The following is a 72,089-nucleotide window of genomic DNA, read 5'->3' on the forward strand; positions in this document are numbered from 1 at the left end:
ATTACTTTCATTAAAAGCCAATCAGCAGGTATATTATATGAGACAACATCTGCACCATGCAAATCATTTGACAATGTGAACATATACCAATATTCAGAAATCTCACACATACGCACATACACACACACAGACACACATACATACACACACACACACACACACACACACACACACACACACACACACACACACACACACACACACATACACATATAAAGTATTCTGCTGTTCTGTCTGTGCATATATGGCATGCCTTTAAGAAATATTTGGTACCTATGCACTACCGCAACCACTTTTGTTCCGTTGTATATGTTATTGTGTTTTAATGACAGGTCCTTATGTTTCAAAAAATATAAAGTCCGTGCGGAGTAAATGCTCAAAAAAGCTGCAAACAATATGAAATAAAACACTGGGTATTTGAGCAAAGCAATGAAGGGATGACAGTCAGTATAACAGCATTCGGTGACCAAATAAACTTCACTCAAGTAGACTCCACTCAAAGACAAGATAATCCAACGTAGCCCAAAGGTAAAAGCCAAAACTTTAATTGTAGTAGACGTCGGTTAGCGCTTTCGCTAAATAGCTTCTTCAGACCTCAGTACAAAACAGCAAGTGTATAAAAACATCTTAAATATAGAAGAAAAAAAGGCGCCAAACCAAGTGCACCAATGAGAATACAACAAAAAAAGAATAAAACAAGAGATGTTAAACAATGTTCATATATTTGACAAGAGAAATCAATTTCTCTCTCTAAATCACAGACCTCCATATCTATAAGCTTCCCCAAATCATCAACTCAGAACTAAGTGCATGAAACACAACTCTTTTAAAAATAGACATCCCAAAGGTTTCAAAGAAAATTAGTCATTAACATCAAATTTGTCTGCACATCGTATCTATCAGCGACGCAAAGTTTCCAAATATACATGAAACCACCCCAACACAGCCAGAAGTGTTCCCAGTAAGGACACATTTGATTTAACATGACCATAAATCATTACAAATAATTTTAAGGTATCTAACATAAACTTTACTAACCATTACCATTTTAGGTCTAAAAAGACTTAATCACTATCATATAAGAAGAATACAAACAACGGAGAGAAAAGAAATTGTGTTATCTCATATAACGCACTAATGAGAAAGACTCCTGGTTCTCTTTACTGTGCTTTTACAACAGACAAAACTAATAAGCATTCATGTAAATCAAATAATAAAAGGTTTTCTTTGTACCTGTTTTCTAATATGTAATGTGCTAGGATTAAAATATTTAGTTTAATAAATAATTAAAAAGATAAATAATTAAATAATAAAAAAAGAAATTAAAAAAAAGTTGTAATGACTTTACCTTAAAGTATTTATTTTTCCTTGAAGAGGGTAATATGCAGCAAAAAAAGGGATATTCTGATGGTTGAAGGAATTATAAAAGTTTATCATTTATATTATTTCCCTTTGAGCTTCTTACTTATTTTATCATTTGCAGACATTTTATCGGTTGTTGCCTGCCTTTTTAAGCTTGGTAAGGAGATGTCCATATCTTCAACATTTTCCAGTATCTTATTTTTTTTCACATATTCAGAGGCATCTTTGAGGTTATTAAATATTTTTGTTACTCCAGAAAGATTAATCTTGATTCTGGCAGGAAAAAATATTTGTGCTTTAATTTCTGCTTTCTTCAAACTTTTAATGAGATAAATGCAGGCTTTTCTTTTGGTTATTATAGTAGAGGTGTGGACATTGTCAAATCTTATGTTTCAACCATTTATTTGTATAGGATTACCTGACCAGGCTGACCTCAGAATTAAGTCCTTGTCCTGGGATGATAAAAATTTGACGATGATGGATCTTGAAGCATTAGGATTTTTTGACAGTGGCATATTTGAGAGAGACCGATGAGCTCTCTCTATCCCAAAAGAAAGAGATTCAGGCAAGTTTAGAGTTTTGGGTAACCAGTCATTTAAAAATTGTATTATGTTGTTTCCTTCCATTTTTTCATATATTTTAATATTATTTATTCGTGAGCTTGGCTCTAAGTCTTCCAGCTTGTCTGAAAGTAGGGTGTTTTGCTTTAATAAGAAGTCAATTTGGTTATCATTTTCATGTTGTTTTCCATCTATTTCATATAGAGATTCTTTAATTTCTACTATCTGATCTGTGTGTCCTGTAATTATCTCTTTCAACTCATCAATCTGTTTTTTTGTTTTCTTTTTTCATGTTTTCCATTATTTTTTTCTAAATTGCCCATTTTAATGGAAAGATCTTGAATACTAGAGATTATTGTTTGTAGTTCTTTCTTCATAGAACTTTCCTGGACAGAAGCTTTTGAATGACTCATGACTGACAGTGTCTGTTGAAATCAGCAGCAGTACTTCTGACAAGAAAAAACTCACTTTCTGTTCAGCAAAACTGAATTATTTGTGGAAAAAATAAACCACAATATCCAAAAGTATAAGTGAGAGAAAAATTAAATGTTTTGAAAATAATATTAAGACAAAATCCTGTCAAAAAAACTTCTATTAGGAAGAGCATCTAAAAAGTGTTGTTATCTCTTTGGCATCTTGGCCATGCCCCCTATGATGTCCACTTCTCATAGGACATTTTTAGCTTATTATTACTTCTGCATTTCTTGCATCACTACTGATCTTACATGTGTACTAGTTTACTAGCAGGATTTCACTACTTATTCAGAAATCATATTTAAAGTAGTAGTTGTATTACATTGCTTAGTTTGCAAGAGCATGTGAGTCATTGACACAGTCATCCATTTCCCTTAATTGTTTTATTGCTAAAAATCTGTATTACTTTGGATGCCCTCATTACAATCTGTATGAGAAAAGGTTTTAAGATGTAATTATTGTAAGTGTATACTACACTCTGAGCTGAAGAGGTTTATTAAAGACATATTTTGAATTATGTTTTGATAAGTGAGTCCTGTTAACTTTTTATATTGACTTCTTAATTTGTTTGTCACTGCTAATGTCGTCTTTCTTTATGGACATTGTTTTGCCTGAAATATTACATCGAATTTCATGGATTCAACTCCTTGTTTTAGCTTAGTACATTATTTCTAAAATGTGAGTTCAGTGCTGAAACAATTGGCAAACTGATTCATTCTTTCATTCACTGATGTAAGCAAACAACTGAATGTATTTCTGTTATCTTCTAATCCTTTTGTATTCTTTTATTTTGCTTATTGAAGTTTTTACTCTAAAATAATTTCTGTATTAATTGTTTAGATAACTAATTTCATACCTGATTTGTCAAACAAAGTCACTATGCATATAATAAAAAAGTATGTATCAATTAAATGTCTTGAGTGTGGTGTTTGAACATCCTACATGCCTTCCCTATGTAAAAACCACAAGAAAAACATGTAATTAATAAAATAATATGGTCCTAGGACAGGTGAATAAATGTCTGATGTTCAACTAACTTGAATAGTATAGGTAAAATTAAAACAGAAAAAAATAATAAAATATACAACACATATTTGTGCTCATGGATTCAACTTCTTCGCTCGGGCTCGCTCCGCGCCCCACCCTGCCCCCTAATTCCACCCGCCCCCACTATCTCTACATTTATTAGCTCAATAACCACACCCCAATTATCCCAGAACCAATTGTATCCACCCACCCATTAACTACATCTCCTCCCATAAACCCGGCAGTCAAGTATACTAGTCATCCTATTTCATGGTCCCATCTATTATAGTATATTACCTTTTCCTCTTAACTATGTCAAAAGCTAAAAACCTTCTTATCCCTCTTATATTACCACTTGTAATTATTCCCTACATACTATCTAGTTATGAAAACCTAAAGCTCATAGGATATCATTACCCTAAGGGACAAACTTGCATTCCCATAAATCTGTTCCCTAACAAACCTTCTCCTCTCTATCTCCCCATTAAGTCGTCAGGCACAAACTGTATATACCTCACCCAACTATACGCAAAGGACCCAACAACAAAACATGGACAAAAGATACTATATAAACTCCTAAAACTCTTAGATCAACTGAAGAAACATATTACTATAGATGGTGATATACACCCAAACCCAGGTTCAACCTCCAACCCCAATACTGACATGCCAATACCAACCCAAAGGACAGCCAGCTCCCTTCTCATCTTCCATCTTAACCTTAGAAGCATCAACAATAAGCTTCAAAACCTACATACCATGATAGCCACACACCTCCCTGATATTATGTGCCTATCAGAAACATGGCTTAAACCAATCACCAAAGATGAAGAGATTCTCCCACCTGGATATAATATTTTAAGGGTTGACCGTAGAAAAAAAGGGGTGGCGGTATAACTGTCCTGTTCAAAAGTTCACTCAATATCATAATGCATTCTATCCAACCTCCTATAACAGCCAATGCAGAGACATTAGCCTTAAAAATATGCTTAAATAACCAAAAAAGTATTAATCTCTTTGTAATATATATTCCACCTGGGAACAACTTAGAAACTATGGAGCTAACGTTAAACTGGTTAGCCACTAACTACCGTCAAGAAACCATTGTACTTGGTGATGTTAACATTGACTGGACCCAATGTTCCACACAGACTAATCTTACACCCATTAACCTGTATGGATTCTCCCAAAATATAGTCTCTACAACAAGAGTAGTAATGCTCACCAAAAAGAGAGTATACTAGATTGGATCCTTACCAATAACCACTCCCATAAGTATACCACCGGGACCCTTCCTAATGATCTGAGTGACCATCTTGTCACTTTCATAATAAAACACAAAGTTTCCAGGACAAACCTTCCCTTACATAGACTTGTTAGAAACAAGAAGAAATTTGTTCCATCGCAATTTGTAGCAGAACTCAAGTCCTGCAACTGGTCTAAGCTAAAAACTTTACCCCTTGAGGAGAGTGTGACATTTTTTAATGACACTTTCCTAAAGATTCTTGACATTCATGCTCCTAACCGACTTACCAGGACTAAGGTGAAGATAGCTCCCTGGCTAACCAAGGAAACTAAATCCAAAATTAAACTCAGAGACAAAGCCTGGGACAAATGGCGAGCCACCAAGGCACCGCTAGACCGTATTAAATTCCAGCAACTTAGAAATGAAACAAAAAAAGCCAGCACACTGGACAAAAAGAACTATTTCTGTCACCTTCAAGAGAAACACCAGAACAGCCCTAAGAAGTTCTGGACAGGCTTAAACAATCTCCTCCATCCTGGGAAATCAGCCACTCCTACCCCTGAGACTCTTATTGACAAAAACCCAGAAGTCGTAGCTAACACCTTTAACTCCTTCTTTACTGAGACTATTCAATCACTAGCCAATCAACTACCTCCCCCTTCCCCTCCCCAAACTAATGTTATTGAAGACACATTCCCCTCCTTTAAATTACAGCATATACCCACCTCCTACATCAAAACCTTACTGAAGAAACTTAAACCAACCACCCTCTCGGCAGATCGACTCCCAGCCGAATACCTGCAAATAGCAGCTGATGCTATAGCCTACCCCATCTCCATCCTGATTAACAGAACCATTACTGAGGCCACTATCCCCACTATTTGGAAAATATCCTACGTAATACCACTCCATAAAGGTGGTTCTTCTACCGAACCATCTAACTATAGATCCACAGCAATTTTATCTCCAATAGCCAAAATCTTGGAAAGATGTGTTCATAAACAATTTCTTAATCACCTCTCTCTAAACAATCTATTGACCAAATCTAAACATGGCTTCAGACCCTATCATAGTACGACCACTGCCCTCCTATCCTTTACTGACACAATTAATAAAAATCGTAACAACAAAAAAATATCTTCCGCCCTATTTCTTGACTTGTCAAAAGCCTTTGATATGGTCAATCACCAACTACTTCTACAGACGCTAAAAACCTTCCACTTTGATAATTCAGCTCTCAACTGGTTCCATGCCTATCTCTCTTGAAGGCAACAGGCAGTCCAATGGCAAAATAAGCTCTCTCAACCCTTACCTAATACCATAGGAGTTCCCCAAGGCTCCATACTAGGTCCCCTTCTCTTCTCCGTGTTTATAAACGAACTTCACTCAGTTATCCCTCAAGCCACATGCATCCAATATGCAGACGACTCCACCCTTATTTGTTCGAATGTCGCTCTCTTTGATTTACAAGTAATGACATAACAATGCTTTGCTACAATTGAAAAATGGCTATCAGAGAGGAATCTCATCCTTAATCCTAAAAAAACTAAGTTATTACTATTCTTTCCCACCTCAGTTCCTCCTCCAGTGCAATACTTCCCACTAGCTAATAATAGCACCTTCTTCGTTCAATCTAATAATGGCACCATAATTGAGCCTGACACTAACACTAAACTACTAGGGGTCACTATTGACAATAAACTTAAATTTAACTTGCACATCAGTCAAACCATAAAGACTGTAAATAAGAAACTCGGATCATTGTATAGAATTAAGAACTTCCTCACCCCCATTGCCAAACTAACTATAGCACGTACCCATCTCCTCTCCACACTACTGTATGCCTCCCCTGTATTCTCTTTTCTCAATATAGGTGACATTAATAAACTCTCCGTGACTTATAATCACATTGCTAGATTTATAACAGGTGCCCCTTATAGAACACATCACTGCCTTAACCTAAAGAAACTTGACTGGTTAGAACTACCTAATATTCTCAAACTTAACCAACTCTCTGAAGCATATAAAATCATTAAGGAACCTGACAAAACCCCCTCACTAAATAATCTACTGACTCCCTACTTCAACCTAAGTAGTCTCCGCTCCTCTAGCAGATTACTGGTCCAAACCATCAAATCCAACAACATGGGAGGGGATGCTCTCTATGCTAATTCTATAGGCAAGGTTTGGAACTCCCTACCTAACAACCTAAGACTCTCTAATTCACTTTCTCAATTTAAAAAACATCTTACCCAATTCCTTAAGGCACATTGGCTATGCCCATGCGTAAATCCAGACTAGGTTCCTGTCTTCTACAACACATCCTACACTACTTGAACAAATTGGATTTATTCTCAAATTCTTATTCTAACTGGCTATTAATCCTACCTTGCTGTATTACAGCAAGCAGTTTCTTTATCATCCCTCAGAACTCTAGAAAGGTAATTGAACTGGAAACTGTACATAGTTACACTAATGTCTCTTGAGTTGCACTAATATTTCAGAGTTGTATTTTAACTGTAATAGTGCTAACATCAGCTTATCCATGAATGTATATAATATGTTAACTAGCAACTTTTTTCATCTATGTAATTTGTAAACTTATTTGTATTTGTTCAATGTGAAGCTTTTCTCCCCGGGCCTCCGCTGAAAATGGACATGTATCCAGTCGGACCATCCCGGTCAACAAATGTAAAATAAATAAAATAAATAAATAAACATATACATTTTCTTTCTCCAGACAATACTTGCTATCAGTTTGTAGATTTGTGCATGAATATTTGTGAATGGATATCTCTTTTGTTGTTTACAAGCTGCCTAACATAACGCTGAAGAAAGAATATTAAAGGAAAGATGCGTTATCTCTGAAAAATATAGGTTAAACAGGTCTTTGGGAAAATTTGAAGATATTTTTCTTATATACAATACAAAGACTTTTTTTCAAATGCCATTATTTTTGCTTTGTTGCAAATGGCTTATGAGTCCTCATCTCTAGATTAGGTAAAAAGATTGTTCTGAATCTAAATAAGCACAGTGTTTGTGTGGGTTTATGTTCAATTCCTCAAAGCTGCTCTTGGTTTGGCTATTTTGCCAGATAGCTGCAGAGAATCTGTTGCATCTAAAGCCATCTGCAGCTAAAAGAACGAAAAGTATCATTTTGTACTCCTGTTTATTATTTTGACTCTATTTCATAAGAATGTTGTATTATATATTGCACTTGAGTTTCAAAGCTGATCTATTTCACTACTGCTGCTACTGTAGTACGTCATTACATTGTGTCTGCTAGTTTTACTGAACAATAGTATCTAGATTGTGTGGGTTCCCTGCACCTGAGCTCTAAAACCAGCATTTTTACATTAAGAGGGTTTTCCGACTGTACTCTTATGGCACATGTATGCAAACCTATCTGAGTCAGGGGCTGCTGGCTGAAAGCTTATTCTGTGTTTTGTTGACTAATCTGTAGGTGCTGCTGTTGTAAAACGTGTTTTCTGGTTCTATATCAGGCCAGTGTTTGCATGGGTTTGTGTTCAAGTCCTCAAAACTGCTTTTTGCCCAAGAATTGCATAGAATCTGTTGCATCTAAAACCATCTGCTGCTAAAATAATGAAAATAAGTGTCATTTTGAACTTCTGCTGATTATTTTTACCATATTTCCTAAGAATCCTGTATTAATTGTTGCATTTCTTGTACTTTAGTAGAGTTTCAAAGCTGAACTGTTTCCATTGCTGCTCCTGCTGCCGTAGTACTTAATTGTATTATGTCTGCTAATTTTACAGGACAGTGGTATCTAGATTGTATGCTTTCCCTACACTTTGGCTCTAAAACAAGCATTTTTACATTAAGAGGGACCCCAACCATTAACCATGAACCATGAAAAACAGTTTGCATAAACTAAGTTACTAGAATCACTTATCATTCAGCCCAACACGCTACTCATGGGTGATTTTAACTACCCCCTCCATAAACTGTGAAACATTTACAACCACTAATATGCAGGTTCAGAGATTCCTGGACTTTGTCAATGCAGATGCTCTAAAACAGATGGTCTGCACTCCCACTAGGGTTTCATATCCTTGTCGCACTACTCAGAAAACTGGGGGAGCATTGCAGCCCCCCCCCCCAGTGTAATGTCCTCCTTGTTAAGATCAGATCATAAATCGGTTTCCTTTTACCCCCATCAAGCCCTAAAACCTTAAAGAATTTTTCCAAGGCAAATTACCTTGTATTAAGTGATAGCATAGATCATTTTAAAGCTCTCCCTAATCCCGAAAACATGGAGGCCTATGCAAAAGTATACATGAATGCCCTGTACAGCCATTTAAATAAATGCATAGAGAGGGTAGTTCCTGACCAAACTAAGCTTAGGTCTAGCCAGAAGCCACCCTGGTGGACCCCTGGCATAAATAGACTATACAACAGAAGGAAAAAATCCTGTCTAGAAGTAAGTGGGAGGGTGTACAGAAGAGAAAAAAGTTGCTCATTAATCTCATCGGGCAAATCAGGGAACTAGTCAAGTCTTCAAAAAGCTAAATATGAGACGAAAATAGCCTCCCAAGCATAGGATAACCACAAAACATTTTTATTATGTCTGAAATCTTAAGGGAAACACTCAACCATGTATTAAACTGGCACTACCTATACTCAGTCAGAATAAATAGCAAACCTGCTGGCCAACAAATTCAACTCAGATTTCATCCCCTCATTACCTCTGATCACTCCACATAAAATACCCCATACCATTCCTTTGCCTGTTATCACAAAAGAAAAGGTCATCCCTGCACTCTCTGAAGCTAGAAACATGGCATCAATGGGCCCTGATAGAATCCCAGCATGCCTATTAAATAGCTTCAAGCATGACATAGCTGACTTATTCAGATCTTTATTTAATCACAGTCATCAGACAGGTTTTGTCCCAGTAGAGTGGAAGACAGCAACAGTCATCACTCTGCACAAGTAGGAATCACCAACTGACCCAGAAAACTACTGATCTATAAGTCTGACTAGCATCATATGCAAGGCTATGGAAAAGATAATCATGAACCTGATTAATGTCAACATAGGAAATCTACAGACTTTAGACCCAGCCCAGTTGGACTTCATCAAGGGCTGGTCCTACCTGCTCAATCTGGTGGACTTCATTGAGTAGGTCACCAAGGCCATGGATAAGGGTAATACAGTGCATACTGCCTACGTTGACCTGGTCAAGACATGTGACACATTACCCCACTCAGGTTGTTGTTGTTTGTCTTTTGGCTTTTCCCAGTTAGGGGTCGACATAGTGGAACTCCGGTCTGCTAATGATTGGCAGTAAACTGACAAAATTGGACATAAACCTCTACGTCACTCTCTCTATGCCAAATGGTTCAAGAATAGGACACATTGTTAGACTGGGGGAATCCACATTCAGCAAGAGGCCTGTCACCAGAGCAGTACCACTGTTTGGTATATACTTCTCAGATGTCAAGGCAAATGTAGATGGCTTTTGGCTGACCAAGTTTGCCAATGACTGTAAGTCGGGAGCAATCACTGAATCCCCAGATGATATTGTTATCCTGCAGAAAGGTCAGACTCAGATTAATGATTGGTGTCAAAGCCATGGCCTCAAACTAAATGTGAAAAAGTGCATAGTAATACCCTTTGAGAAATCAAATATCCTTGCAAATTACAACATTGGCAGCACCCCCTCCAAGAGTGGACCCAATAGTGCGAGATCTGGTTACTCAGATAGATAGTTATCTGAACTCTCACCACCAAGGGTCCATGGTGGTAAAGAAATCCTTCTATGTAGCTAAGCATATAAGTAAGGGCATGGTATCTAGATCAAAGGATGTCATAAAACCACTGTGCTCAGGCCTTATTAGACCAATAATCTAGTACAATGCACCCTTTAGCATGTACCTCACCAGGCACCTACAACAACTGGAACATGCTCAGAGGTTTCTCACCAAAAAATGCAGGATATAACCAACATGTCATATGTGGACTGATTAAAAGCCCTATCACTGTATTCAGTTTCCTACCAGTTACTGAGGAGTGATCTGTGCCTGACCTACAAGGCAGTCTCTGATTCAGCTTTGTTGGAAATGTTGCATATTCTCAAAACTAACTGAAGGGTTACCTACTCCAAAGATCTAAACCTAATCTCTGACATGAATAGTTCATACTGGAAAGACAGATATGTGTCCCAAAGATTGCCCTTCCTATGGAATAGCACTTCCCTGACCATCTTCAACTGCAGTTTGGACCAATGAATGGGAAATCACAAATTCACTTCTGGGGCAGTGCCCATGTCCCTTACTGACAGAGGCAGTCTGTAAACTTAGTCAAAACCCTACTTGCTGACCCTTGTTATCTTTCCCTTGGGGATAGAAAATTGGGTAAAATCTGGGTAAAACTGCCTAGGCTTGTAAGGGCTCCTAAGCTGTTAGCCTAGTAATCTGCTATGAACATTTGAACCTATTAAAAGACAGGTCAAACTTTCAAGACATAGGAACAAAACATGGATTCACTCATTCATTCATGCAGTGACTTGTCCTGTAACATTGTTACAGGGAAAAAAAATGACAGCCTTCACAGGATCACAGTTATCCTTACATACCAAGACTTTTGACAGTGGTATGATTCATTTTGACTAGCTGGTCATTTTCTGACCTGATAAAACACTTTGTGTAGACAGGCGGTTCCAGAGTTGCAATTCTGGAATTTATTCAATTATTTACATGAAACAGAAGCAGACATAGGAACTTCATTAGTCAAATCAAGAGGTTTTAAAGCGAAGGGTAACAGATGAAGCTGTTATTGTGAAACATCACACACAAGTACATTATGTGAAATGAATTAAGAAAAGCTAGAGGAACAACAGGGAGAACAGTCTGTACTTTTTAAATTTAATAAACATGTCAATTTTTCATGTGGCGAGTAATGACTTTATGTCTGTATTTCATTTTGAAACCAAAAGCAGAACAGAAGCTATTGTTTGTTGCATGTGTTGATTCTCACTAACACCTGCAACAGCTTTAGAGATTTCATGGTTAGTGTTACATTTTCTTTTTCTTTTGTTTAATTTCATTTTAATAGGATGGAAACAGACAGAAAGTAATTATATAGCCACACTTTTATTTAATTTTATCTGATTTAGCCCTGTGCAACAAACAGCATTATCTGTCAGTCTGAACCTTAATTTGCTGATACTCAGGACTGGCAGAATCCTACCAGAAAAATTACTGCCTGTCATTGTTATAAAAAATGCAACTTGGAAGAGTTCAGATTCACATAACAACACCAACTGTTATTTGCTTGTTAAGCTACTTTGTGTTTTATGTAACATACACACACACACACACACACACACACACACACACACACACACACACACACTCACACACACACACACACACACACACGAGCGAGCATATTTTTATATGTATGTATATATATATATATATATATATATATATATATGTATGTATACTAGGCTAGTGGCCTTGGGGCTCTTACAAGTCTATCCAAGAGTTTATCCCCAAAAAAAGAAACCTCAATCAGCACCTTTTGGCCCTGTCAGTGAGGGACACACGTGGAACCCCTGGGACAAATTTGTGGTTTCCCATCCACTCATCAAGGATGAGCTTGAAGAGGATCAGGGATGGAGTTTGTTTGGGGAGTTTATTCCAGAGACAGGACAGCCTCTGGCAGACAAAGCTGTCTCTCTAACAGGTTATGTTAATGTCACATATTAGATTTAGGCCTTTCAATCAGGTAATGCATGAGGAGTTAGACTTACAGATATGGAGCATCTCTAATAGAGCAGGGTCTGAGATTGCCTTGTAGGTGAGACACAGATCACCTCTCAGCAATCTGTTTGATACCGAGAAGAGTGATAGTGATTTGAGCCTGTCCACGTAGGACAGGTGTTGGTAGCCATGGAATCTCTTTGTGAGGTATTTCTGTGGCCTTTCCAGTTGGCGCAGGTGTTTGGAGAGGTGCATACCAAATGTGCTCAAGTATTGGCCTAATGAGGCAGGAGTACAACGAGTTAATAACCTACTTTTTTTCTGGATGCAATCCCTTTACTTATGAGATGAACCAAGTGGCTTTTCTGACCACTGCTGCTACTTGATGGTCAAGTGTGAGATTGTTGTCAACCTCTGTACCCAGGTCTCTCACCACAGGTTGTCTACTTAGGGGGTTGCCCTTGTTGTGGTCATCAGTAGGGGCCGTGTTTTTGCTGAATGGTATAATAATACATTTTTTTGCATTTAACTTAATGCCATGACTTTGGCACCAGTCATTTGTTGCTGTGAGACCCTCTTGTAGTATGTTAAAATCATTTGGAGAGTCAATGACAACACCCAACTTACAGTCATCCACAAACTTGATCAGCCACAGGCCTTTTGTCTTTGCCTGGACTTCTGATAAATAGATGCCAAACAGTACGGGTCCTAGGACAAATCCCTAGTGACATGTCTGCTGTTGGAGGTGGAGACACCAATTTTGACCTTGTGGGTCCTATCAGTGAGCCAGTTGGCCATCCACCTGATGAGATAGGGATTTGCTCCAAGTTGTGTTAGCTTTTTGATGATGCCCAAGTGGGAGATTGTGTCAAGGGCTTTGGCCAAGTCAAGGTAAGCTGTATGTACTAACTTTCCCACATCCAGTGCCTTGGGTATCAGTCTCAAAAAAGTCAACCAAGTTCAACAGGCAAAATCTGACCTTGACGAATCCGAACTGGGTGGGGTCAAGTGCTTGGAGATTGCCTATGTCCTTTTTTATGACATCCATAATAATATGATCCATTGCCTTACAGGTTATACTTGTCAAACTAATGGAGTCAGTAGTGGCACCACCTTTGTGCAAAGGGATGACAATGCCAGTTTTCCAGTCTGCTGGAATGAAGCCTGTACTTAGGCTATGGTTGAATAAGGTGTTCAGTGGTGAGGCTAGTTCTTGCTGGAGATGGTGCAGAATACAGCCTGGGATACTATCATTTCCCATGGAAGCTGTGTTCTTTGCCCTGGGTAGGGCCTTTAACACTTGATCTATGAAGATGTGAGGTGCGGGACAAGTAGCAAGGATGTTGAATGGGTCTTTGGGGGGAGGACGGGGGCTGAAGTTTGCTCTTAACCTATCGGCTAGCAGGTTGGCTAAGTCAAAAGGATCAGTGTAAGTGGTACTTTATGAACTAATTCAGAACAAATCTCAGCTTTGCCATGGAGGTTCCTGATGTAAATGAAAAAGGCTTTGTGATTAGCTTTTGTTTTGGAGGCTAGTTTCAATTCATAATAAGGTTTTCACTAGTGATCTAATTTCCTTGTTGGGGCTAAGGTGGGAGTTCTTCTAATTGGGAATTTGTGCCTTTTTACCATACTATATATATATATATATATATATATATATATATATATATATATATATATATATATATATATATATATATATATATATATATATATATATATATATATATATATACATATATATATATAAGTGTGTGTGTGTGTGTGTGTGTGTGTGTGTGTATCTGTATATATAATGCATATATATATATATATATATATATATATATATATATATTATATATCTGTGGATCTATGTCAGATGATTTTGTTTGCGAAACTCAAAATTCATATGACCAATAGATAGATAGATAGATAGATAGATAGATAGATAGATAGATAGACAGATAAATTGATAATCAAGTGTACATGAAAATCTTGAAAAATGAAATAAAAAATGCACCACAAAAGATTAATACTCAAAGTATCTAACAAAAAGCGCACAGGAAAATGCAGGGGCAGTTTCCCACACCCCCATGTAGGAGACGGTGCCCTCCACAGTCCCTGTTAATTATATATATCAACGCTGAGGTTACACAACAATGGTGAAGAAACAAATTCCCACTCCTCACTGTAAAGCAACGACCCATAAAATAATGCTGGCATTCAGTGATCATATGGTGATCCAATAGCTTCTGACAGCATTACAAATGTGGTATTAAGAGTGTTGGACTATACTCGGTGCTCCCATTCATGACTGAGCCCCCCCTTTACCCTCCCTCCTGAAAATTATATACTTATCTATCTATTTATCTATATGGATAGATGCATGCATAAATGTGTGTGTACAGTGAGTTCCTATTATGTTATCGAAGTTTTACAACTTTGAATGCCATATGGTCAAACCCATATGTTCAAAGTTGTAAAACTTCAAATACATAAAAAAAAAAGAAAACACTTACCTGACAGTTGTGCACTCCACACCCAACGCTCTTTAAATATACCAACTCCAAGATTGCACTACAGTGTAGTAAAAGGAAAGCTTCCCTTCCCGCACTGTACTGCATTGTAGTGCGATAAGTGTTTTCTTTTTTTCTTTTTTCTTTTTTTTTTGACGTTTTTCAAAGTTTTACAACTTCGAACATATGGGTTCTACCATATGGCATTCAAAGTTTATAGCATCAGACCCCCCCCCCAAACAGATAATTCTGTTTTTGAGCTTACATGCACAAACAAATCTGATAATTAGACCTTCAACTTTTCTTGCTTTCCGAATTTGGTATCCATGCAAATGTATTAGATGTTGCAACATGACTTTGAAATTTGTATGTTCATTTATCCCCATGGGACATAGTGAGGCATATGGTAATAATGAAGATGTGGAAAGGCTACAACAAAATAAAGTAATTATTCCAGCTCAGTCCCTCTAGAGTGTGGCCTTAACTTGGATCCTTTCATTTTCATACTGTTCCTGATCCAGATGGAGGATCTTGGTAAAAGTAGAGATTTATTGCACCATTCCTTTGCTGATGGCATCTGGTTCTACATGTCTTAACTTATAGAAAGTATACTGAGTGTCTATTCCCTTCCTAATGATTTGGATGGCACTGAGTAATGGTCAGTTGTTAATATCTTGAAAGTCAGCACACTTCCAATGATGAGGCCAAGGCAGTTTCATGACACTTTGAGATGTCATTTGCTTTGCTACTTCCATCGTTCGTCTTTTGTGGTGGCAACAAAGATGAGTTTTAAACTAAGTCATAAAGCAAGAGCCTTGCATTTGTGACTATCAATCTACACAAAAAACACAGGGGTCCTATCAAGTCCACAAAAGCCAAATTTGTGATAAAAATAGCCTCCCAAGAAAAGGACAACCATATTTTTTTCTTCAATTATGTCCACAGCCTTAAAGGTAACACCAAACAATGTGCTGAACTAATGGTGAATTGAACCATTTATACCATGCCAGAGGTTATAGCAAATCTGCTTTCTGCTAAATTTAGATCCAATTTTACCCTACCATTACCCCCAGTCACTCTCCAGGAAATATCCCCCAACAGTTTTCAACCAACAATCAGCAGAAATCATCTCCTCACTGCACTCTGTAAGGCCAAGAACACTGCTTTGATGTATCCTGATATAATCCCAGGACGCCCCATGAATAGCATTAAACATTATCTGTCAGACCCACTAGTATCTCAGTTAACCATAGCCTCCAACCTGGTCTCATGCCAAATGAATGGAGGACTGCAATGGCTATCCCTCTACAAAACAGGCAGGAGTGGAGCTTCCATGGACCAAGGGAACTACAAACCCAAAAGTATGACAAGTTTCATATGCAAGGCCATGGAAATAATTTTCATCGATCTGATAAGCAATGTCATAGGAAACATACAAACACTGATCTGTAACCAGTTCACATTTTTTAAAGGCTGGTCATGCCTATTTAACCTGGTGGGCTTCTTCATGAAGGTTACTAAAGTTATGGATGAAGGCAGAAGAGTGCGCAATACATGTCTCATCCTGGCCAAGGTGTTCAACAAAATACTCCCTCAGACATTGTACATAAATTTACAAAATTAGGAATAAACCAAAATGTCATCCAATAAATAGCCAGCTGGCTCGCTGACAAGATGCAAGAAGTTAAGATAGTCAAATCCACCTCTTCAATGAGGACAGTCAATAGTGGAGTCCCACAGGTGTTGGTGCTGCAGCCTCTCCTTTTTGGTAACTACTTTTCTGAAGACAGGGCAAATGTCAAGAGCCTCTGGCTAATGAAGTGTGCAGATAACTATAGACTAGACACAGTCTTTCTATTCCCTAAAGACACAGATACCCTTCAAGAATGCCTCAGTCCAACAAACAACTGGTGCCATGAACTAAAACTCACTGCAAAAAAAAGGCATAATAGCAACCTTTGGAAAGACAGTCACCCAAAGAAATTACCACATTGATAATACACCTCAAAAGTCAGAACATTGGTCAGGGATCTAGAAATGCATGTTGACAGTAAGCTGTGGTGAGAAAATCATTCTTCACTGCACAATTAATACATAAATGCATGGCATCAAAGTCCAAGGAGGTCATTTTTCCACTGTACTTGGCTCTCATAAGACAAATCATTGAATGCAACTTACCCTTCATCATGTACTTGCCTACACAGTTGCAACAGTTTGAAAGCCCACGGGGGTTACACACAAAAAGAAAACAGGGAATAAACAACAAGATCTATGCAGACTGTCTCAAAATCCTATCTCTGTACTAGGTCTCCTACAGACTGCTGCATGTTGATCTATGCCTAGTCTATAAGGCATCATCTAATTCCCACAATGATGGACTTGTTGCACATCCACAAAACAAGAAACATTAGAAGTACCCATTCTAAGGACCTAAACCTCATCGTTGACATAAACAGGATGTGTTGCTGAACCAGGTACATGTCTCAAATATTACCCTTTTTCTGTAACAGGCTTCCTGTCTATGTGAAGCAAAGCTTTTCCCTAAACCATATAAAAATGTAACTTGAACAAATAACTTTGGCACCTATGTACCTAATTGACAAAGGCAGCCTGTGAACACATAGGATGATACTAGGCTATTGGCCCAGAGGCCCTTATACACCTAGCCAACAGTGTAGCCCATGTTCCCTCAAAGTCAGCACCTGTTTCCCCTCTCCAGGAGGGATACAGGTGGGATCCCAGCGGTATATTTTCTGTTTCCCATCCAGTCATCCAGGTTCCTCATAAAGAGGGCTAGAGAAATACTCTGCTTGACATGGAGAGGGAGGTTATTCCACAGACAGGGGAGTCTTTGGGAAACAAATCTATGCCACCAAGAAATTCTGTTTATGTCACAGACAAGGTTAAGGCCTTGTGTCCAGGTTGTGTGAGTGGAATTTGTCTTATGGATTTGCAGCAACTCCATCAAGGCTGGGTCTGAAATGGCCTTGTATGCCATGATATGTAGAAGCGTATATCAGAACTGTAAAATTCCTTGGGTATTGACATATCAGCAGTATTTTGGTAAATTTGGGATAAGCTTGGCTAGGATATAATGGTTCTTGGGCTGACAATTGGCTGACATTCAGGGACCACTTTCTAGCTGTGATTAAATCTTTTTGGTTACATCTTTAGAATTCTCTTTATTTATTGACATTTGATTATCAGGAAGGTCTGACTGGGTAGGAGCCTGTTTTCAGCAGAGGCCCAGGAAGAAATGCTCTAAATTATTACAAAACATTTTAAAAATAATAATTTTACAGTCTTAAAAATAATACAAAAAACAAATACAGTTTAAATAATTCTATCAAATTAAACATAATATGAAAATATTGGTTAAGAATGCATACAAGTTATACAACAATGATTTAATAGTTGAGAAATTGTAGCCACTTTAAAGAGAAGTTAAAGGTAAGTTAGTATAATACAAAGAGGAGTTGTACTACGAAGTAAGAGCAAAGTAGGCTTATGGTATAGTTAGAGAAAAAGCCAGGCAGAGAAATTGATAGAAGTATGGAAATGAGTGAAGATATGTAAGAAATGAACAGGGACCTAGTTTATCCTGGTGTTGAGCAAGAAAATAGACAGCTTTTGGCTAGGAAATCTTTAAGAATGGTTTTGAAGGATGGGAGGGGGGGTATTGACCTGATGGGTAGAGATAAGGAGTTCCAGGCCTTAGCATCATGGTACAGGCAATGCCCAGCTGATCTGATAGGTTTGTAAACAGACAGAAGTTTTTGGTCATCAGACTGTAATGACTAACTAGGCATATAGTTATGTAGAAGGTTATTAAGTTCCAGATAAGAAGATGGATTCTGGATAATTTTATACTTGGAAAGAAGCTGAGTATGTTCATTGCTTATGTATTTCTAACTAATTTAGGCTTTTTAGTGCTATACAGTAGTGAAAGCATTGTTCAAGTTTTGATTTTTGTAAAGCTTGAAAGTTAGTAAAGATGGGAGCACCAAAAAGAAGAGTGGGGAGAGGATAAGTAGTGACAAGTGTATCTTTAGTTGCGTTAGTGAGAACATTTTTGGATCTGTAAAGCATCCCTAATTTTTAATCAGTTTTTCTTATGCAATTTTGTATATGCAATTTGAATATAAGATTATAATCTGCTATCATCCATAATAATTTGCTATGACATGTGACTTCAGTAATTGTATAATCAATAGAAAGGACTTTAAATTTTGTTTTTTAATGTGAGAGGGATTTAGGGGAAAAGTACTAGTTTTTTTTTTTCTTAGGGTTGAGCATGAGTTGAGAGTTACAAACCATGCTTCAGTTGCTGTTAAAGCTTTCTGAGTAATTTTTTTGGTGTGCCACCTTGTCAGATGTGCAAATGAGTGTGGAGTCAATGGAGTACTGTATTAGAAAGGCCTCTTGTGTGGATGTGTGGAGGGTGTTGGTGAGAATGTTAAAGAGGAGGGGCCCAAAGATAGAGCCTTGTGGTACACAGGTGGTGACAGGGAGGTATGGAGAGAGGTTGCAGTGCCATGTTACCAACTGATACCTATTGATTAGATAATGTTTGAACCATAGAAGGTTGGGCTGAGGTAGACCTATTGTCAACATTTGAAGTAGTTGTTTGCTGAGACAAACTGTGAAGAAGGCCTTAGACAAGTCTAGAAATAAGGAGAAGACCAGTTTGATGCTATCCCTACTTTTATTGACAGTGTCCTTGCAGGTTAGAACTGCAGTGTTAGTACTATGGGATGGACTGAAACCATGTTGTGGGTGAAATAGGAGTTCTTCCTGCAGGAGATAGTTTAGCAATTGTTTTTTAATACATTATCGTGTATTTTGGAAAGGAGGGAACAGGACTGCTATAGAACTAAAGTTAGTAATGTCTATTCAGTGTCCTCATATGTGCACATGGATAATGTGTGACTTTTTCAAGAGAGATAGAAGATGGGATTCCTGGTTTGACCAATTTATATGGATGATACAGGGTAGGCAATGTTATCAGCTGCTATTTTTAAAGTATTCACTTGGAAGGTCATCAGCTGAAGCATGACTTGAGTTTGCTTAAGAGTAGCTTTATAATGGGTGTGGACACAGGTTTGAAAGTAGATGTGGTGATCTATGGCTGCTGGGCAGGTTAGTATTAAATGTCAGGGAATCTTTGGTTAGAGACACGATACTATCTATGAAATAAGAGTGTAATTGTATTGCAGCTCCAAGTGATGAGTTACTGGGATAGGGGTTAGGGTTGAATTTATGGTCAGGATGCAATATTTCTTTAATGTTTGTCCAGAATTTTTAGGGTTGTGATAACCATTATTCTGAAAGTTATCATACTATATTTTTTTGACTTCATTGGTTTGCTTTTTCATATGATTGTGAAGCATTCTGAAGTTTTCATGATATTGTGTTGTTTTATATTTCAGCCATTCTTTTCATGCTTCTGCCGTGCTTTTCCTCTACCATATTGGCATTCTACTCTTTTTGGATAACCAAATTGCATTATTTATTTTTAGTCTCTTCCTTTTAGGAGGTGCAAGGCTGTTTAGGATATCCAGGAAGGTTATACTGAATTCATTTATAGCATCATCTAAAGCTAGAATTTTTAGGAAGATCCAGTTAAGTGATGATAGGGTAGTAGTGAGCATTTCTGGGTAAAGCGTGGAAAGGTTGCATGCTGTTTTATAAACACGCTGTTTAAGTGGATGTGTGAGTCATATCGGTGTATAGATTATGAGATGATCACTGAGACAGTCAGACATTGTACCTGAGGTGGTATATTTGCTATCATCTGATACTATGATGCAGTCTAATATGGAATTTGATGTCTTGCTATAACGTGTGGAGCTATAATTTAGTTGTGTGAAATGAAATAAGTTTACGCTAGATGGAGGGGTGTTACAGTCTATGTCCAACCAGTGACATTCATAACATCATTTTGTGGATTTGTTATGGATGTCCAATATAGGATATCTTCCAGTATAGCTGTATTATCACCAGGAGGGATGTAAAGAACAGTAATACATATTTGTTTATAAATGTTTACTTTCTAGAAAGTAATAAGAATTGAATGTTGGTATTGGATTATTGTAAGTCGAAATATGGCAGTTGTTGGGAAATATTAAAGCAGTACCATCACGTTTTCTCTTTATATGGTCATTACAAATAATATAATAGCTGGGAGTTATAATTTCAGAGTTGGTTATGCTGAGTTTAAGCCAAGTTTCAGTTACAGAAGGGAATATCAGGCTTATGTTGGGTAATCCAGGCATGTTGCTCAGCAATTTTATTTCTTATACATCTAACATTTATGGCAGCAAAAGTTAGATTACCAGGGCTAGGGCTGACAATTATAGGATAAATTATTGTATGGAAGAGAATAGTATTGATGTTCACTGTGATAGGTAGGGTCAGGATGAGGGTGAATATCTTTGCCTAGAAGGATTTTAGTTTATTGGAGAATTCTGGATATTTGTTTTTGGAGAGCATTTGTCCACCCAATTTTGTTTTGGTTTCAGTTGAAATGGAGTTAATCAGCCTATAATTGGAGTGAAGGTGAAGGGTGTCATTAAATAGGTTGGTGCTATGTGTGGAAAGTATAGAGAAGAAGTATAAATAGATGGTTTGCACAGAGTTTGATATATGTTGAGATCTATTATAGAGTCATGGTAGAATGAAAGAAGGCCAGTAGCAGGAGAGGGGTAGAGGAAAAGCTGAGTAGTAGCATGATTAAGTAAAATAATCTGTATGATATAGTTGGCAGGTAGTGGAAAAGTAAGGATTGAGAAGAAAAAAAATTGCATAAAGTCTTTAGTGGTAGAGGGATATTTAGTGGTGGTGGAGTTTGAAAGCTAATAGAGGGTAGGTAGGAAAAAACCTTTTTCTATGAAGGAAGAATGTTTCTTCTAGTATTTTCTCTGCAATGTAAGGAATGGGGGGATTAAAGGCTTAGAATTTGAGAATGCAGGTAAAATCGAAAAAAGTGAGGGTTTATTTGGAAAAAGTAGATGATCCAATGTAAAACTGATAGATTTTGATAGGGAGGGACATGACTATGAATGTATATAGAGCAGATCAGTATGAGAGGAGAAAGGTAATTGTAAATGGTGAAAAGATTAAATGGAATTTGGAAGTTACGTAAAATGAATGAGACTTTTTGTATGATAGTAGTAAGGCTATTTGGGAAAGTTATAGTATTGGAGTCACAAGTGTAATGTCTGTGTGTAGGAAGTGTAATAGTAGAGTAAGAGGGTGGTTGAGAATTAGAGGTAGGGTAGGAGAGTGAAGAACCTTTGCAGAGTTAAGTATCTTATACCTCAACAATATCTCTCAGTGGTTGTTCATGCTGTGGTTTCACTCTATCTTGACAATTGCCACTTCCTATACCTGGAACGTCCAGGCCATTTTCCACAACAGCAAAAGTCCATGGGTAGGCTTCTTAAAGATATGTCTCATTACCAACATATTATGTCTGATATGTGTAGCATGTAGTGGCTTCCAGTTTATTATCACTTATCTTTAAAACTGTGGTATTTGCTTACTTGTCATGAATTACTTGGGTCCCACTTATATGAGAGATCTTACAATGCTGTATTACCCCTCTAGACATTGCACTTTAATTATCTTGAGCTAATACTGACTTTCAATGTGGAAACCACAGACTACCACTCTTTCATGTGTTGAGTACCATACCTGTAGAACATGCAACAGTGGAGGCTACAGTAGAGTTCCACTCTGGCCCGCATCTACAGATCTCTCAAGATATTTTCTTTGAGGTGTCTTTCTCTGGTAACAGCATAGACTAATCTCAGGGCTTCATTTAATGAACTTGTCTCATTTCTGTGATTTCTGGCAGAAGTACTAATTGTACCCAGTTTTATTTAGAGATTTTCTGTATTTATCCATTTTATTGTTTTCTTGTGTTAATTATTTATATGTGATTTTATCAAATTATTACAAGTGTTTTGATTTTGAAGCACTTTAGTAAAATGTTAACGCAGAGGATTAAGGCTATGAGTTGCTAACAAGCTGCGTCATATGTACCAAGCATCGATTCCCTCAGCATCAATTTGCCTACTAAATGCTTGTGAGAAAGTCATTTAACCAGACATTACTCTTGCGCAGGTGAAAATCTGGGAAAAGATCCTCAATGGTCTTCTTGACAGCATGCATACCAACTACCTTATAACCTATGAAAATTGTAGTTGAATATTGCTACTCCAGGAACAACAAAACAACAGCAAGTAAGGAAAAACGACTGCTAGCATTCTAGCTGTTATTCATGATTAAAGTTGTGTTTTTGTGGAACTACACAATGCCCTCCAGATTTCTGGAATCTTTTCTTCCAGGTCTTGCTCAATGCAAGTAATTAAAAAGTTTAGATCTTATGATCTGCTCTAAAAGTTGTGTTTATCTGCTTTCCTTTACTGATTAATCGTGATATCACTAGATCCTTATTACAGGGCATAAGATTTGTGATTGTGTGTTTGGAAAGTGCTTTGAAACCAAATACCATGGGATGGTTTCAAGGTTAAACTGAAGGAACATTCATTAGAAGAAACTTGATAAGTTTCTGTAGGCTTGCAAACTTACTGTAACTAGAATATTTACAACTGCTACACAGGGGTCCAGGGAAGTAAATATTGTGGGAAGAAATAGCCAGGGAATTGTTATTGCTAGGCTTGTACAGGCCCTAGGGCTGATAGCCTTGTATCAACCTATGAACCTATGAACCTATGAACCTATGAATCTATGAACAAGTACTATGTAAAGGTATAACATTGTGGAAAGAACTCCACCCAGTAAAGAGTGTTAATATTTTACATATTTCCACATTGCCTGAAATATTGTGAATATCTTTGTCTCTTGATACCCATCTGCTGTATGTATTTACTTTTGATATTGATTCTTTTATCTTATGATAAATGATGTATTTTACTTTTGTTATTGATATTTTACTATATTATATGCTTTGATCCTCTGGAGCCTGAGTTATTTCTGAAAAGAGTCAAATGGCCAATCCGCTTCTCTAGCTACCAGATTTCAAACAAGCAAACAAACAAACCAATAGACAGGCAAACAAGCAAGCAACAAATAAATAATTAAATATTCTTCTGAATATATGTGCCTGTTGTTTGAGTCCTTGAAACACGTCTCCTATCTGAGAAGCTGAGAAGTGTGGTAAATGTCAACCGTGTAGTTAGGCATTTGTTAAAAACTAAAGGAAATAAAATTCAGGAGCTAAGTAAACAAGAGAAGTGATCCTCATGCAGTGGGCTAGAACCTTTTATTTGTTTATTACTCACTCTGTTGTGTTATGTAAAGGCTAGTACGTTAAAACAAGCACACAAGCACTAAATATAGCAGACTACTGAAAATAGTATTTTTTTCTACCTTAGGAGTTCAGTGTTCCAAATAAAAAATCCACTATTGAAATACTTGTTCTATGTTAATTTACTGCAATAAGGAGTACATGTCGAGTGTTGCCAAAAACAAGATACAGCAGCCATGCTTTCATTATGGGTCCACTAATTTAACCCACATTAGGCACTCATTAGGATGGAATTCATAGCAAGACATCATAAGCTATGACAGTGTATTCCATACTAGTGAAAGGAAACAACTGATTTCAATAAAATTCATACAAATATATATATATATATATATATATATATATATTTTTTTTTGAAGATCAGTCTTTCCTTCTTCCTTACATTTAAGCAACTGTATATTTAGATATTTTAGAGTAAGGGAAATCCTTCCATGTCAAAAACTCAGTGATAGCACACAATTAACACATTAACTAACATGCAAAGAATTAAGACTTAATATTCAGAGTGTGATGATATGAGATTTAAACATGTTTCTATCAAAGAAATGAATAAATCCACAAAAATGAGTGTAGACGAGGCAGACCACTTCTTAAAACCACCAAGCATGTTTTTTTTATTTAATAAACAATAAAATATATAAGCGCTTTCCTCTCAATATTCCAAAATTACAGAGACTTCATCAGATCTGATGAAGTCTCTGTAATTTTGGAATATTGAAACAAAAGCACTTATATATTTTATTGTTTATTAAATAAAACACGTGCTTGGTGGTTTTAAGAAGTGGTCTGCCTCCTCTACACTCATTTTTGTGAATTTATTCGTTGACTTGGTTTTGAATTCTATCAAAGAAACAAAAGTTTTTCATATACTATTAAGCACATTATTAAGCATGTGCTTCTACCTGTTCACTACAGGGAAGTATGTATCAAATATTCCATGTATAATTGGGAACAAGGATGCAATTTTCTTCATCTTCATAAATGAACAAGCTAAAGTGCTTCTACATTGATGTACTGTTTTTGAGAAGACATAGTTAACAGATCTTAAAATATATTTTTAAAGCAGGCAGATAACAAATTGATGTTACATTAATTAAAAGGTGGACACAGGGATTTCTGTGCCTGAATTAGCAACTTGTTAAAATGTAATCTGTCTCACAGTATTTATTTCTATAACATTAAACTCCACCAGAGACATTTTATTGCTGTAATAATGTCATGCTCTGTTGAACACTAAAGCAGAGCTTATTGTCATTACTTTCAAAGCATGCTAGTCCTTCTAACTGTTAAAAAGTCAGAACTTGTCTTCTTCTTGGTTTAGTTTATGGTCATAATTTTTGGGTATCCTGACTTAAAAGTGATATAGGCACTGCTAATAGCAGTTATTATACAGAGGATTATGACTGGTTTGCAAATCATAACCCATTTAGTATGTGTTTGAGACATGGATGCCAAGAAATTCACTTTGAGAGCAAAGTTTGAGAGGTGAACCTTGGTATCCATGTTGAGAACACACAATTTAGGGTTATGAACAGAGATTTGTTCATAATTCCTTGTAGTGCATGGAGCTTTATCTGCTCCATGAACAACCAGTAAAAGTAAAAAAAAAAGGAAAGAAAAAAATGCAAAGTTTTTGCTGGCTTTCAAAGCCATAAAACATTTAGCCACTTAACGTATGCTGTCAGAAAGGCAGAGTAATACACAAGTCCCCTTATGGTTGCACATTCCTTCCATACCTCCTAGCTGTCCCGATTTTCTCAGAATGTCCATATTTTTGCCTCATTTGTTTGGTCTGTTCCTCATGAAGTCCATGGTTTCCAGGTGATTCATGGAGAATTGAAGTCACTGAATAGTGACATATATTTGAGTTTCAGAGTTCTTATCCATCTGAGAAAATGCAGGAGAGCACACATTCTGTTCTTCTAGTAACTTTCTTATTTTGTAAGAGGAAGAGACACCTTACTGGCGCAGATAGCAGGCAGAACCAAATCTTTTATTCTGTCCCTATTATCTGCTGATCAGTACTGGCAGATTTGAACCCAGCCTTAATAACTTCATTGGGGGTGTTTAACATTTGTCAAGGTTGGGTCTCACGTCACTTTTGCACTTAACTGATTTGTCTTTTTCAGAATATAGGAGCATAATCACTGTGCTCCGTGCACTATAAAATAATTATATTAACATTTGAAAGGTCAAGATTTCCACAAAACCAGTAAATGACTGCAAAATGAGAAAAGAATTCTATTCCAAACCAATACTTTCCTTCTTATGCAGTCAGGTTGCAGCTAGTTTAGTTTCTTCTTTTTTGCACATGTACTTAGTTGTCCTTCATAAAAATGTAACATACCCAGTGCTGTTTAACTAGAAAAACAGGAAACAAACCCTCTGATAATGTGTATGCTTAAAATAATCAAAGTTTAACAAAATGTGTTAATGCAGTTTAAATAATATATGATTTACATTATTTAATGTACAGATTCACTGGGAGTAGATATATACTCTTCTTCATAAGAAGGAATCTTGCAGTCTTTCTGAGGAAAGCTGAGTTTCCCAGTTCATTTATTTATTTATCAGTATTGTTTTATAATACAATTTTTCTAAATAAAATATCAACAGATGCAATTGCATAATACAAAAAAAAATGTAAGGGTTAAGACAGGAAAAAAGAAATCTTAACCACATGACTAAAACATTACAGCATTAAATGAAAAAAAAATACAGTTTAAACAAGAAAGATCTTTTCTAGTCTTTGAATTGTTCCTTGAATTTTATTGGAAGTTTGAGGTTGTTTATAATGCATATGAGGCTTTTTAACATGATACCCATTGACATATTGTAAGCCAGGTTATAAAAATGTAGTATTTAGGCATAGAGTAAGAAAAAAATTATGTGAGAAAATATCATACTCTCTGCATTTTCAGAGCAATTATCCAAGCAAATTGTGGACAGTCTTTGCATTGACTGACAAGAGATATGGATTAAGTTTATTGTTAAGATAATGCCACAAAGAAAAAATAGTAGAATGTTAGGACAATACTAAATATATGCATATAGATACAGATATATTAAACACACACACAAACACACGTAAATATAGATATATTTACACACACACACACACACACACACACACACACACACACACACACACACACACACACACGCACACACATGTACACACACACACACACACACACACACACACACACACACACACACACACACACACACACACATATACACACACACACGCATAGGTTCATAGGTTCATAGGTTCATACTAGGCTATCTGCCCAAGGGCATTTATAAGCCTAGCCCATAGTTATGTGGCTTTCGCCACCCCTTTAGTTTGAATAAAAACTATGCCTATCATTTTTCTGTGCCTCTGTCAAGCAGTGACACTGAAGTAATCCCTGGGGTATATCTGCGATCTCCCATCCATTGGTCAAGATTTCTCTTGAACAAGGCCAGCGAGGTGCTCTGCCTCACATGTACCAGGATTTTGTTCCACAGCATAGGGAGTCTCTGGGTGATGAATCTGTCCCTCCAGCACGTTCTATTTATAACCGTGTCAAGGTTTAAGTCTCCCGCCCTTGTGGTTCTGAGGGATCTAGATTTTTTGAGGTGAAGCATATTCATCAAATCTGGGTTTGACATGGCCTTATATGTCAGGCACAGGTCAAGTGGTATGAGACTGAATAGAGCTGGAGTTCTTTCAGTCGGGCAGCATAAGACATATTTTTGAGACCCTTTATCCTTTTGGTGAGGAACTTTTGGGGCCTTTCAAGCTGCATCAGGTGTCTGGTCAGATACATTCCGAACGGGGCATTGTACTCAATCATAGGTCTAATGAAGGATGAGTACAGGGGGACGATGACCTCCCTTGATCTAGATGTGAATCCCTTCATGATCAGGTGGGCGATATAGAAGGTTTTCCTAACTACTTTAGCAACATGAGTGTCAAGCGAGGCTACTGTCAACTTGGGTCCCCAGATCCCTGATGACTTTTTCTGTGCTCAGTGGATTGCCACCTATATGGTAGCTAGGGGTAACCTTGTTTATCCCGAAGGGTATGACTATGCATTTTTGGCATTTAACTTCAGGCCATGGCTCTGGCACCAGTTATCCGTTTCTGTGAGGCCCTTCTGGAGGATATCTGTGTCAGATGTGTTTTCGACTATGGCGCCCAGTTTGCAGTCATCTGCAAACTTTGTCAGCCATAACCCTCCTGTGTTTGCTTGTACTTCAGAAAAGTAGATGCCGAACAAGAGTGGACCCAGGACTGAGCCCTGTGGGACACCACTTGTGACAGGCTTTGAGTCTGACATGGCTCCAGCAACTCTGACCCTGTGGGTTCTGTCGCTTAGCCAGTTTGCAACCCATCTTGTGATGTATGGGTTTACATTCAAGATGATGAGTTTTTCTATGATGCCTGAGTGGGGTATTGTGTCGAAGGCCTTTGCCAGGTCGAGGTTGGCTGTATGGACTGCCTTTCCCTCATCAATGGCCTTGGTGACTGTCTCGAAAAAGTCAACCAAGTTTAAGAGGCAGGATCTGCCTTTGACAAAGCCAAACTGGGTTGGATCCAAAGTCTGCAAGTTCCCTATGTCTTTATTTATGAGTTCCATTATGATCCTCTCCATGGCTTTGCAGATAAGGCTTGTCAAGCTAATGGGGCGGTAATTTCCAGGGTCTGTGGAGGCACCGCCCTTATGAAGTGGGACCACAGTCGCCGTGCGCCACTCCTTGGGTACGTATCCTGAGGTGAGGTGAGGCTAAGATTAAACAGCTGTCCTAACTGTGGGTTTAATTCCTCGTTGAGTTCATGAAGCACACAGCCGGGGACACCATCCGGTCCCATAGATGCTGTGTTTTTTGCCTTAGTGAGGGCAGTTCTCACCTGGGCATTGGAGATGTTTGGGGGGGCTACAATCCTCTGGAATAGATATCTCTCCTTTTGGGGGGGGGGGAGAGAAGTTTGCACTGAACCTGTCAGCCAGTATGTTAGCAATGTGTGTAGGTTCAGTAATTTTCACATCATTTTGAACTAATTCTGAGCATATCTGGGAGTTTCCTCCTAGGTTTCTAACATAGCTAAAGAAGGCCTTATGATTGTCTTTAGAGTCCTTGGCGATTTTTCTCTCAAAATTTGCCTTGGATGATTTTATGAGAGCTCTTAGTTTTTTACTTATAATGATCAAAGGTGTCTTACCTTTCAAGCATATATATCAGACATTAGCCTTGTAGAGTTAAGTTGGTGCAAAATAAGCACCGTGATGTAACATAAACTAAAAATAAAAGAAGTTGAAAAGTCTAATATCTTAGACTCACACCAAATTATATATCCATTCAACTGATAATGATTATCTGCAATATATTTCAGATTTTAATTTCATATTGGGTGAATTTATCTTTGGCTAGTAAAAGTCTAAATGATTTGTAAGCTTTAGATACTGAGTGTGGTCTGACCAGACTGTCCCAAAGCAGTTCAGAAAGCTGATTCTGGTTGGAATAAGAAGTGCAACTAAAAGTCATTTTTTGAATAGCTTTATTAAGTACATACTGAACATTTAAGAATAGCTAGTAAGAAGACTATGGTATAATAACCCACACGAGGGACTATAAAAGATAATGTCATTTATTACTTAATAAATCAAAGTGGTTTAAGGAAATTATAGAACTGACTATCTGAATATTTGGGGTTTACACAACTAATACGTAAGGCATAAATAAGTCTAACAAATTCAGAATGGTTAATGGAATGCAGCCACTTTCTCCCTCAAGGCCAGTGGAAAATTTAGACTAACAAATTGTCTTTAGATAAAAAAATTAGAATTAATGAAGAATTATTTCTAGACAACAACTATTTAAATGGGAAATAAACCCAAAAGCGAGAAGAATACCCCAGAACCAGGCAATGTATTTGAGTTGCAGAAGAAGTTATCAATTCTAGACAATAAGTAATATAAAAAGTATGACTTTAGGTGTTTAATTTTTTTGGGATGTGTTAATTTGAGATATAAAATGTGTGAAGATTTGAATAACCACTAAAATGTTTATGCATTATTTTGAAGAAAACGGTAGCTAGAAAACAGATTAAGAGAATAACAAAGAGAAAAAAGTGGCTTAATAAAGATATCAACTTGAAATATAAAGATTATGAGTAATGAGAAATTCTAGTTAATCCATCTCTCTCTCTCTCTCTGTCTCTGTCTCTCTCTCTCTCTCTCTCTCTCTCTATTCCCCAATTGATAGCTTTCCAGACCTTAAATATACTGCCTGCTTTTTAAGAGTCGATATTTTGAGACAACATTAGATATGTTTGAATGTAGTAAATACAAACAGTATTTATTTAGCAGTTATATTAATGAATGTAATTGATAAGATTGTTTAGAAAAGTATGTAATTGGTTAATTAATGTTCATTATATAAAGATGTGTATTAGGAATGTTTTAGTTACTCTGTAAAGGCTATTTGCCTGAGGCACTACAAGTTTACAGCATTGGTGTTGTTATTAGCTGCTATTTTAGCTTGTATTATATGAATTGGCTCTTACTTGAAGTTCAAATTGGTTTTGCGGCTGTTTATTCAAAATTGGAGTATTGAATAAACGCATTTTATAATGCAATTGGAGCAGTGATATTACTGGGTAGTGGTGGTTCGTTTCTTCATCGAGTGTTTTTGTTGTTCACAATTATACCTACATATTTTAACTTTGTTGTCAGGTTGATAGGCAAAATTCCAGGATATAATATTAAGATTAATAAAAAGTACAGAATATAAAATTAAGAGTAATGTTTGAAGATACTGACTCTATTTAGATTGCAATTAGGAACATGAAGACTTTGTAAATAGTTGAAAACTATGGTAGAAATCAGTACTTGGCATAAACAAAGACCATAATATTGACAGATAAACTGAAAGCTCTAGAATATGTAAGTGAAATATTCATCCAGGATACTTATATAAATTAAAGAGATAAGCATGAATAAATAAGCTTGTCTTGTGCCACCCTTGATAAGAATGGATTTTGAACAACGGAAATATTACAGATGGAAAGCTTACATTAAAATCTTCAGGAAAATTAATTTTTCCTTTACCTAGAGAAAAATTGTATAGCTTAGTCTGTTGAAGGTTTTCAGTGCAGTTAAATAAAAAAATATATTAATTATCTGATATTCAGTCAGTAAAAATTTGGAGGTAAGGAACTAATGTGAATCTTCTCTACCCATTGTAAACCCAGGTTGAATTAGTAAAAACCTACAGCTAACATTTCTCTATATGTGTTTGTCTCTCTCTCTTTTTATATATATATATATATATATATATATATATATATATATATATATATATGTGTGTGTGTGTGTGTGTGTGTGTGTGTGTGTGTGTGTGTGTGTGTGTGTGTGTGTGTGCATGTGTATATATATATATATATATATATATATATATAGAGAGAGAGAGAGAGAGAGAGAGAGAGAGAGACTTATAAGATTATCAAGTGTTAAGAAGGAGGAACATTTGTTTGACAGCAGGTCAATTTGCCTTTTTCTCCTCTGTAGTGTGACCTTGGAGTTGATATATATATATATATATATATATATATATATATATATATATATATATATATATGTATAATTTGTAAGGATCTTAAGGGGCGCAGAATCCCCAACATGAGAAAACAAACCAGGTAGAAACCACCACGATGTAAAAACAAAATCTATTTATTAAAACTAGAATAATAAGCTCTTTCACGTGTATCAAAAAACACGCTTCATCAGGTTTAACTAGAAATTTCAACTGAGGCTTTTTATACAAATCCAAAAGCTATCAAATTGTATAATTAGCAATCAAAGCAATGCAATTAAACAATTAACATGATAGTTACAAGTTTAAGTTAACTCTTGTAGCACAGGATAAAAATTCAATGCTTGAGACAGATAATAGCACAGTCTCTATTATATTAACATAAAAATAGAATATAAATATATTAATGAATTAATAGGCAATCGCCTCATACTTATCCAATATAACATGAAGATATAAAACAAATAGATTCAACGAAATAGTGAATATTTTAAGAACTAGTGAATAGAAGCATAAACCGGTAAAACCAAATTGGTTCATACTGGTCAGTGTTCACGTGCCATTAGAACAGGCTTGATGCTGACAGACTGATTCAAGCCAGGCTCGAGATGGGCTTTCATCCTAAAGATCCATCTCAATTCAATCGTTTCTAGATAATTCAATCCCCAACATGGGGGAGTGCAGGGAGCTTGCCCGCACCCCCCCCATGAAAAAACAGAAATTGTGTTGTTTTTGCATTGTTTGAGTTTTTGGAATGTGGATGATATTGTCTGGAGCATAAAATATTCAACTTTCTGAACATTTGATAATCTGATATAACTTCATAGATAGATAGCTATAGATATCTATGTAGATAGATAGGTAGATAGATATATAGATAGATAGATAAATATCTCATATATGCTATATATGTATTGTGACTTGTCCCATAACAATATTTGGAAGGCAAAATTAAGGTTGTCTGACTCTTGTGTAGACGTTGAAGGCTCTGTGCTGTTAATGATCAGCTCACTGTGGTTTAAGATTTGATTATGTTACCCTTTCTTTGCCTACTGTGTGACTATGTGCAAGTCTGTTTAATAAAGGTCATGTGCAGAGTATGAAAACGTCCATATGAAATCAGTTCTCTACCTAGTAAATAAATAAAATGGAAGTGCCATGAAGTTAAAGCAAATAGAAAATTACCTTTAAATGCACTTTTACACCTATGGAAATGGCCTAAGAATTACATTCAAGATTGAGGCTAGAACGTGCTGAACCATTTCTTGGAAAATCCATTTAATTCTGATTGATGTTAATTCAAAATGGGTGGATTTGCTATCCATAAATTCCTAGACTGTCCCAGGAACCAAAAAAGCAAGTTTCTTAATATGTTTGGTATTCCAGGAAATACTAGTTTCTGATAATGAATCTTGTTTCGCTACGGGAATATAATGACATTATGAAAGAAACATGACTTCATCATTAATATTCCACTACATTTAAGGACTCAGCTAATGATTTGGTAGAATGGATATGCAGAATTTGAGGGGAAATTGTTATGGTTTTCATTTAACTTCAGAATGTGACTTCTAGTAACATGCCTTATACTGAAAAGACCGATACCCACATTTAACTTGATTATAGCATATTTGAAAGCAAAACTAAGAAAAACAAAGATGTAAACATGGTAAAAAAAAAACAGATTAAAAAGCTCTGTACTTGGAAATGAAGACTGTCACCTGGAGTAAAACATGCACCCTGGGATTCATTAACAATCATGTAAGTGCTGTGCTAAGACTACTTGATGTAAGAATCTTAGCGGGATGAGCAGCAGTGCTGATCAAATACGAATGTTGCTCATCACTCCTACAAGTTTGCAAGCATCTTTTTGTGGTCAGCAATAGTGCTCATAGCCATGGAAAGATGTTTTCAAGGATGAGCATAGAATGTAAACAAAGCAGCTTACCTATAGGCAAAGTTAAGATACAAGCGTGCATTGTAGCCCTGAAATATTATGGGCAAGTACATCAAAATATACTGAAGGAGGGAAAGTGAATGGGGAATTTGTACACAAATAATAACTGATTTATCACATATAATTAATGAATACTGAAGGGGAGATGTTTAAAGTGCACTCATATACTGCAGGCTTGTCTGCTAAAGTGTCAAAGAAGCATTTCTAACATAAATCCTGCAATATTGATGTAATGATAATTAATGTCAATGAGAAATATGTGAGTTAAGCACATAGGTAAACACCCAGGCATTCTAATAAAGGATGTGATTGGGATATAAAGCTGCAGTCTAAGTAAGGAGAGTGAAAAGGTCATATGCATGTTAATAAAATGCTTAGGTGAGATAACAGCAAGGACAAAAGACACATTATGGAATGAATGCATTTACTGCAGTTATTGCATATAAGAGGTATATGCAGAGAATGTATGTATGCAAGCTGACACCACTGTTGCATTCTCAACATCAGAATGTATATACAACAAATGGGTCTTACAGCTGTTATGTCAGGTACATCAGATATTGGCATGTTTTTGCAAAGAAATGTCTGTGGCACCCATAGAAAAGGGGTTTATCACCTACAAATATATAACTGTTGTATAGTCATGTAAATGCTAAATGGTAATTTCATAACACACAACATAAGTAGCAAATGACAGCACAGATCAGATGACATGTCGTGATTTCAAGTTTTTCATTGCTGATAAGCAAGCATCTCAGACATTGTTATACTGGGCATTGTCACATGGAATTACAGGGACTAGTAACATAACAGCAATTCAACAGCAGCAATGTACAGTAAAAGGTTGTAACAGAGGGCCAGTCACAGTTTTGGATGGTCGGACATCATCCCATTCAGTAATAAACTTTTATGGAATCCCTTATCTGCTATTAAACTGCATAGTGTGATGAAAACAGTTGCAGTAATAAAGCAATCTTCAAATGAAAGCATGCAATACAGATCATAATTATATTGGAAACAGGTAATGCCTTGTGTGCAATAATTTTTTTTATTTATTTAACATTTGTTTCCTGGGAAAGTCCAACTTGGAACGAAGCCAATTTTCAGCAGAGGCCCAGGGAGAAATGCTCCAGATGCATGTCTTTGTAAAGTGGGAGGAAACCAGATCAGCAGGAAAAAACCAACATGAACACAGGGAGGACATGCAGACTATGCACAGAAGGCAACCCAGCCGAGAATGGAACTGGTGAACAATTGCTGTGAGGCGACAATGCTACCGTTGCAGCACTGCGCTGTCCTACGACATAATAAACGTTTGCATCATGTCATTTTCAAACAATTAACACAAAAGATATCAGAGAGATACATAACAATCATAGATGCCACAGAAATATGCATATCAGTCATCTTGTGAATAAAGCCAATAAAGGGCTCGCATCACTTTCCTATAGTAAGGTGTATGGATGCCCTACTTGTAGGACAATGCCTGAAAAAGGGGCCTTCTGAGCATGTCATAACTAGTGTGTGTGTGTGTGTGTGTGTGTGTGTGTGTGTGTGTCTGTGTGTGTGTGTGTGTGTGTGTGTGTGTGTGTGTGTGTGTGTGTGTGTGTGTGTGTGTGTGTGTGTGTGTGTGTGTGTGTGTGTATGTAAGCCACTGCTGTGCGACACATTTGTTTGATAGACAGATGTTACCTTATTCAAACTCCTGCCTATTATACTAGGATCTCTGCAGACCTCAGTATTGACTGCATGTGCCACATCAGAAAGCAAAGGAGGCTGTTACACATAAGTGAACTGAATGTATGCATTGAGAAAGGAGGCTAAAATATATGAACAATCAGATTTAGTCAGCATGCTTGAAAGGAGCTAAGCATATTACTGTCCACACAACAATAAGCAATACAATGTAAATTCTTCTTTGACAAGGATGATGTCCCAAAACTGAACCTCAGTCTGTCTGTGTGGGTACGCTATACAAGCCTGTACACAATGTATGTACCATAAGAGCACTCACAGAATGCCATGCAAACCCAACTTGTGATGATATATCAATGTCCAACATAAAAATGGATAAAAATAACTACATGCAATAAATACATTCATCTCATGTTGTCCCTTCAGGAATTGAACAGCAGGCAAGGTGATTCTAATGACATGTGGATGAATGACAAGCACCACATTGGAAGTTTTAACACAACTGTGACACTCCACATATGTTAACTTATTCATCAGATGTGTATGTTGTAAACAATCTCCTTGAGATCAAAGGAATGATAGAAGCCTCTTGCACAGTAAATGGACACATAACTGTGGTGGATGACATTTATGCATCACAGTATAAGGACACATAATGGGGCAGCCACAGTGGTGCAGCGGTTAGCGTTGCCACCTCACAGCAAGAGGTTCTCAGGTTTGATCCACTGCTGGGGTGGCTTCTGTGCAGAGTCTGTATGCCCTCCCTGTGGTCGTGTGGGTTTCCTCCGGGTGCTACAGTTTCCTCCCACATTCCAAAGACTTGCTTTCGGTGGATTGGACACACTAAATTGGCCCCAGGTGTGAGTGCGTGTGTGTGTGTGTGCCTTCTGTGGAAGGTTGGGCACCGGGCTGGCAAATTGACACTGTAAAACTCCACTGCCAGTCATGAGCAGACAGGTGATCCACTGTGGCGACCCCTAACTGGGAAAAGCTGAAAGAAGAAGTATAAGGACACATAATGCTAACAGGCACCGAATGTGGATGTTGAATACATAACCATTTGGCAACAGACAATACATGATCTTGTACAAGATGAATTCACCACAGTAAAACTGTCACTACAACTGTGAGATATGTATATATGTGAAGGGATTGCATACTGTTGTTGCTGCGTGGGATATGTATGCCTATAATTGCTTTACTAAATCAACAACATACAAAATGCCTCCTCAGTCCCTTGTGTCAAAGAATAATGCTTCCTACATATGTTATGTAAAAAAATGTAAGCTCATCCTCATTACTTTGAATAAAAGCATCGATATGTTAGAAATTATAATAGATTTTTGTAAGAGCAAACAATATCTATATGTCTACTACATAGCACGTGTTGGACGACGGTGTTAATGATGTACAATCACAGTAAGACCGACATAACATAGCCTGAGCAGCAATAGCTGGATTTGAGCTAACTACCCAAGATCACAAGCTAAAGATTAGTGCCTGAATTGTAAATGCTACATGACATACTGAGGTACAACTGGGACAGGGCACATTTAAATAGATGACATCACCACTGTTTATTAGCTGGATGTTTATGCTAAAATAGCGGGTGAAGTGCACAATAATACTGTACAGCTACACATCATGTATGTGTTTGAAAAGTAATATACACAGCATGAGGGTGAAAGATTTACTCACATCCTATATATGTAGTTACACAATGTACAAAGTGCAGTATTAAAGTAATGCAACACAGGAACATTCACAATCCAAATGTGAGATACTGCAGTTATGATAGCATTATGTAATCACTGTGTGGTTAAAAAGCTATTTTCCCTGGAGGTGCTAGGATTTTCTACTGTAATAGTGTACTACTGTAAATCCATTGCATAAACAGAAGTGTACATAAAGATAGTCATGAGGTGACGAATGGTATATGACCATAATCACAGTCACACTATTTAAGCAATGATGGGCGTGAACCACCCACATATCCACTTACACCATCTATACAGACCATCTATACAGCTCACTATCAGCAGCCATTGCCACAGGAAAATACTGAGTACAAGTGAGGCATACAGCATCTATGAAGAGATGACATCAGTAGCATATTGCCATGGAGATGTATTTGGTAAAATGACTTTTACAGCCATCTGGGGTTGTAAAACTTGCTACTGCAAATGTGTGCAATCCAATCCTGAATTCATTTGTAGCCACTCAGATATGTAGACATTAAGAACTGCTACATTTGGACCTCCTATATATTTATTTATGCATTCTAGAGAATGGTATAAGTAATGCAAGCACTACACAGAAGAAGTCTGACATTCAAAGTCTGATACTTTGAAAGAATGACCTCATCCATTTGTTGCTCCGGGAGTGTAGGCAGAGAATATAATTTTGCAATTGTGTGCAATTATTGCTGCCCCACATACCACCTGTCATTTGGAAAATGGACTCCCCCATTAACAAATATTTGCATCACTTTCCCTTTAAAAACATTAAATATATATTTTTCAATCGAACATACTCAAACTATAATCTTTTCTTTAGACAGTTGTGGATAATGAATGCTTTAAAAAGCTATGGTTTCTTTAAGCACTGCATAGAAAATTGTAATCAGTAGAGTACAAACTGTATACCTACCTACACTCTTGTGTTGCAAGAAGTTGTGGTCATGAAAGGTGGAATTAGAGGATGGTGGAGTCATCTAGCAGAGTAAACCATTTATTGAGAGTAGAAGCTGATTGAACACGTTTGCACACTTAATAAATACCCCCACTCAGATGCACACACGTGCACACACATTCTCCATGTTCAGCGACAAACCTCTTATCTAACAAGTTACACAATTTATAGAGCACTGTATTAATCACAAGCAGCACAGACGTCTAACTTTTGTTAGGATGACCTCATCGGTGTGTTTCAGAGATGATGTTTCAGTAAAATGTGTACACATTTAAAGACATTCTCTTTAGGGGAAGCAGATGTAGGAAAATGTGTTTTACACACACACACACACACACACACACACACACACACACACACACACACACACACACACACACACTCACACACACACACACATTAACCATGTTGGGCCTCTAACCTCCTACCAGTCTAGGTATATAATCTAAAGAGCACTGTATTAGATGCAAACACCATAGCAGAAGAGAGAGATCCTTAAGGAGAAACAGTGTGCATTTGTCAGGATGACTTCATCAGTGTATTTCAGTAAAAAGTAGGTAAGGCAGTTGCATGCACATCTAAAGGCATTCTCTTCAGGGGGAAGTAGACACAGCTGCAAGCATTCACACACACACACACACACACACACACACACACACACACACACACACACACACACACACACACACACACACACACACACACACTTCCCATATTGGGCCTCAAAACTCCTACCTATCAAGTTAAACAATCTAGAGAGCACTGTATTATTACAAGTGCCATAGCAGAAGCATCATTCTTAAAGGGAGAGAGTGCAATTCGTCAGGATGACTTAATCAGTGTGTTTTTTAGAGGATGTTTCATTAAAAAGTGGCTTAAGGAAGCTGTGTGAAGAGTTAAAGGTATTCATCTCAAGGGAAGTGGAGAGAACACTAAGTGTTACACACACTGTCATACACAGAAATTTTCCATGTTGGGCATCAAACCTCCTACCCATCTAGTTACACAATGTAAAGAGCACTTTATTAGTAGTCATAAGCACCACAGGAGAAGACAGACATTAATAGTGTGAAATAGGAAAGCTGACCTTTTTTAAAATTCACTGTTTGGAAGTTTTGGTACTGTACATCACAGGTTGTCCAACAAATGCATATGTGTGCACAAGACAATGCAATGCCACTATGATTATCACATGTACTGACATACTTCTGTACTAAATTAAATTTTACATAATGTCCTTAATGTACATTGTGTTATTGTCAAGGGCATTGACATGTTTCACATTATGGGATGCTATAGACATTCACTGTTGTATACCAGAGGATTATCAATCAAGCTTTCTTGTGACTTCACAGCAAGATGAATGCATCCTTATATTGACTCATAATTGCACTATTCACATTGCCAAAATAATCATGAAAGTAATAGGACATTGCACTGCAGAATAACAGTGATGGACTATGTAAGAATTGTTTAATCCAACTTGTAACGGTTCTAATTGTAAACACTGTAGAGCAGACATACATTAAATGACTTAATTAACTGTGTCAACATCATTCTGAAATGAGGCTTACCTGTTGACAAAAGTAACAGAGACATACAAATGTTGTATAACCTAAAACAATTATTTGAATTTACTTTCTTATGTTACTCTTTATGGATGTCACAGTAGTGTAGTGGTTAGCAGTATTGCCTCACAGAAATAAGTTCTCTGGTTTGATTCTCAGCTGCAATGCCTTCTGTGTGGTGTCTGCACATACTCCTTGCATTCATGTGGGTTTCCTCCTGGTACTCTGGTTTCCTCCCACATTCCAAAGACATGCAGTGGGTGAACTGGACATTCTAAATTGGCCCTATGTTAGAGTCTGGGCATGCAAGTGTGTGGTGCACCCTCTGAGGTGGGTTGGGCCTTGGGCAAGCAACCTTATCTCATAAAACTCACACCTGATATGGAAACAATAAGTGCTGAAGGGTGCTAGTTGTCTGATGTGCTGAATGCACAGGACTGAATCCAACATCAAGAATGATACCCATTGAGCACAGCAATGCAAAGCTGAATTGTGATGTGATGGCAAAGTATTAGGGCATGTATAATTATATCTTGAAGTGTTGAACTTAGAATGTGAATTAGCAGTACTCTATGTTGCTCTGTGCTGACCTTTGCACAACGATCTCTGCAAGACAGGCTTCAAAACCAGGAGCAGGAACATTAGTATAACAGCAGGATAATGATGTGTTAATTAAAGATGTACCCAACATTTACAGTTATAAGAGTCAGGCAAAATATTCTGAAACATTTTTCATCCATCTGTATTCAAACCTTTAGAGCATTCCAAGAAAAACATTTATACCTGAATATTATCTAAGCCCATATACAAAGTCATACTTCTGATACTTAACATTTGACAGATTTCAGTAAATGCAAATGTATATATTTATCTTCATTACAATATTGACCACTGTAATCTGTACATCCAACTCTTCAGCTTGTTGAAAAGTACATTAAACAGATTAAACATTGCTTAGCACATCATCATGAAGTGCAACAGAGTAATGCAGCTGAAGGCAATAATATCATAAATTGCATGCTGCCATTCAGCTTTAGTTGTATGTGTTGCCTGGTACCAGACATTGCACAATGTGGAGGTGGAAGAATAATAATAAAGACGGGAGAAGATACACTGACAGGGTGAGATGGAGGCAGAGACAAAGTAGCTTATGAGAGAAGGATAATGTTGGCTTATAACAATATGTTGCCAAGTACACATGCAATAGTATACCAAAAACAGTCAGTAATGGCTGAATTTGAACACTTGAAATTAGTCAAACATCCTTCCATACACATGGGCACAAATAAGGGGTATAATAAAAATGAAGACTAAAGCAGAATAAGGTTGGCTGAATAAGTCTCCTTTTTGTGGCCGCAATGTTTTGGCAAATCATGCCTTGCTGCACTATTCAAATAGTATGTTAAGGAAATGCCGTATATGGAGAGAAATACAGACATTGACAGTTAAATATATAATAGGAATCCAAAAAATAATAAGTCTGCTTACGGGGATAGTTCCCAACACTTTAATGTTGAAAGAACAGATACAAACAAATAAAACATCAGAAATAAAACAGGAGAGATGAGTGCTTTCACATCACAACAGGATGCTTCATCAGCTCTAAAGGCTGCAATACAACAGCTCTATTTAATCAACCAAATTCAGCTATGTACACCCAAAAAAATGGATAACCTCCTTACAGATGTAGGGCAATGTGAGAAGAGGCTGGCTGAAACAAAAAGAGGAAATTACTGCATAACAAATCTGATTTCTATGAGGGCCGTATATTCTCATGGCCAAAAAATGATGGTAATGTGAGGTCTGACAGCAATGATATACAACCCCCACTAAACAGAAAAACAAATGTGGTTGAAATTGACTCTACTAACCATGCATGTGTTAATGCGTTGAGCAGCTCTGATTCTAATGTGAAAGATGCTAATGTGAATTCAAACTTAAGCAAATTCCCTGTGATGAAGACTGACAATTTAAATATACCCCTTTCTACTCTGAGCGATGAGCACTCTGATGCAACCAATCAGCATCTTTTTTATGGCTACAGGCTCCAGAATTGGTCAGGAGCAAGTCGAAGGGCCAGTCGAGGAGCAGGAATCAAACCAGACAGAAACACCAGCTCGAGTTGGGGCCTGTAGTGAGGAGGAAGTTGCCGAGGACTTAGTGATAAATATTTCATCATGCGCTCTGAGTAGAGAACAACTAAAGGTACTGAATTATGGCCTTTCGTTCATTCCAGCAAAGGATTCTAGCCTACATGAAGTCTTACTTGACTTTAAGCTGTATATAAGAAACATTGCATTCAAATTAAGTTATGGCAAAACTGTTAGTTCCATAGACTAGATAGATGTTCAGGAAGCCAAGTACATATTCCTATTGTTCCACCGATACTAGAGGCTTTCAGCAAGGTGTGTGAAGAAGAGTCATATAATATGTTTACTGAACGGACAATGAAGGGAAACTATTTTAATATGGCAAAAGCAGAATGGGAAATTTTGAATGACCTGATTATGAGGCAAGATTTGCATATACAACCGGCTGACAAAGGAGGAGGGATTGTAGTTATGGATACACATGACTATGTGGATGCCATGACTGCAGTGTTAAATGTTACTTGTACATATGCTGTTTGTGAATGTAATGAAGTTGATAGAGTGATTAGGAATGTCTACTCGTGTGTGTGTGTGTATATATATATATATATATATATATATATATATATATATATATATATATATAAATTGTTATTAGAAGGGTTGATTAATAAACAGTTCTATGAATATTTTAATGTTAACTGCCCCACTATACCCGTATTCTATGAATTACCTAAGGTCCAGAAAGCATGTGTAAACCCACCAATGAGACCTATAGTATCGGGGAAAGGTTGGGTCACCGAACCTATGTCTATCTACGATGACAAAGTTACGCCCCGTTATTGATAAAGTTGAGACTGTACTTCAGGATACAGGTAATTTCTTGAAAAGATTGTTTGATTGGACTGTGCAGAATCATATTGATGAGTATTTATTAGTTACAATGTATGTGGTTTCGCTGTTTATGGCCTTTCAGAATGAGGAAGGTATTGAATTGGTTATATGCAACCTGAGTGAAAATTCCTTGCATACACATGAATGTATGCATTTAGTATGTTATCTGTTAGATATTATTCTAACCAAGAATGTGTTTTTATTCGATGATAGATACTTTGCTCAAAAGGTGGGAGTAGCAATGGGCACAATATATGCAAATACATATGCTAATATGGTAGTGGCCCAGTGGGAGTCTGAGTTTATATTTAGTGAAAAGAATGCTCATCTCTCATCCTTAATGCACTATTCTCAATTTGTTGATGATGTCTTTCTAATTTGGGGTGGGTACAGCAGAAACCCTACAAGAATCTGTGCAGTATTTACATGGGACAACTACCTTTTTGAAGTTCACCTACAAATTTTCTTATGTAGGTGTGGACTTCTTAGACGTATATATTAGAAAGAAGGGTGGTGTGATTAATACTACCATTTACAAGAAGGCATGCAAGAACATTTTATTGCATGCACAGAGTATGCACACTATGCATCTGAAAAGAAATGTAATGAGAGGTCAGTTTTTTCGACATGCGAGGTTGCACAATAACGATAGTGATATGTACTCTTCCTTTGGTACTTTAGCTAAGGACTTCTGCCAGATAGGATATAGTGAATATATGGTGCATCAAGTATAAGATGAGGTGTTGATGCATATACATGATCGAGCACAACCGTACTTTGATAATGCCTTGAATAATATGCAGACACTTAGGAAAATGGGGGATGACACCATGAGGTTGTCGTTGAGCTATTCCAATAATGTATATCATGTCTGTAATACCATCAAGAAGCACTGGAATATACTTATAAAGTGGTAGGCTATGAACCTAGGCTTACCTATAAAAACTATAAAATGATTAAGAAAATGCTATATTACAAACCCATTGGGATGAGAATAGGGTCGAGTCCATTAGTCAAAGGACTTTCAGTTGTGGTGGCTGTAATGTTTGTATGCATATTACTGAATGTGACCGCTTTCTACACCTGGTTTCACTGTGACTTTTATACTGACTGTAATACGCAGCATGTTGTCTATTATGCTGAGTGCATTATATGCAGCTGTTATTATGTTAGAAAGATAAAACATAATTTTAAAGGTAGGATTAGAGAACATGTTTACAGTATGAATAGATATGATGATAGAAATGCACTTGGTAAACATTTGAAGAGTAAAGGTTCTAAGCATGTTTTTAATTTTTTGGTGCTTGAAGTTTTTATGCCTAATATTACGGGTGGTGATACAAGAACAAGTACTGAGAACTTGGAAAGCAAATGGATTATTTTACTGCATGCAACTGCTGATAAAGGGTTAAATGAAAATGTTCCTTTAAAACCTGCCCTGAGGCCATGTGATCTCAGACGCTGGATTTGAGTTGAATAAATAGAGCTGTTGTATTGCAGTCTTTAGATTTGATGAAGCATCCTTTGGGGATGCGACAGCGCTAATCTCTCCTGTTTTATTTCTGAAGTTTTATATGCTTTTATGTGTTATTTCAATATTAAATTGTTGTGAAGTTGTCTGCATAAGCAGACTAATTATTTTTTGGATTTATTTGTTTGGTCAGCTACAGCTCCCTCATTTGGTTTTTATAAGCATATAATAGGAATATGAAATGTCATGAATTAATAAAGTGATCTATAGCTGTAATTGAACCCATGACACTGTGCAAAACATCAGGTGGCAAAGAGGGCAATTATCTCAATGTTTTACATCAGGAACTCCTACTTTATTACACCCAGCAGCCTATGAACTGTTCTGTTATCTGTATTATATTACATCCATTAGTCACTGCACATTTATGCAAAAGTAACCAGATCAACGCAGATTAAATTGAAAGTTTAAGCTTTTGCAATAAGAAGTTAAACAACATTTATTTTGATTCAGTATTGCTGTGCTATGCCAATTGCCATGCAAATGCTGAGGACATAAAGTGATTGCTTTTCCACGGACCATTTATGGCCATGTGTGTTGTGCGTGAATCTGTTTTTTTGTTCAAGTTAAATATGCAATAAAAGGGTGAATCGGACAATGGTGAAAATGGGATTGGCAAGAAGAAGGCAAGACATGGGGAAAGAATACAAGAATTTGCAGGAGGGTCATGAGAGAGCACCATAACTATCAACTTCTTCATAACATAAATGTACAACTGTACACATAACTTCAGAACTTTGGAATGTCAACACAATAAAGTGTGAAAACAACAGAATAATGCTGTACAATCAAATGGGCCAAATAAAGTGTGTCAACATGACCCATAGATGAATTGGAGAACTATATAACAGGTGCAATTTATTGTTTTGTGGGACAACTGCCCATTTATCAGAAGATGGGGGGGAGAGGAAAAGATGAATAACATGAATGGTGGTATTACTAATATTTATGGGGGGGTTTAATATTGATAACTACACCAACAGCCCCATCACTAAAGAACATTTTTCTTCATTTTTGAAAGGTTTAAGTTTGTTCCAACTAGGTATGTTGATATTGCAGATTCCCTGGTAAAGCTTAAATCATTTACAAGGAAGCAGAATTTTAACATTTTCTTTCATGATAAAATGTATAGGCAAGTTTCAGATAAATCCTTTAATGAGAATTGTCATAAGAGGTGCAGCATAATTAGTCCTCCTTTACATCCCATCGTACATCTTTTTGAAAGAACAGTGATGGAGGATATTTATAAGATGCATTTTCATAATAAATGAGCATTTTATAACCTCACCAGGGAAGAGGAAGAACTTTTCTACAAACTTAGGAATGATAAGAACTTATGTATCACAAAACCTGATAAAGGGGTGGAATAGTGTTGTTTGAAACATAAGATTATTCCAGATTTATGTTGGATATCTTGAATAATGTTGAAACCTATACCCCTGTATCCAAAAATCAAATCAATATTGGGTACCAAAGAATTGATTCTTACTTAGAAGAATATGTCCTTAATCAGTGTATAGATGATAAGACTTATATTTTTTTAATGAATACAAAACCCATCTTATCCATAATTTGCAGAATACCAAAAATTTATAAGAATGTGGTTAAACCTTCATTCAGGCCAATAGTTTTGGCACAGGGATCAAAAACACATCATTTATCAGTCCTGGTCAATAGGTGGGTGAAACAAGTGACTGCAGCAACACCACACATTATTAAAGACAAATGGGACTTCTTGGGACATTTGAAGAACAACATTTGGAGGAAGGAATTAGTATTTTTAATCATCAGCATTACAGACCTTTTTATTGTTATTCCAAAGAATGAAGGGTTTGAGCTTTTCATGATACCCTTAGTTGATAGTCCTCTTTATCTAATGAGAAAGTGGCTTTAGTCATGGAATTAATGTCACTAATCTTAGACAATAATTTTATCTTCTTTGAAACATAGTTTTTTTCAACAGACCAGTGTGGCTATGGTTGCAGCTTGCTCCCCTGTTTTTGCATACACCATTTTGCTGGGATGGGAAACCCAGTATGTCTTTAATAGTAAGTTTTCCACGAATCTTGACTTGTATTTAAGGTTCCTGTATGACATCTTTAATTTATGGGATGGTACAGAGGAGGAGAGTCATTCTTTTGTTGAATATTTAAACAACACTATGGGATTTTTGAAATTTACATATAACTGGAACAGAGTCAGGATAAACAATCTCGACACCCTTATATCTCACACAGCATCAGGATTTAAGTCACATGTGTATAGAAGTTGCCACCCTCTCTTGCAAAAGAAAAGTTTAGTAAGAGGTGAAGCTACAAGGGTGGTGAGGATAACAATCCAGTATGATGAGGTGTGGGATGAATTGTTTAAGCTGAAAGAGATGTTTTTTGTTAGAGGTTATCCAGAGAATTTGGTCAGTAGCATAATTAATGAAGTTTTTAATGAATGGGGTAACTATAAGCCCCTGTTAGGCACAGGCCTGGATAAACAATGAATAGAGGAAAGAGGGGAGAAATATAAAAAAGATCTTGTTTTCTAGCATACTCAGTTTTCTATGGAGATGTGAGATATTGTTAAGAGGAATTGGAATATTTTCAAAATTAATCCAGATGTTAACAATATGGTAGGGATTGAACCTATATTTATTATGAAGGCTGCACATACTTTTAATCAGTTGTCCAAAAAGAAAAAGTTTGAGGTTTCATCAAGAGATAAGGGTACTATCCCCTTTGGTTGTTGTAAACAATGATCCTGTATTACTAAGGTATAAACCCTGATACTTGATAACATCCTTAAAACTAAAATTACCTTTCAGAAAGGGAATAGTACTACAACAAGAGTTTTTTTTTTAATTTGGCAAAGTGTGATGCTTGTTGAGCATTTAGTGTTGGCAAAACATAGAGTGCTTTATTAAAAGCATGCATTTATGAGCATTGCCAACCATAAAAAAATATCGCTCTGTATAAACTCTCTATTAGTTGTACTGAATTTAAAAAGTTTTCCTTTGGTGTAAAGGAGAAAAATTAATAGTAACCCCAAGGAGGAGCTTGGAAAGGATGACTTAGTAATACAGAACTAATTTGGCAGCATAGGTTATGTGCCACTTTCTTACCAGGGTTGAATGAACATGTCTCTATTGTACCAGTTTTAAATATCAGAGCAAATAAATTATAAACAGTGTTTTTGTATAAAATTTTTAATGGTGTACCGTATGTTTTTATGCAAGTATGGTTTAGCATATTATGCATTATAGCATTTGCTGATTTTTAGAATTTACCTCTGCAGCTTTAAGAACTTAATTGCTGGATAATTATAATTTAATTAACTAATGGAACATTATGGAAACAAGTATTTAATGAAAGGTATTGACTTGTTTCTTTATTCTGATGAAGTCTCCTTTGTGGGATGAAAGCTATCAATCTCTTAATAAATTGAATTGGTTTTAACCATATCTGAACCTCAGTGGTGTTATTTTTTTATTTTTCTTGGTTTTGGTTGAGTTTTAAAGCTACACCATTTTGCTTTTGTTTCAGATAGTGGTGTTCATGAATGCTAATGATTTAGCACCTCATTTGCATATTCACACCCCCAGATTCACTATTCTTCCATGCAGGACTAGCTTAGTCCTGCACGGAAGTGGACGTTTAGGAGCAGCACGGCAGTGCGCCATGCATATTAATGACGGCTCACTGCCTGAGCTCCTAAACAGACACAGAGCATGTACGAGTGCAGGAGGCATGTCTGAGAGCAGAGCTCTCAGAATAAACACACCCCTGCAATCAAGAACAGCAGTTTAGCAATAAGAATGAGTGAGACTGCTCATAGGTGTTCGCATACCCCCAGCAACATCCCCCCAAGTGTATAAGAGCAATACTTAAAATATAAAATATAAACAAGCTAATTTTTTTTTATCAAACAGATAAAATTTAACTGTAGATGTGTGTATTTGCCCATTGCTTAGCTACAAATACTGCAGCTTAAATGGCAAAAAAGGATAAATATCAAGATATATGCAAATGAAGCAGTACTGCAATAGTGTAGTGAGCAGAGCATTCATCTTGTGAGCAGTCATTCCCAGTTCAAGTCTCACTCCAGTACATTCCATTTTCCATGTCAAATCACTTTATGAATAATATTTTTTGTTGCATAACCTACTAAATAACATATATTTGTGAACTGGAGTACTGCATTAAATGCAGATGTGATGTGTAATTGTCATAATGTTGTAAAATCCACAGATAAACACAAGTGCCCCATACAGTATATGTACACATGAATCAGAACTGTACACATAAATCAGAGATACAAATCGAAGGTACAATGTGTAATGAATGATAAATCCATAGAGTGTCCAAATCCACCACCTTCCCAAGAACCATTTTACATTTCTGTCTAAATTAGTGCGGGGTAAGTGGGAGAAAGCACTATTAAGCAGTAGTAAGTGGGAGTAAGCATATTTAAGCAGTAGTAAGCGAGTTTAAGCCCATTTGCATGGGAGTAAGCAATGTGCATACAGGTTAAGCAACATTGAAGCTAACTCTCTATAAGCATATTTAACCAGAAGTTAGCATTGCTTACCATCGCACAAACCCACGCAAACCCACTTACAATTGCTTAAAAGTGCCTTAATCACTCTGTATACAACAGCCGCTGTTCTGGCCAGAAACAAAATAAACAGTCTTTCCAGGTCTTGAACCCAGGACCCTGTACACTAAAGTCACAGTAGTTAACCACTAAGCCATCACAGCAGTACATAAGATTGAGGTATCATCAAACAGGTCTATATCAGATCAGTGAAGAGGCGTTTCATTGAATGCCTCTTTGCCGACACATAAACAGTGAACGCACTAAAGCATGAACACTCAGAACAGCAATTTCTTTCCCTGCGAAAGAAGCCGCTTGGCCTTCCCTGTGGGTTTGCCCCTTTCCCCATTGTAGTTCAATCTCAGAGTTGGTATATTTAGTTGGGGGGTTGGGAGGCACAGCCCTCCAAGATGGGAGGTGTGTGGGGGGGTGAAGCCCCCCACATTGTTATGTTTGAAAGTGTGTGTGTTTGTGTGTTTGTGCTACCAATTTCTTTCCCAGGGAAAGAAATCGGTGTTCTGAGCATTTGTGCTTTAGTGTGTTCGCTGTTTATGTGTCAGCAAAGAGGTGTTCGATGAAATGCCTCTTTGCTCTTCTGATATAGACCCCACCAAACAGATCCTCAATATAGGAAAATCAAACTTAACATGTGAAAGAAATCTTTATACAGTTTTATGTTGTATGACATACTACATAACATAAATATGTAAACTGGAGTACTGCATTAAGTCCAGATGTAAGGTGTCATTGTAATAAAGTGTTGAAATCCCCTAATAAACACAAGGACCCCATACAGTGTACATACACATGAATCCTGTAAACCAAACACATATATAACATGTAATGAATAATAAATCAATGTCAAACAGCAAATAGTATGCAAATTAAAAATTAAGCAATGCTAAGCATTGCACAGCCCAGCTTACTATGTGTAAGCAATGTGTAGGCCAGCTAAATCAGTTTGCCCATTGGTATACCCCTTTAAGTAATGCCAGGCTTAGGTAAGCAGGTTTGCCTATAGCTTAGCATATTCAAAACTGTCCAGTCATGGTAAAGTGTGGGAAATCAACCCTATTTAAACCCAAGAGGTGGGAATACATCTCATAACTGGTTGCAGCTTCTTCCTGCAGACACTATGACTGGTATGGGAGAGGATGTGCACTTCTGGGCACAGCACTGGGACATCCAGGAGTCCAGAGTCTTGGCAGGACTCCTTGTTAAAGACCATGACCAGAGACTGCTTCAGAGCCATACCAGGGTTCTCAATATAAAGCAGAAGCCTGGGACCGTCTCTCCCGTGACTTCACCAATGCCACTGGCATACCTAGAACTGGTGAGAAGGTCAGGAATCACTATGCCAACCTGAAGCAGAGAAAGAAGGATCTCTTGGATCAGTGGATCCAAGAGGCTAGAAGGACAGGGGATGTCCCAGCCATGTGTAAGTATCAGTCCACTACCTGTTTAATGAATGCCAGCTCATGTATATTATGGATAGGTATGGCTAAATATTCCTCTTATGTCTTTCACAGTGGCAGATGAGCAGGCTGTGAACCAAGAAGCCCATGCCCGTAGATTGCAGCGGTTGCGTCGCAAGGCAGGTTAGTAATACTCTTACACATACTGTCATATGAAATAAATATAAAAGTAGTAGTAATAAAACACAAGCACATACCAAGAAAGTCCAGAGATGAATAGCAAAAGCAGGAATCCACAGTAGACACCGTACCATGCAAGACAAGCCAGGATTCTGATGAAGTCTTAATACCTCAACAAAAAGTGCTTCAATTTTATCAATAAAAGGCTTGTCTTGCATGGTACTGTATCTACTGTGGATTCCTGCTTTTGCTATTCTTCTCTAAAAGTAGTAGTAAGTCAATTGTCTGTATAAAACCTGTATTGTTTAAGGCATGTACTGCATACACCAGAGAATATTGCAGGAAGAGTCTCATATAGGTTGTATGTAAATAAAAGGATAATAGCCTGACAATAAAGGTCTAACTGCTGGACTGCATGTGTTTACTCTGGTATCATATGGTAATGTAGAGTTGCAATCTCTTAATAGCACTGTTTTATTAAGCATTGTTACCCACACTGCGCTACATAAAAATGTGTAGGGATGTCTGTATATGACTGTTGTAATCACAAGAGGTCATATAGTACAACTGAGAGAGACTTAGACAGAAAACAGTGAAAAGCTAGACAACATAATCCAAATAGCACACACAACTGAGATGTGAACTGTTGTATTTTTAGCACACACAGCCATGGTTCGAATCCTGGGAGTAGTAGTAGGCTGTATGCAAAATCATACCCCACAACTGTACAGATATGTCCAGAATGCCCAGTTAATTGGCCCATATCTGCTGCCTGTCACCCTGTCCCCCTGGCAAATCAGTGGGATGATCCCAGACGTTTAGGCAGCAAAGAAATATAACTGATTGTCAGACATCTATAAAAACAAACCTGTCACTCTAACAACTCCCCAAAATGTTATGAGAGTAATAAGCCAAGTATGTCCCATCTTCACCCCCATGTTGTAAAGCTGTGACCAGAGTGTGTGCAGTAACAGAGTGAGACGTATGTGCATAATACCAATGTGGAATCTGGTAATATGTGTGGCAACATTCAGGTAGTGCTAACAAACATTGCCCCCACAGGTCTGTCAGATGCAAAAACTGTGCCTAGAAATAAAAGATTGATATCCTGGACTGGTACTGTTTACTCGGGTATTGTATAGCATTGTTATGTAATCACTAGACCAAGCGTGAGTTATTAGACATTATTCTATCCTCTAATTTCTTTATATTTGACCAGCAATACTACCTTCAAACAAGGTATATTGCAATATGGGATCTAGCTTCTCAGTGTTGCAAAGTGTTTTGTAGTAGCATATTAGGAGGAACAATTTATATACACAACAAGTTTTAAGCAGTATTATTTATTTTTATTTAGATATTGATGACAACACTTTTATTTTATTTAAAGGTAACACTGTGAGTGAGCTACAGCCTTGAATAATAAATAACTTAGTTAAACTAATTAATTTCTTTTTTCAGTTTTCATTTACAGATTGATTGATTGATTATGGATGTCAGTTTATCATCTATTTACAGGAAACCAACTTATTGCAATTCATTTCTTCATTTTTCGAGCCTGCATCCTATAGACGGCTGCAAAAATGTGCAGCACAACTGAAAAGCTTGAAGAAGAATGTCTTACACTTGGTATGTTTTTCTAGTACAGATTACCTGACTCACTAATCTTGGAGCTTACACAAGATGTCAGAAATAAAAAAGAGTCAGGGGTTTATATACTTTGCTAGATAGCAGCATGGCAACATGTAATGATATATTCTAGCACTTTTGAGCAAAGGCTAGACTGAACCAGTTCAGTTCAAGCATAATACCTGAGAGAGGCAATGGTAACCGCAGTTTCATAACTACTTTTAATAAAGACTCTACTCTCATTGATCTATATTATACAAAGAACTGGTATTTCATCACAGTAATGCCCAACTTTCTTGAAAAACTGGTAGTTGCAACAATTTGAAAAGTCTATTAGAAAGGAACAAAAATATGATTTCTTCTCTAAAAACAGAAGGGTACTTTTACATGTAGTCATGTAACTGGAAATGGATTGTGACACTAGATCAGTAGTCTATTTGTACACATGTGACTGCCCCCCCATATTATTAAGTTGGTAAACACCAGAGAAATTCAAAGACAGAATTTACCAGCATTCTTATGCTATTAGAAAAAAAAAGAAGATAATGAAGCATATTATAAATTGTGAAGGCCACAGTTTTTCACTTTATGGCCATAGACCATGTCCCATATAATATCAGAGGGGCCTAATGCTTTTTGATTTTAGAAAAAAGGAACTTGAGGGCAAATAAAAAATATATAAACACTGGTTTAGGTTTGGTACTTAACAACAGTAATGTCTTTTAGGACTAAATGAATTCCAGTTCCCTTTTACATATATATATTTTTTATTATATTTTTTTTTTTTTTTTTTTTAAAAAAAAAACAATTTGTATTTTATAGATTGTTAGTGTTGCAGTAGCTCTGAATAATAAGGTATTACTCATCACTGTCACCCACACTGTGCTACATAAAAAAACTGTCTAGGAAATCCTGTATAAGAGTGTTGTAATTACAAGGTCAGATTGTAAAAACCACTGAAGACCTATAGACAGAAATCAGGGAAGAGGTGCACAGCAATATCTGTATAGCACACTCAACTGTGATGAACACTGTTTTATTTTTAGCAGACACAGCCATGGTTCGAATCCTGGGAGTGGTAGTAAGCTGTGTGCAGAATCATACCCCACAAGTGTACAGAATTGTCCAGAATGTCCAGTTAATTGGCCCATATCTGCCGGCTGTTACCCTGTCCCCCTGGCATATCAGAGTGCTAATCTCTGACATGTAGGCAACATTTCATGTTATATAACTGACTGTCAGGCCCATGCATATTTGGAAAATGTCAATGAAAACAAACCTGTCATTGTACAACTCACCAAAGGTTTAAGAGGACAATAGTCAAAATATGTCCCGGTTCACCTGCATGTGGTCAAGACATGCCCAGAGTGTGTGCAATAAAAGATGGACACGTATGTGCATAACATCAACCTGGAATCTGGGAATATGTGTAGAAACAGTTAGGTAGTGTTAGCAAACAATACCTCTACAGGTATAACAAGTAAGAGGTGTATACTGCAGGTAAAACTCAGTTCATGTATATAGTTGTCTACATCCATGCCACTGTCCAAACTAAGACCATAGGGTAGTGTACTAATACGTGTAAGGTACAGATCACAGCATTGACTAGGAAAGTGATGAGAACTACAGGAATATACTACTTGTTAACTGACATCCCCCCACCACCATATCTGCAACAATAAACTAAATACACAACTCAGTCAGTACGTGCTCCATTAAATCTACTGTTGGGACATATGTCCTATTGTGTGATAAATATTTAAAATTGTTTTTATGCATGTGCCATGTTGAACTACTCCCGCATTGGTGGCATGTTGCCATCAATGTACCTGCATGCTGGTTCCATATATGTATGTGTTCTGTTTGCTATGCAACTGTTCCATATCTGGTGTTTTGGGTTAATGGGAATTTCTGTGCATGCTGTTATACCTAATCCTGTAATGTGCTATTACTAACCTACATATGTTGTAAAATGTAAACACCATAGCACATTTGGGAAAGCCGATCCCAGCGGACCCACCTGTCCCACCTCATCTGGCCATGGCACCGGGCACCAGCATGTCTGGTGCCCACCCCAGGACCTCCTTGTCTGCTGGTCCTGCACCGCTTTCAGGTGGAACTGCCTCAGGGGATGGGGCTCGCCCCCCGGGAGCGGGCACTGACATGACACTGTCACCCATCACCAGGTCTGGGGCGTGGTGTGTAGTGAGCTCCACAGGGAGTTTGGCAGCAGTGGCTCATGCTATTAGACTGCAGGACTGCAGCCCCTCCAGCTGTAAAAGGAAAACAGAATAACTAGCCATGAGTATCGGAACTGCACATGTGTGCTTCCTATCCAGACTGCCATTTAACCAGTCTGGATTACAATGAGAAGGCGTCTGCACACTGATGCCCAGAAGTCCATGCGGTTACAAACCACATAGACTGGTAGGAAATTGGACTGCAACGTCTGCAGTCATGTACCTGGATAGATAGCCACTGATTGGTTCCCAGCTCAGGAATTCGTATTTGGCATTCTCATCTCACTGCTGCAAGGGAAGAAACTGGTGTAATGCAGAAACTGGCTGGTGCTGCTGCAGGGAATATACAAGTACTTCAAAGTGGTGTGTGTGTGTGTGTGTGTGTGTGTGTGTGTGTGTGTGTGTGTGTGCATTGTTCTAATGTAAAAAAAACTGAAAAGTGGTCTTTCATGAAGCATATCACTTCAGCTGCAGAGTGTGCGCTGAAAGCATGCAGCACTGTTTTGCTTTACATTCTAGTGTGCCATTGGATATTGGAGTGTCCAAATGTTTTCAAAGTGTACTAGCCTTTGATCTACTTTTCTTCTGTGATCTGGATCAATAAATACTTAAATACAACAACAGTTCAAAATTTACCATACACATTTTAGATGTGCTTTGTCAAGGTTCTGCTTTGGAGACAACAGTCTTGATTGTGTATATGTGTGTTGGGGGAGGGGATACAGATTGCAGTCTCTTGTTTTTGCAAGAAAATGTAATGATACATGTAACAGGGTATAGCAGAGCTCATGCTTAACTCTACATTTTTGAGTTAAAACATTACACGTTTAAAAGTGACAATTTAGACATTATAGTCTGGCAGTTGTTGCAATGCAAGCTCTTCATACTAGTTGCTTAGTAGGGAAGCACTAGGATTAGGATACATCTTTCCTGTATCTGGATTTCTACTGAACAACTTTCTGTGAAAAAAATTGTATTTTCTGTAACCTACACTGTTAAGTGTCTTTGTTATGACCTTGCAGGAAGCATTTGGTATTCATTTAAATCCTGCTGAAATGCTTGTGTTCCATTTTTTTAAGCTATGAGACTATTTTAAGAGTTTTGCATTTGAGGAGTGAGTAGAATAATGGCATAATCCAAAAAAGTTGTGTTACTGACATAAGCTAGAAAAATGTAACAATTACATTAATGCTGTAGGCTTAAATGAAAAAAGCAGTAATGCCGTATCCCAATAAGCTGAAAGCTCAGAGGAAGAAGGAAGAGACGTGACATTGAGTGTCATTGCAAATCAGTGGTGGCTGGTGACTTCAAATTAAAGGGGGGGCTGCAGGAGACAGCTGAATGGTCGGGGCCAATGGGAAGGGGTGTGACCAACTAGAAAGGGGTGGAGCTATGCTCAAAACTACAACAACTGGAACTTTAATTAAATACACTGCCCTGGGTGCCAAACTGTCATTACGAGAGTCCAATCAAGACAAAATGAAGTGTAGAAGAAAAAATATTTCAATGTATTGGCTACATGACAACTTACTTAATATCTAGATGGAAACACAAAGGTTGTGAGGCATGAAAAAATAAATTACTTGTTAAATACATTACTGGAATGCCAGTCAAAATCAAGTATAAAAAAGCATCCCTCAACTCAAGCAACTTCTCCTTGCACTGCAGTTCTAATTATAATTTATATTCAGCTTTATAAAATTACCAAGTAACATGCTGAAAGTAGCAATCTCTGTGATAACCCCACTTGTAAAAATGTTTATTATCCAAAAAAGACCTGCTGCCTGACAACAGCTATCTACTTATTTCATGGGGAAGACATGCTCAAAGTAAAAAATGAACATCAAACAAGAAACAAGCTCAAGATAAATTGCCTAAAGGATTACTGCACAAGTTATGGACCACACATGATAGACTGGCATTCTGTTTAGTTTACTGGTAAAGCCTGCAAAGATGACTGCAAGTCTCCAACAAATGTAATGAGCTTCTGAAAATACTGTAATCCTGTCCTTTATTACAAATACTGTCATATGCATTTCACTACCTAAGGCTTATACATTATCTAGTTCTGTAAATATTCTCTGCATGGCAACAACAAAAAGGCTTTCAATGTTGGTAATTCTTTAACAGTATGCTTATTAAAGTTTACTTGCATCTTACAATCCCCGACAAGCTTACATGATGGTCATTAAAGCATTGCTACTTAAACACAGAGCAACAGAGCACTGTGACAGCATGCATTTTCTGAATAATAAGAATCATAAATCAACAGTATAAAAATATGACAGAAAACCAGAACATTCTGAAAAATCAAGGACAGATGAAAAGCCACGGTCATACTTGTGGTCTACCTTGGATGGGGGAATGCTCTGCACACTTAACTGCATAACTGCTCCTTGCCTTGCTTGGACACATCCAGAGCCACTACAAATGGAGAGTGGGGTGCAAGTATGTCACAATTTGAAATATCTCTGGCTGACGGTGATGGTTCTGATGCTCATACCTCTCAACCTCAGAGCAAGAAATCTGGATAATGCCAAACATAGAAGTGGGACACAGGCCCAAAAATAAGGACAATTTTTAAATATTGCTCTTATAAGCTTAGATAATAGAATAGTAGCAGGTCTTGCATTAGTATGAATTTTCTGAAGGGTATGAAATCTGAAACTCAAATGTCTGCCATTATTTTCTAACTTCAATCTTTAATGATTTGCCACAAATTTGCCAGAAAAACACAATTTTATGGAAAACAGACCAAAAATGTAATGCAAAAATATAAAATTGCCACACAATGCAGCTGGGATCCTGTCAAAGAAGGGGCATCTTTTTAATAGTACTGTTAACTTGAGCGGCTGACAAAATAAGAGCATCTACATACATTTCTGAAATAAAAGCAAACTATAACTGCGATCATTACAGTTATTTATAATTGTAAAGCCTCCATGTTTTCTTCAAAAATTGCCATTTTGCGGAGAGATTATTAGGGGGAGAGCAACATTTTCAGCCAAATTTGGGGACGGTTGAAAGGTTTGAATATTCCTAATTCTATAAATCAATTTATTTGCACATACCTCTCAACTTCTTAATGCAGGAAATCTGGACAAGGCCAATATAATGGGGGAACATACTAACAGTACTAAAAATTGCTCTTGTATAAACTTAAGACAGTTGATAGAATAGCAGTTCTTGCTTTAGCATGACATCTGAAACTCAATGTCTGTCATTATTTAGTGACTTCATTCCTAAACGATTTGCCAGAAAACCACAAATTTTATGAGGAACAAACCAAAAATAAGAAGCAAAAATCTATTCATTCTGCAAAAATCTGGACAGTTGAGAGGTATAGTTCAGCTGGGGCTGTCTGAGTTTGCTGCCCTTCCCCCCCCTCATAAATGCATGGTTGAATGGAGCCTCCCCCCTGCAGCCATTCCAATGTCCCATTCTTTGGTTATTTCACCCCATTTACCATAAACACTGTAAAAATGAGCTCACTGCTTTACTTATGTGATGATTTGGATTTCATTTGAAAGTTTTATTTTGCATTTTACAGCACAAACCCTAATAGATATCTGCTATACAAAGCAATGCAGTCTCACAATGAAAATAGACCTAGCATTAAAACTTCTCTGATATTGAAACTCACATTCATTGAAACAGCATTGAAACCCACATTCAAAGAAAATACATTTTGCCAGTGGCAGATAAAGATTAACTTTGGGCTGTTTTCAAATCATAGTCCCTTTGAACATGAAACATACACATGCTCTTTGATACACCTTCCTGGCCTTGTACAATACAGTACAGTTGTTAGATGGCATTTTAAATGTATTGTTTTGAACATTTTTCCAGTAAACAATGAAACAAAATGCATGCACCAATAATGACAAAACTGCCCAGTTCAGAACATTTCCATCATAAAAGTCTACTCAAACATCTACAGTCCACCAGTATCAGCCAATATGCACAATCTCTGAAGAAGTAAAAGACATCTAAATAATTCCACATTAAAGAAATCTGCAACTAATGAAGAGGATGCTGCTAGCAAACAACTTTATATGTCATTGTTTCATCTACAAATACATTGTCTGTTGCCCTTGAGGAATAAATTGCCTATGTTGCATTAAAAAAATGATAAGCTAGTAATATTGCAATAGGGAAAGGATGGCAAACTGATAACAGGTTCATAGTTACTAGGTATCTTTGCCAAAAAGGGCTGCAGCATCCACCCCCTTTACAAGCCAGTACAGTATCAGCAATGCATCTACCTACGGTGGAAGTAGAACCTATACCCTTCTGCATCAAAAGCAAGTATACTACCTGTTGTGCTATTAACAATGCAAGCAGACTCGGCATAAGCAGCACCAAACTTTTGTTCCCCTGCAGCTTTCAGCTCCTTGTAAAATCTACTTGACACTCAGGTGTATCTCTGCACTTTGCAGCACAATAAATCTGGAAAAAGCCAAGATTTATTGTGGGGGGGGGGACAAAAGCCCAAAAAACAGGGACACATTTTAAACATTGCTTGTATAATGTTGGAAAGTTGCTAGAACAAAATGCTGTGTTACCACCATACATTCATTGCCAAGTCTTGAACCGACCAGAACAAATATTAGGCAAAAATTTGCAAATTTTTTACAATGGGGGTGGGTGGGGAATTCAGGCCCCCCACCTGCACACAACACAAAGCCTGAGTTTTTTTTTTCTCACACCACCATGTTCTTCTCTAGCCACCATAGCATTTCAAACACACTTACACACACACCTGTAGGCTGGGGTTTCCTGGTTCAGCGAAAGTAGGCTCTCCGCCCTGCGGGTGATGCTGGTGTCCTTCCATTCTCCATTCTGTGCAGCCGCCACTGCACAAACTTGGAGCTACAGGGCAAATGCCTTTCTCTGGAGTTCGGGACTAACATTTTTTTTTGTTTTTTTTAATTTCATTTTTTTTTTTTTTTTTTTTCTTCTTCTACAGGTGGGGCTGTGCTCCCCCATAGCACACCCATGTTGCAAATGTAATTCTAAGAAGTAGTTTAGATTACATGTACATGTAGTGTAAAACCGATTGTAGACGCTTGAGTTGACTTTTTTTTGGAAATATATTCTGGGGGGCATTTTGTCATTATTGGTGCATGCATTTTTCTTTCTTTTTTGGAAAAATGTTCTCAGCTCAGGTACTCCCCTTCTAGTTCTTGTTTGGATGTGTTCGATAGAGCCAGAGCCATCAAAATCAACTGTCTACAAGAACTTTTTTTTTCTGAATATTTTCACTGATTGACTCTGAATGTTGCTGAATGAAAGTGAGTCAGAGCAAAGCAATTTTCTTTCTTAGATCTGCGGGGATCTTACTTATTGGGGGGGGGTACTTATTGTCTGAAAGGGAATTGTCTGCATTTCAGAAATGCATGTAGATTCTCTTATTTTGTCAGCTGCTCAACTTAATAGTACTAATATTAAAAAAGTGTTACTTCTTTGACAGGTTCCCATCTGTATTGTGTGGCTATTTTATATTTTTGCATCACATTTTTCATCCATTTTTCATAAAATTATGATTTTCTGGTAAATTAGTGGAAAATTATTAAAGACTGAAGTTAGAAAATAATGACAGACATTTGAGTTTCAGATTTCATATCCTTCAGAAAATTCATACCAATGCAAGACCTAGTATTCTATTATCTTTCTAAGTTTATAGGAGCAATATTTAAAAATTGTTCTTATTTTTAGGCCTATGTCCCATTTCTGTTTAGGGCTTTTTTCCAGATTTCTTGCTCTGGGGTTGATAGGTATAACAAATGTGCCAGGGCCATCACTGTCAGCCAGAGACATTTCAAATTGTGAAATACTTGTACCCCACTCCCCCATGCAGTGACTCTGGATGTGTCCAAGCAAGGCAAGGAGCAGTTATGCAGTGTAAGTGTGCACAGTATCCCCCCATCCAAGGTAGACACAAGTACGACAATGGCTTTTCATCTATCCTTGATTTTGCAGAATGTTCTGGTTTTCTGTCATAATTTTATACTGTTGATTTATGCTTCTTATTATTCGGAAAATGCATGTTGTCGCAGTGCCTGTTGCTCTGTGTTTAACTAGCAATGTTTTAATGACCATCAGGTAAGCTTGTCTGAGATTGTAAGATGCAAGTAAGCTTTAGTAGGCATACACGTGGTTGGGAGGGTGGCCTAATAGTTAAGGTGTTTGACTTACAAACACAAGGTGCAGGGTTTGAATCTCACAAGGGATAACTGGCTAGGCTTAAATCGCTCTCAGGGCAAAGTAGTACTAGTACTAATAATCTATGCTGTTAAAGAATTATCAACATTGAAAGCCTTTTTGTTGTTGCCATGCAGATAATATTTACATAACTAAACAACATATAAGCCTTAGGTATTGAAATGCATATTTTTTTTATTTTTTTATTTATTTATTGCAGTTTGTTAACCAGGAAAGTCCACTGGGCTAAGGTAGCCCATTTTCAATGGAGGCCTGAGGAGAAAAGCTCCAGACAGAAAGACAATATTAAAAATATTCAAAAGTGATAAGTAGTACAGCATACAAGAGCAACAAATTAACTACTCCAGACAGAAAGACAATATTATAAAAACATTTAAATATAAGAACTAAAGGTATAAGGTTGGGTAGGATAACAGACAAGACAGACATGACAGCATACAGGGGGTAAACACCTTGATTTGTAATAAAGGACAGAAGCTCATTACATTTGTTGGAGACTTGCAATCATCTTTGCAGACTTTACCCGTAAACTAAATAGAATGCCTATCTATCATGTGTGGTCCATAACCTGTGCAGTAATCCTTTAAGCAATTTATCTTGAGCTTGTTTATTGTTTTCAGTTCATTTTTTACTTTGATCATGTTTTCCCCATGAAACAAGTAGATAGTTGTTGTCAGGCAGAAGGTCTTTTTTTGGATAAGAAACATTTTTACATGTGGGGGTAATCGGTATCACAGAGATTGCTACTTTCAGCATGTTATTTGGTGCTTTTATAAAGCTGAATATTATAATTAGAACTGCAGTGCTAGGAGAAGTGGTTTGTGTTGAGTGCTGCTTGTTTTGTTAAACTTGATTTCGACTGGCATTCCAGTAATGTATTTAAAAAGTAATTTATTTTTTCATAGCTCACAACCTTTTTGTTTCCATCTAGATATTAAGTAAGCTGTCGTATAGCCAATGCTCTGAAATATTTGTTTCCTTCTCCACTTCATTTTGTCTTGACTGGATTCTCATAATGACGGTTAGGCACCCAGGGCAATACATTTAATTAAAGTCCCAGTTTTTATATTTTTGAGCATAGCTCCTCCCATTTCTAGTTGGTCACATCCCTTCCCATTGGCCCCACCCATTCAGCTGTCTCCTGCAGCCCCACTTTTGATCTGAAGTCACCAGCCACCACTGGAGTTTGGAGATCTGCTATGCCAGCTTGAAGGCCACATGTCTCAACTACAGGGTCAGCCTGGCCCTCCTATTCCTCACTAGCACAGCCATCTTCGGAGCTGTGAAGCTGCAGTGATAACTGCCCATGGGTGGGGATCTCAGTCCCACTGTTTCAACTAGGGGACTTATGGGCTTCCGATTTCCAAACACCCATCCCAATCAAGGTGTTTAGCCCCCACATGTGTCATATACCGCCCCTGTACGTTGTCATGTCTGTCTTGTCTGTTATCCTACCCAACCTACCTCCCCAAATATACCTACACTCCCTCCCAAACATCCCACTATCACCTGAAAAAGAGGCAATCTGTTCCCAAAAAAAAAATCTTGTCCCATACATAGCTATCCATTTTGCACAAGTGTCCACTGGACACATGAAATCTGGTCTAATTGGCTTCACAACATATTATTGTTGTCCTCACAACTTTCTCAGGGGTATGAGTGTCCGAATCTACCTCCAAATCAGTGTATATGCACAGCTGTTGCTGCAGAAGAAATGGGCAGCTATGGACCTTCCCTACACCCATCCTGCACATCCCTAGCTATTTTTCCTACTGTCTTTCCCTGTTTGTGCCCCTTTTTCACAGCTTTCCAATCAACCCTTTTTCATTTCTTTTAAATAAATTAAGGTGGGGTTAGTGGGAGCAAACACTTTTAAGCAGCAGTAAGTGGGTTTAAGCCTGTTTGCATGGGGGTAAGCAATGCCTACACAGGTTAAGCAACTGAGAAGCTAAATCAGTATAAGAAATTGTAACCAGAAGTTAGCAGTGCTTACCTCCACATAAACCTGCTTACAACTGCTTAAAAGTGCCTTAATCACTCTGTATCCAGTGTCCCTTGTTCTGCCCTGCAACAAAATAAACAGCTTCTGCAAGGCTCAAACCCAGGATCCTGCACACCATAGCCAAAATTATTTACCACTAAGCCATGTCAGATATACATAACTGTAATGTTTTCACAAACATATCATCCAGCACAGTCATTCAACAGTACAGGAAATATATTTATACATGTAGATGCATGTGTGTGTGTATGTGTATATATATATATGTATATATATATATATATATATATATATATATATATATATATATATATATGGATTCCATACACTAGATCGAAGGTTCACTACTTCGAAATAGTGTATTGAATGTACACTGCAGCGAAAGTGCACTTAATCAAAAGTGCATTTACGCGAAGTTCAGTACAACGAACGGGCGTTCTACTGAACTTCCATGCAGTAGTCACAGACCTTAGGGTTAAGGCACAGGTCATGGTAAGGGGATAGCCCATAGGGCTATCCCCTTACCATGACCCGTGCCCTAACCTTAAGGTCCATGATGACTGCAGCTCAGTGAAGGAGATAGCAATGTCCTCCACTATGGTGCGATAGTCACGAACCTTAGGGTTAGGGCATGGGTTAGAATAAGGGGATAGCTTTACTAATTATCCCCTTACCCTAACCCATGCCCTAACCCTAAGGTCTATGAGTATCACACCATAGTTGAGGACATAGCTTGTTTTTTGATTTCCTCCACTGTGCTGCGGTACTTTCGGTGAAGTGCACTTTCACGGAAGTTCACTTTCATTAAAGTGAACTGTCACGTAAGTGAGGCTTCCTATTACAAGTTCAAAGTTGTGAACTTTCGTTCTTGTAATAGGAATCCATATATATATATATATATATATATATGTATATATATATATATATATATATATATATATATATATATATATATACATACATCCATAGATATATATGTCTATATATATATATATATATATATATATATATGTGTGTGTGTGTGTGTGTGTGTGTGTGTGTGTAAGCGGGAGAGCTACAGCATCCTGAAACACCAAAATTCTGAAAACTCAAAATACTGAAAACTCAAAATCCTGAAAAAGTACAGTATACCAACACTTACTGTATTCCATCACAAGTATATACAGAAAGAAATAAAATACAAACTATATTACTGTTCTACAAGTATAAGCAGGGGGGCAAGCCCCCATGCCTCTCATGTGGGGGGCTGTGCCCCCCCACACCCCTGCTACTTAAATATATCAACTCCAAGGGTCTATATTATATAGCTGAACTTTCTAAAACTCGAATCCCATATGTACGACAACATATGATCGAAGTTTAAAAGTTTGAATATATAATAAAACAAAACAAAAATTTACCTTAACGGTGCAGGCAGGGGGTGGCAAGCCCCAATGCAACTCCCACATCCCCCCTACTTAAATATATCAATTCCAAGATTGCACTTTGTGCATAAAAGGGAAATTCTCCCATTCTGCACCAAATGGCACCTTTATGTTTAACCTTCGAATGCTTGAAATTTCAATCATATGGTGACGACGATATGCCATTCGAAATTTCAAGCGTTCTTGGTTCTAATAGGAACCCCAACTCCAAGATTGCACTTAGTGTTGTGAAGTGCAGTCTTGGAGTTGATATATTTACGTAGCAGGGCATGTGGGGTGCAGGGGGCTGGCCCCCTGCATATAGTTCATGGGTAATATGTTTCTGTATGTACTTGTACTGGAATATATTAAGTGTTTGGTATCCTGTGTGTTTTCAAGAGTTTGAGTTTTCAGTATTTTGAATTTTCAGGATTTTGGTCTTCGGGATTTTGGGCTTTCAGGATTCTGTAGTGCTCCCATATAAGTGTGTGTGTGTGTGTGTGTGTGTGTGTGTGTGTGTGTGTGTGTATCACAAACATATATATATATATATATATATATATATATATATATATATATATACAGTTATATGTATATACAGAGACATATCTATAGATATAAAAGAGAACATAACAAATACAAGTATAACCAAAGGCACCGTTAATGGAGGTGAGGGGGCCCAAGCTAAATATGTCTTGCAAGTATTGATATCACCCCCTCCCCCACAGTGAAACAGATCTGCCCTACAATACAATACCAACTGTTGCAAGTCCCATACCTAGGACCCGACACAACATGGGCACAAGACGTTAAGAGTAATGCATCCCACCTGTATGATGTCAGGATGGTATCAATAACATATCATGCAGTACAGTCTGACTACCATAGGGAATGTACAATGCTGAAGCTAATAAACTTTCCAAAGATACATATATATATATATATATATATATATATATGCAGATACCTATAGGAAGATGCATATTTAGAGGGTGCACACCATACTGAACAGCCAGTATTTCTACAGTTGCCACCTTATCAAATGGACAGTGTATGAGTCACCGATACAAAACAAATTGTTGCCTGAAACATATACCCACAGAGATGTCAAAGGATATGACACCACACACAGGTTTGCATACATAAGAAAGTTTTATTTGTGTACTATTACAGTTGTATATGCCATGTTATATAGCTGTTTAGACTTTGAAATACATACAGACAGATTAATGCAACTCTCAAGGAGATCATTTAATACAGTAATCAGAAAGCATAACATATATGTTGCTGTCCAGGCCAAGACCTTCAAGTAGTACAACAGTAAAGACAGACTGGGCCACAGCATAACAATCAATCAGCAGTAGGTAGTGAAGATGTATAGTCCAACAGCCTCTAACTGCACTCTGTACTCAATCCTTAGGGGGAAAAGACTTATGTTAACACAATAGGATGTATCTGTTTCATAACAATGCAAAACTGAAAACATCACAATCACACTGACAAACAGAACAGTCTGTGTGGCAGTAAGCAGTAGGCCAGCAATGATCCGAATGTAAAATGTATGGTAATGTACAGCCATATACCTTAAGACAGCTTACTACTGATATCCCTCACATGTTGTAACAGCCTAGGTTATTTATGGTGCATAACCCGGGGGGCATATAACACTGTTACATACACTGACCTCTGGACTGCAGAAGGGCACACATATTTTGTGCAGATGAAGCCAACATATATATGGGCCCTACCCCACAATATGTGTGGGGGCCACAATAGCACTGGAATGATGGCAGGAATGGCAGCATGGCATAATCACAGGCCACTACATAACAATCCCTTACTGCATGTCAGATGGACAATGCCTGGTATGTAGATGGAGGAGAGAGGCCGGAACACAGGCCCATATGTGAAATAGTGTTGTCATACACTGAGCAAGTTGCTGGTGTTACAGGACTGTCTGAAACATACCCTTAGTCGGGAATATGAAGTCAGAAGCACAAATGGATGTAGCCATGTACTGATAGCACTCAACACACACACTGCCAGTTATATATCTGACACAAGACCCGTGTGGTGGACAGACAAAACAAAACAAAACAGGCACAACTCTGGTGATCATGTGGATAGGCCCACAGTTGAGAGCTATGCAGGCAGACTGCATTCCATGTTAAACTTGTATGTACACACAAACCCAGTAACACTGGTGCTATACAATGCATATAACAACACTACTCATACTCTGTCTGTAGTTCTGAAACCTTATACAAATATGTAGCTGGCCTGAGTCTGCAAGTCCTCTTGTAAGAGGTATTGCTACCTGCTGTCTGTAATACTGCTGCCCACACACAGGAAGGATGTCCACCATACAGGAAAGTTAAACTGACCACACCTTAGTATACATAGTATAAGCCAGTGTAGTGGAGGTGCCCATGGCATGTGATGCATACAGGGTTTTGTGTCCTATCTGTGCTAGTTATAACACAGTTATAACACAGCTGGGCAAACATGTCAGTGTCAGTCAAGCATAGGTTGCCTGTAAGTATCCAAGCTGGATACCTGATATCTGCACATTTGTACAAGGACTGACAGACATCAGCTTGCCAACTGTCTATGCAGTAGGATGAATTTATCGGCAGATAGACGTCTGACACCAATAGGCAGCCATCACTGACATGTGCTATATAGACAGTAGTCTACTGTCAATTTCCACGTCAGATCATTATCCAGTAGGACATATATAAGGTGACACAGCTCACACACCAGGAACATGACAGTGAGGACTTAGAGTCCATCTGTGCATGCAGGGGTGTTTGCTGCCATTACTACAATTACTAATCTACTCTTGCTTGGGAGCTGTCAACAGTAGTAACGTCATGATACACTACATGCCAGTGTGACTGCACATAACCTGGGATACTACCCTTGTATGTAACGCATTCACAAGGATAAGAGTGTTGTGCAGGTCATATATACTCATGTCCCAGACATGAGACTCACACCCCTTGCTACTGTACTGACAGCACATAGACACATGTTATGTACATGGCATTACATACACCTATTACAGGTGTCATTACCCTGCTATGTTATCAGACTGGGATGTGAGCACGGGTTACCAGGGCTAAGCCATGCTTAGCAGATGTCAGCACTGCTGCAATATAACAACTAAGCAGATTTGCACACTGGTAAGCGAAGCCTACATGGTGTAAGCACACATATGTTTAACCGTACGTTAGCACTGCCTAGCTTTGCACAAACCCACACAAACATGCTTAAAGCTGCTCAAAACTGCCTTAACCACTCTGTATCCAACAGCCCTTTTTTTCCCAGCAGAAAAATAAACAGTCCTTGCAAGTCTTGAACCCAGGAATCTGTACACAATAGTCACAACAGTTTACCATGGCTCCATGATAGCTGTGAAGACAGTTGTTGTATTTCCGATACATCTGTCAGTAGACATATTGAATAGTATTGAACAATTGCTGTGACTTCTACAATTGTATAGTACATGTTGTGATATTACTGTTGCATCACATATGTTAAAATCCACAAGAACAAAAACCAGATAAAAATCCAACAGCACAATGATCCATCAATGATGGAATAAATTCAAATCAAATTTTATTTTATTTTTTATGCGTGATGCGACACCAGCACAGCACCTTCATCAGACAAAAACAAGAAAAACAATATACTTAATTATATAAATTTAATTCCCCCTAACCAATTAATAATTGGTTCTAAAAAAGCATAAAAAAATAATCATAATAAATAATAATTCATCATAAGACATACCTATATATTATATTATTCTATTATTAGCTTTTAACTTTATAGATAAATATAATATAAATAACAAATCAAGGGCAATTGGACCTTGGAATGTGATTATGTAATATAATGGAAAAAGCGAAGGAAATAATATTATATTTGAATTTAATTTGAATTTGAATTTATTCCATTGTTTCCATTGGATTGTCATTGTGCTGTTGGATTTGCATCACATATGTTGTTATATCTAAATATACACATATCAGATGCATACAGTGTGATACATCTGGGAAGGTATTCACAACAGTAATGTTTACACATGACAAGGATAAGTATATATACATATGTAGAAATATGTCTACATGTACATGCACATATATAGTCATATATATATATATATATATATATATATATATATATGTGTGTGTGTGTGTATTTATACACATCTGTATAGTGCATCATATATATGGCCATATATAGATCTCTCTATACATATATATATATATATATATATATATATATATATATATATATACATCATATATGTACAGATGTATCTATTTATGTTGATACATATATGTAGATAGCTATAACTATATCTGCATATATATCTATATATCTGTATATGTGTAGACATATATAGATGTGTATATGTATGTGTTTGTATATGTATATATATATATATATATATATATATATATATATATATATATATATATATATATTCATATGTATGTAGATATGTATATGTCTATATATCTATATAGATATATGGATATATGTATATATATATATATATATATATATATATATATATATATACATACATACATACACATATATGTTTACCATATGTTCAGAACATGGAGTGGAGTCCTACCTCAGCACCAATAGTCTCAACCTCTTAGTGCAAGGGGATGACAGATATGTATTGCAGGTACATATGTAGACTGTTGCTACTTTAACAGGGGTTGTCTTAACATGCATGTTGTGTATGGGAGGTCACATCTGCTATTGACATGTACACCACTGATTACTGACAGACATCCTAAGAACATCATAGTACAGTATCACTGATAGCACAGTAATGATCCTGTGGACTAGAGCAAAGATATGACCAATATATGTGGACAGTCCTGCACTCTCTGGTCAGTCCAGAGGTATACACAGATCCCCTTAGTGAGAGACATGTGGACCAAGCCTGACAATGTGGATGTTAACAGCCATGTACATGGGTATATCACATAAATGCTGGACTACATATGCCCACACAGTTTATGCATTCACACACTCCTGTCTGTCCTGACACATAATGACTGGTGGTGCAGTGGTCACATGGCCTCATACTACTCAGTAGTTAGTGACATACATTTGTACAGAATCCCACTGCTTTGTCCATAATACACAACAGTTATGGTGGCCCAGCAGCAATACTTCTTGCAAATATCTGGACATAACATCACACTGGGTAATTACACTAAGCTGCTAGGCATGTAACAAAGCACTATGCAAACTACAGGCTGACTGCCACAACACTGGCCTACATTTCATATTGGGGAATACACATGTACCTGCAAATATAGCAGGCTCTACAGGCATGTCACAGCACAGAGTAACAGATACCTGTTTGAAAGTGCATACCCACAACCAATGTCAACACAGCCACAGCCACATATGATACGCAAGCTTAATATTGCACTATATGGACTGTCTGATCAACATAATCCTCATATGTGCCACTTACACACTAACCCTACATATACTGGGTCATGACATAGTGTGGTCCATTGCCTGTCTGTAGTATGGGACATGTGTGTGTTTGGCCCTACAAACATGTGAGCTGATAGGGTACCATACACTGGACCAGCATGTAACATCAGACAGAACAGGACCAAGAACAATAACATCTACCACAGTCTGTGCACGGGCCAAGGTATGTATTGGCAATACACATACTGTCGACAATCACCATAAGTAATGAACAGACAAAGCAATTTCTGTGGAAATAGTAGAATAAAAAGTATCGCAGCAACCTCCAAAGTAGATAAAAAGTTAATTTATTACAATAATCCAAACCAGTAGTCAAGCTCGCTTTCATCTTGTAACCCATGACTTCTTCAGAACCACAAGTACATCACCATAAGTACATGGACCCCACTACTGTACACACAAACACAGAATGCCCAGGTTATGCCCTAGGAAAGAACCCCTACTATACATAGCATGTCTAGCAGTCTGATATCTGACTGGCTTGTTATCAGGTATGATGTCAGTAAATAATGGTGTACAGAACATATGCACCTCTTACTGCATGACATATGTACAAAGGTTGACAGACTTGTGGCTGGAGCCACAAACACTGGGCCAATATTGGCATGTTGCTGTGATACCCTCATACATTTACTGCTGTAACAGGGTTTGTTGTGACATATGTCCTATGAGGGATATGAAGTCAGTAGCTCTCATGGCTGTCACCATGTACTGACTGCAATCCTCAGACTATGCTTCTGAAGTTCTAAGATAGGTGATCTGTGAGTAACACAAGAAACATAAGACACCAAACACTGCCCAGTCTGCAGATAACCCTACAGGTGGGAGTTTCCTCAAACACATAACACTGTCATGACAGGTATTAAATCATGTAGACCAGCCATATTCACATGAACCCTGTTAAACCAACATTACTCCAAATGCAGAAGAGCAACACTTACATTCTGTATTCATGTGTGAAACATCCCCCTTCTGTTTGCTGGCCTGTCTTCACAGTGTATGTTGTTAGAGGTATATCCCACTACCATCTATGATTCTGTTTGCCAAACACCGACATGAGGTCCTGCTCACAGTGAATGAAAAGGCCCAACACCCACATGATGTTCCTAAGCATAGGAGTGTGTTTCCATGCAATTGGCTATGGGAATGTTACCACAGCTGTTCCACATGGAATCAGCTAGTGGGGGACTGAAATTTGTGCAGAGGCCATCAGCTGATCATGAGCATCACTTACAAAACACAACCTGATGTCTAAGGAAATCAGATGTACTTCACCACATCCACCATTGAGGGAGTGAGAGAGATAGATGGAGACAAAGTAAGAGAGGGAGGGTGTGGGAGAGTAAAACCTAAGCATGGTTGTGTTACACACTTACCAATATGGGGTTTCAAACCCCTGCCTATGTATTGCTATTGCATGTCTATGCAGTTATTGCATGCACCACAGAGTTTACATGCTGGGAGCCATCCAAAGATATATTTGATGGTGAGTGACATCTGCAACAATGATAAAGGAGAGATAAGGTAGGTGTAGTATACGTGACTGTCCACATGAACAGGTATCAATGTCAACACAGCCACACTCTCTCAGAGACTCACACACATTATCACGGTTGGCAGGGTCAGGATTAGACTTCCTAACTAGCTAGTTTGCCACAATACAGTAATACGCAGTTATCACATGCACCCCAGGGATTATCAGGATGATATATTGGCAAAGGGTATGTGAGGGTGTCTGACATCAGAAGGCATGCTTCAGTAGGTCAATGGGAGGTGTAGTGAGTGTGAATGGCATCCAAATCATTATACTGCACACACACAAAGCCACAGGTTTCCAGTACTGACATACATTAGTGCATTGCTTCACAGGTGTGTACTGGTTGACTGTGCCAGAAGGCTGTACAAGGCTAGGTAAAGGGTATACCTTGGCATCAGGCCACATAAAAATGGTCTGTAGTGTGTCTCAGGGGTGTAGTGTCTGGATAGGCCCACACAGGTGAGTATTGTATTCACCATCCAGTCATCTGGGTTTCTATTGTGGGTGGCCAGTGCTGTGCAATGCTTGCCATGTATGTGTTCTGTAGTCCATGACATGGGCAGTGTCTGGGATGTGCACACATCCTGCATGCATGTTCTGTGACATGTGGAAGTGTACCTGGGGTGTCTGGGGCATGTTGTGTGCACAGATTGTTATCATCAGATGTGCCATTCCTGGCCTCATGTGGTGAGAACTGGCAAGGGACACCAGGTTGACTCTGCACCTACATTGACAGCATGATACAGGTATTCCCTGGTGTCAGTGGCATCTGTCCATACAGGACATGTGTATAAGGCATGGTATGTCCTTTGTGGGTTACATTTGCTGGCACTACAGTTGTTGCAAGCGCCCAGTGGGGAACATAGTGAAGGAGCACTGTATGCAATTATGTGCCTATTTCAGTGATGGGGCAGGGTGCCATACCCTCTGTAGTCCACTGAAATCACACCATGGTTACTATCTGTGGACAATATGCAGGGAACTTCCAACATAGTGGTTGCTGCCTAGCCGAGTGTGTTTGTGTATGAGACATGGGTTGAGAGTGTTGAGAGTGGATAATACAAAGGTTGCCTAAATTGTTCGCCAGCCT

The sequence above is a fragment of the Protopterus annectens genome, chromosome 6.part1 (genome assembly GCF_019279795.1).
Source record: "Protopterus annectens isolate FY-2018-M chromosome 6.part1, PAN1.0, whole genome shotgun sequence".
NCBI lineage: Eukaryota > Metazoa > Chordata > Ceratodontiformes > Protopteridae > Protopterus > Protopterus annectens.